General features: G+C 41.5%; 3 protein-coding genes across 4 annotated transcripts in view; 1 reads left to right on the forward strand and 2 right to left on the reverse strand.

The window, feature by feature from the left end:
* Positions 1-378: 378 nt before the first annotated feature.
* LOC311630440 (dolichol-phosphate mannosyltransferase subunit 3-like) lies at positions 379-788 on the reverse strand. Its single transcript, XM_084899438.1, has one exon. It carries the CDS (start codon positions 730-732, stop codon positions 460-462), a length of 273 nt encoding a protein of 90 aa, XP_084755564.1. The 5' UTR covers positions 733-788; the 3' UTR covers positions 379-459.
* On the reverse strand, positions 379-35,879 carry GCNT1 (glucosaminyl (N-acetyl) transferase 1). Of its 2 annotated transcripts, XM_084899428.1 has the most exons (4): positions 35,748-35,879; positions 34,587-34,700; positions 6,839-6,948; positions 379-5,522 (listed from the first exon to the last, which is right to left on the reverse strand). In XM_084899428.1, the coding sequence occupies exon 4, from the start codon at positions 5,372-5,374 to the stop codon at positions 4,088-4,090; it is 1,287 nt and encodes a 428-aa protein (XP_084755554.1). In that variant the 5' UTR covers positions 5,375-5,522; positions 6,839-6,948; positions 34,587-34,700; positions 35,748-35,879; the 3' UTR covers positions 379-4,087. The 2 variants fall into 2 exon arrangements, with proteins under 2 accessions (XP_084755554.1, XP_084755555.1); XM_084899429.1 differs by lacking the exon at positions 6,839-6,948.
* A 34,117-nt stretch (positions 35,880-69,996) lies between these two features.
* RFK (riboflavin kinase) overlaps positions 69,997-72,089 on the forward strand; it is a 5,726-nt gene continuing 3,633 nt past the window's right edge. The window contains exons 1-2 of the mRNA XM_084899437.1: positions 69,997-70,461; positions 71,469-71,620. Coding sequence (XP_084755563.1) covers positions 70,380-70,461; positions 71,469-71,620 — 234 coding nt within the window. The 5' untranslated portion in view covers positions 69,997-70,379. The remainder of the gene's footprint in view (positions 70,462-71,468; positions 71,621-72,089) is intronic.

Genomic DNA, 72,089 nt, shown 5'->3' on the forward strand with positions numbered 1-72,089 from the left:
CTCTCTCGTCCCCAAATAACTACAAAAGAAAACCCATTTATGTTATTTCATTTAAGTGAATTATATTTGATGAATGACACAAATACACATTTAGAGACCAATAACACTTCACATTCACAAGGCTGAGTGGCTGTTTACCATTGTTTTAATTATCTATAAAAGAAAGAAACATTTTTGTCAACTTGTCCTTAATAAGTAATATTGAAAACTTTTTGCAATATTTTATTAACTAGAATAATTTTTCTATCAAAAATTTCAATTTATTTATGCTTAGGAGTTCATTTGTGAATGAGCTATAATAAATTCATACAGGAGCTCTTAAATGACAGTTAAAAGAAATTAGTGTTTAATAGCTGACATATGAAACAATTTAAATAATTTCTTTCTTTTTTTTTTGAAAGTAAACTTGCTCTTTAATGGGGGGTGGGCGGGAGGGGCTGTCGGGTTGAAAAAGGAGAGTCAGAAGCGCATCCCCCTGCGCGATAAGTCGGCTCTGGCCTCCTGGATCTGGCTCTGCAGCTCGCTGGCGGCGTCCTCGCAGTCGTGGAAAGTGGCCACGCGGTAGCCCACCGTGGCCAGGGCAAAGCAGCCGGCGGACACCAGCACGTAGGCGGGCAGTGGCCACAGGACCTCCCGGCAGGAAGGAGGCAGGTCCAGGGCCCCCAAGGTCAGGGCCGCCCAGGCGGAGCCCAGGAGCGCCATTGCCCAGAGCCACTGTGCTAACTTCGTCATGGTGGCTCTCGGCCGGCTCTTCCCGGTTCCATGCGGGTCTGACGTCAGCGTACCTAAATAATTTCTTAATCTTTCCCAAAGTACCTGTGTTTTGCCCCCCCCCCCCCCCCCCCCCGAATGTAGTATGGGCTTCCTTTTTGTGTGTGGCAGGGCGGGGGGATTTTTTTCCATTGATTTTTAGAGAAAGTAGGAGGGATGAAAAGAAGGAGGAATGAGAGAAAGAGAGAGAGAGAGAGAGAGAGATCAATGTGACAAAGATACGTGGATTGGTTGCCTCCTACACACACTCTAACTAGGGCTGGGGATCAAATCTTCAACCCATGCACAAGCCCCTTAACTGGGAATTGAACCTGTGACTCCTTGGTGAGTAGGCTGCTTCAAACCAACTTTTTGATTCTTTAAATTGCTTGTCTTAGGAGTATAAATTTCATTTGCTTTAGGTTAAGCTGAAAGATATAAAAGAGTCCTGATAAACAAATTCTACATAATCCCTTTAACAGTCTTTAGCAATAGGGTAATGTTCAGATACATCTCAACAAGAACCATTCTAGAAAGATGAGGTTCCACAGCTACATAAAAGATGGTAGGTCTGCAGTTTTAGTGTGGGGTTCAGGGAAATGAACTCTAAAGTCCTATTTTTATATCTGGGGTGGAGAAAAATCCCTCAAAACCTGCCACTTTAAATGTAAATCAGATACAATCACACTACGATGAGTGTTGAGATGAATGTAACTTTAGATAATGTTAATTTAAAAAACTTTAAAAAATGTAGTTTTAATAAAATGTTAAAAATCCGCACAATTTAAAGCAAAGGGGACATGATATTAACATCTGTAACTCCAGGAGAGGGTTACTTAGTATTCCCTGTACTGTTGCTTATTGCTTTTTTAAAAAAAATTCTCACCTGAAGATATGTTTATTGATTTTAGAGAGTTAGGGAAAGAGAAAGAGAAACATCGATGTGAGATGTGCATGTCTTAATCAATCCCACAACCTAGATATGTGCCCTGACTAGGAACCAAACCCGCAACCTTCTTGGTTCCCTGTACTATTGCTTTTAGATTTCCTATTAATTTGCAAATTTTTGAAATAAAAATGAAAAAAATACATAAAACAAGACACTATGACTGAAATAAAAATATAAGACAGACACAACATATACCACTGAATATCATTGGTTTTAGAGTAAAGAAAAATGCCCTACTTATAGGTAAAGTCTTTCTGCTGAAAGAGAATGGGAGAAGCATTTGACTTGCATTAAAAGAGCAAACTGGGTTAGAAGGGAACAGGGATGAAATCCTAAGCATATAACACCCTAAGCAATGTCAGGGCTTGAGTTTTCCAAATATCAAATCATGCAAAACACAGCCATCCACTGACTTGCACGCTTATAAATGATAAAGGTTTAAAAAAAACATGAAACTTTTGTTCAGCACAATCAGTATAACTAACTTCTCCATAAAATGAAAATGTTTCCTGACTTTGAGGAATAAAAATGTTTTCTTGCCCAGCCAGGTGTAGCTTAGCGGTTGAGTGTTGGCCCAGGAACCAAGAGGTCACCGGTTTCGATTCCTGGTCAGGGAATATGCCCAGGTTTCAGGCTCAATTCCCAGTGGGGAGTGTGCAGGAGGCAGCCAATCAGTGATTCTCTCGCATCATTGATGTTTTTATCTCTCTCTCTCTCTCCCTCTCCCTTCTTCTCTGAAATCAATAAAAAAACAAACAAACAAACAAACAAAAAACATTAAAAAAATGTTTTCTCAGTTGAAGGCCTGAAAATTGACATTATAAATTTCCTATATATTTTTTAAGTTGGTTATGCTTTAAAAGTCAAGTACATGGTTTGGATTTTTGCTTAGTCCCAGAAGTGATAAAGCTTCACATTTCCTGTTAGATCTTTGGCTGAACAGTATCAGCTTAGCAAAAGAGCAAGCTTGTTGTTGTTTTTAAATATCTTCATTTACTTAGGGTGAGACAGCAATTAGCAACCTCAAATTATCTGTCTTTTTGGTGAAAAGGTACAGTAAAAATCATGTGCTCTGAATAATACCAATACTGAAATAATCCGCCTCAAACCTAATGATCCCTTTTAGGTTCCCAGGCCTTCAAGGTCACCGTGTAGTAGACCACCAGAACACCTCTTCCCTCCTCATGGGCTCCGAGAGAGAGAAAAAACATACAACCCAAGGGCTAAGGAGCAACCAGGGGGCAGGTAACATGAAGCAATGACAATGAAACCAGTTTCTTTCAAATGGAAACATAGGTGACACTAGGATGCAAGGCTCCGGGAGGTTGGATAGAGACGAAGAAGAGCAACAGCCCTAATTTCTGGGCGTAGTGCCAACTGCTGGTTTTTCACCCTCACCATGGGCCTCAGAAATGGTCAAAATATGACTCCTATTCCTCCAGCCTCCCCTCCCCCATACCTTTCTGACTTAGCTCTCTACACTAATTACTGTCAATCGAATCATATACTAGAACTGAGGCAGTTCTATGGGTCATGAAAAATAAGGGTCATGAAAAATAAGCTTTTATATAGCTTGATAGCAGGGTCTAGGGAGATGGCAGAAAGCAGTAGAGAAACAAATATTTTCAAAATTGAGTGTTACTCTGTAGAAACTATAATCATAAACAAAAATATCTTAACTCTTAGTAACCTAAGATATCTTTTCTAATCATCTAAGATGATCATAGAATTAACTAAACCAGAAACTGCCTTTTTTGTTGTTTGTTTTTTAAAAACATATGTACATTGGTAGAAGCAAAAATTACTCAGAAACATTTACATTCAGTCAAGCCCGTTTTTTCCAAGTTCCCTGAGATAACATAGATGCAATACACAGCACAATGTTGCAGCAGACAGTAAATTATATTCACAAGAATCATTTACAGTAATGTCAATTTTTCTAATTCAACAAATATAACCTACAAAATAAATTATACCCTCATGATTGGTTGTTGCTATAAATTTATTCAAACTGGGAAGACTGGCATGTCTAAAGCTCTGGAAGCGATTTTGGCACAGGTTACATCTTATCATTTTATTACGTCCCTGAGGTCTTTTAACAGGCTGGTGGTTGCCTTGGGCCTCTTCCGGGCCACCTGCGTCACCTCTCCCCACAATGCCTTGCAACTTGGCGTTGGCCTCCCGTTAACACTAAGTCAAGGTTTACTGCCATCACCTTTCTAACTGGCTGTGCCCTGCAGAGACCATGTACCTTCCCTGACATGAAGATTTAGAGTCCAGCTCTAAACCCCTACAGTGTTTCTGATGCTAATTAACAGAGCAGAAGTGTTAGATGGGATACATCTCATGCGACCACCTCATTATTTCTAAAGTTGCCTACAGTAAATGTCAGTGTTTTAACACCTCCAGGGCTTTGTGCCTCAGGTGCTCATCCAAACACTGGATGGCAAAGAGGTCAATGTCCATGTCAAACTTATTGGCGAACAAGTGGTGCTTGCGCAGGATCCAGTTCAGGTCGCCTGCCCCAAACACACACACGGAGCGCACGTGCACCCCGCTGCAGGGCGGGTAGGGGGCGCCCTTGTAAACGTCACCCTCCAGGTACTGCCACTTGACAAACCTCACAATGGCTTGCATGTCGGACGTGTCATACTTATTGCTTAAGGGCACTGAGCCGGGGACTTCAGGGATCCTCTGAAGAGTGGCCCAGAGGTACTCGTCCGGGCTGTAGGTGTCTTTTGCCCACTCCATAAACTTCTGGATTTTTTCATTCTCCAGCACGTACTCTACATACTTTCTGCTGACCACGAAATAGGCACTGCCCGAAAACAGGGGTGTGTCCAGAGGAGGCTGCGTCTTGTCAGTCCCCGTGTTCGTTAGCTGCCCGTCCACGATGACGTAGTGCTTTTTCCACCTCTCTTTTTTGTGGGGTGGCATCTTCTCCGTCTCTAGGCTGTTTTCTCCCGTCAGGGACTTGAGCTTCCTGACAATCTCCAGGTTGGTTTTAATAGGGAAATCCATGCCGCAGAGGTTTATCAGGTACTTCCAGCCTGCGTTTACTCTGCGGAGGTCCTGCATACAGTTGAGGTCGGCCTGGACCCGACTCCACGACGCGTACACCACGGTCTCCAGCTGACTGGCCACAAAGACGTTAGCGAAGCAGGATGCAATGCCTGTCACCGCGGCCAGAAAGGAATCCTCTGACTTTTTGTCCACGTGCAGGCAATAGAAGTTCTGAGGCGTGTAGATGGCCCTCAGGAGCCTGTCCAACATTTCGATTTTGTGGTGCACCACTATGGAATATGCGATGGGAAACTCTGCCTCTTCTCTGCTGAGAGGCTCTACGATGTATTTGCGTCTCTTGATGAAAGAAGTACAATCACTAGTCATGTTTATGTAGTCATAGGCTGTCCACCGAGGGCGCCTTCTAAATTGCACTGTGAGACTCTCCAGCTTCGCCTTTTCGATTTCGGCTGCATCACCCTGCAAAACTTTGGTGCAATTAATATTACTATTAGGATTCTCCCCAACTAGATCCAAATGTTCGATGCTTAGAAATTCGGGCTTTTGATAAATTCTTAAAACAGAGAAGGTGACTAGGGAAAAAACGAGAAACCAGAAGAAGTATTTAGTGGGATAAGAAAACAGTCTCCTCCTCAGCAACTTCCTTAGCATTTCCAAGAACAATCGGGGACTTTCCTTTCTTAAGGGCAGTCCTCCAGGTTTCCAGCAGGAATGATTTTATCTCTGCCGTGGCCTTGAGAGTGTTCGGTTTACGTTTACCAGAAGTGCAAAGGCATCTTTAAGTGGAGAAGAGCAGGAACTAAAAGAAAACAGAAAGGATACCTATAAATACAGTCTTCCATGACATTTTCTCAGGCTCCAAACTGCCCTCTTTGCTATGAGGTCAGGTTTTCAAAATAAAAACAATGAATCAAGCAAAGGAAAAGGAGTACTATAATAGAAACCCACAGTATCTAGTATTAATGCCACATTGTTTTTGTTTTTTTAAAAAATTAAAAACAAAAAACCCTAGTATAAGGATATGCTAAAATATCTTACAATAAGCATTTTACCTCTAAGGTGTAGAACACAGTTGAAGACCTAGACTGTAAGTACTGAACTCTCCACAGCTGGTGGGTTTTTGATCTTGTGCCAGTTCTTAGCACCCCTGACCTTAAAATCATTACTAATCTGGGTTCTTACTGACAGGTCCATTAATGCCCATCATTTGACATTAACAGGCCCAAATATTTGAATAAATCAGACCCATTTAGGATTGGAGATGCACTTAGGGAGATATTAAAAAATGGCTGTAACTTCTAAGGAAACTTTGAAGGAAAAGCTGGTCAGTGGAATTTTCAAACTGGACCAGAAAAGCTCAGCTAAAACCAGGCCACGTTTAGAACTGTTCTGAGTTGACCTCATTTAGTTCAGTTCAACACCAGGCATCAAAGGAAGAAAACATTCACCAATTCAAAACAGAGACACAGGTTTGCATTTCTTGCATTGATTATAACAGACTATAAATTTTATAACCTGGTAATTCATTCTATAACTAAATGCTACTGTTCTTTAAAAAAAAAATAAAAAAATAAAAAATTAAAAAAATTAATATATATATATAGTGTATATATATATATATATATATATATATATATATATTGATTTCAGAGAGGGAGGGAGAGATAGAAACATCAATAATGAAAGGAAATCATTGATTGGCTGCTTCCTGTATGCCACCTACAGGGGATTGAGCCCGCAACCCCAGGCAGGTGCCCTTGGCCAGAATCGAACCTGAGACCCTTCAGTCCGCAGGCTGATGCTCTATCCACTGAGCCAAACCAGCTAGGGCTAAGTGCTACTGTTCTAACAAAGAAAGCCAATATCATCAAGTACCTCCATATAAGATTTATAGAGATCTTAAAATTTATTTTCAACACCAGAATTGGCACTAGAACTTTTAAATATTAATTAGGAAATAAATTGTGGATATTAATCATACAAATAAAAATAATTGACAATTATTAGTATAATGTTACAATAAGTGCCTCTATATATATATATATATATATATATATATATATATATATATCCCCCGCCTTTTAGCCATTTATAATTAAGGAAAGTCTGTCTCACTTAGTTCTGATTCAGATAACATCCTCGCCCATGTAGAGTGCCTCTCATGCAGTCAGGTTTCTTACTTCTACCAGCAATGGCGTTATGTCCCATGAGGTTTTTAAAAAAATCTGTTAAATGAAAAGAGAAAAGTGTGAAGGGATGTAATGCACACATAGATACTCAGTAAGCATACTGATGAACTAATCCTATAAATTCACTATTTTTTCCTCCTCAAAATTATGACTGGTTGATATCTCATTTTAAGATTTCCTTCTCTCTAGTCTTATTTTTCCAATGCTATGTTTGTGGCGTGCTAAAGGTTTGAAAATACCCCGCAATTTAGTTCAAGTACTTTCAATAAAAACTCTAGTGGTATGCCCCAAAGTATGTGTCAGGGAATAATTTAATGGCCCAATATGATTGGAAAATCCAACATATCTTGTCCCCACTGTAAAGATGGCCAATGCTCATTGGCTCATTAAAAACAGTCCTGCAATTGAATTAGCTGATATCCTCATCTTCTTCCAACTATTGTCCTCCACCCTACTCCAAAACTCCACTAGAAAGGAAGCACTGGAAAATCCTGGTAAAATATGTAACCATCTCAGCCATTAAAACTTCATATTTCTAAACAAATTATTCCATTAAGCAAGTCCTGCTCCTTATTGGTTCAAGGCATTTGAAGAAATCTTTGTCTAATCATTAGGAGACCTCTAAGCTAACTGAACAAAGACTTAAGTGGCCTCACACAACAAATATAGAGTTTAGAAAATTAACTCAGGAGAGTCACTAAACAAGCAAGCAGCAACAACACCAAACCACTATGATTTCCAGAGTTGATGCATTATAAAATGTCTACTTTCAACAACAAGAATTACAAGGCACATAAAGAAACAGGAGCCCTAGCTGGTTTGGCTCAGTGGATAGAGTGGTGGCCTGCAGACTGAAGGGTCCCAGGTTCAATTCAGTCATGGGCACATGCCCAGTTTTTTTAACTCAATCCCCAATAGGGGGAGTGCAGGAGACAGTCAATCAATAATTCTCTCTCGCCGAAACCGGTTTGGCTCAGTGGTAGAGTGTCGGTCTGCGGACTGAAAGGTCCCAGGTCCAATTCCGGTCAAGGGCATGTACGTTGGTTGCAGGCACATCCCCTGTAGGGGGTGTACAGGAGGCGGCTGGTCGATGTTTCTCTCTCATCGACATTTCTGGCTCTCTATCTATCTCCCTTCCTCTCTGTAAAAAAAATCAATAAAATATATATATATTTTTAAAAATTCAATCTCATCATTGATGTTTCTATCTTTCCTTCTCCCTTCCTCTTTGAAATCAACAAAAACATATTAAAAAAAAAAAAAAAAAGAAAGAAAAAAAGGAAGAAAGAAACAAACAAACTCTGGAAACACAAGAAAGAAGCAGTAATAAAACCTGCCCCTGAGGAAGCCCAGAGGTTGGAGATGAAAGACTTTAAGTTGGTTATTATAAATATGTTCAGAGGAAAAAAAAAAACACAAAAAAAAACTAAAAGAAAGTATGAGAATAATATTTAACCAAGTTGAGTATTTCAATAAAAAGACAGAAATTTTAAAGAAGAACCAATAGAAGTCTGGAATTGTAAGTATGATAATTGGCCCTGGCTGGTGTGGCTCGGTTAAGTGTCATGTGGCTCGGTTAAGTGTCATCCCATGCATTGAAAGGTCCCCGGTTCGATTCCCATTGAGGGCACATTACCAGATTGAGGGCTCAATCCCTGGTCAGGGTGTGTGCAAGAGGCAACTGATTGATATTTCTCTCTCACATTGATTTCATAAAAGGACATAGTTCCTTGAAGAATATGGGGTGAGAATAGTCGACGAAGCCAATGACTGAAGAATAAGAACCACTCTAAATACAAAAGCTCATGAATTCTGAAAGTAAGTCTTTCACACCAAGTCTTCCTCACCAACAGTCTACTTTAGGACTTGGCAACTATCATAGTGAGTGTCCTGACGAAAATCCTTCCCTAGAATACCTATGCCTCTCCTGAGAGAGACCTCCTGTGAATCCTGTCATGAGTGTTTTTTAAGTAGAAAAACACAACCTAAGAAGAAATGGCAGAAGAAAATAATTTTTTTAAATAAATATTTATTGATTTTTTACAGAGAGGAAGGGAGAAGGAGAGGGAGAGGGTTAGATAGTTAGAAACATCTATGAGAGAGAAACATCGATCAGCTGCCTCCTGCACACTCCCTACTGGGGATGTGCCCGCAACCAAGGTACATGCCCTTGACCGGAATCGAACGACCCTTCAGTCCCCAGGCCGATGCTCTATCCACTGAGCCAAACCGGTTTGGGCCATAAGAAAATAATTCCACCAAACAAAGAAGAGAAGGGAAACCAGTACCTAAGGCAACGGTTCTTAATTTGTGGCTTTTTGAAATTAAAATCAAGCAGCCCAAGAGTACTAAGTTCTATAAATACTGAAAGTAAACTCTGCTTTTTTATAATGCTAGTAACAAGGAAAGTTAATCCAAATGCATCTGAGGTAACTATGGTCACTAGAAGTGTTCTAATGTAAAGTGACAAGCTCCAATCAGTCAGTATTAGGATGTAGTTGAGTGCTCACTGGAGTGGGAGGACAGACAAAATGACTTCGGAAAAGTGAGAGAAGAGGCAGCAAGTAAAATCTGAGAAGCAGGTGGATGAAAGGCAACTGATTAAAGAGACCCAAGAATCTCAGGCTTAACAGTAAGGAAAGAAAGAACCAGTTCTGTTTATGCAACAGGATCTTCAAAAGGTTCAGGGAAATGTTGGCGCAGATACCAGTGGGGATCGGGAGTGTTGTGTGTGTGGTGTGTTTTTGTTTTTGTTTTTTTGTGTTTTGTGCTGTGCTGTGTGTGTGTGTGTGTGTGTGTGTGTTTAAGAGTATTGACTGGCAGCTGTTTACAGAACTGGGTGTCTGCCATAAAACCTGACAGAGACCCAACATTTAGCTTCTGCAGAGGTTCTCCAGGCTGGGGCACAGCAGGCATAAAGGAAAGCAGGGTTCCCAATCAGGAAACAGTGGAACTAAGCGAACCCAAGGACAAAGACAATGACTATTGAAATCTCATTCCCTATTTTCAGCTATCAGCCCCAAGAATTTAGGCAGTCAAGCCAATACAGAAATCTATTTACTAGGGAATCCAACAAGGTTGAGACTTAAATATGTTGTTTACATTAGGAATTCCTTAAAAATGTTCAAAGGAAACAGATTGTGCATAGGAAAAACTAATAATATTCTCAGATAGATGAGAAAAAACCTGGGCTGGTGTGGCTCAATTAGGTTTCCAGAAGGGGGTGGGGAGAAATAAACCACATGAAAAGGATTTGAAGCAGAAAAATGTCTTCATGTTTCATAAAAATCAACCACAGAAACCAGATAATGGAGCAATGCCGTCAAAGTGCTAAAGGCAATTTGAATGTCAGATAAGAATTCTTAGAACCATATAACTACTAAATAAGTTAAGGGTTAAATAAAAACACTTTAAGACAAGTAAGGTCTCAAAATATTTCACTTTATGCATCCTTTCAGAGGAAGATTCTGGAGGATGAGCTCCATCCAAAAAGTATAAATCAAGAAAGGGGAAAAATATTAGAATCAGAAAGGGCATCTACCATAAGAAGAAGGGAAGAAAATCCCAGGAAGATAGTAAAAGCCATGTAGCAGGCCACCAGACAAGAAGGCTGGAGCAGGTCAGAAGGCCCTAGGAGCAGTATCTGCAAGATGAAACTGATGGAGATAAACAGCTGGCAGAGTTTGGGGGTGAATTTGTAATAATTCCATTGGAAACAAAGCAAATGAAGGGGGTTGGGGAGATAACTATTGACTCCAAAGAAATCTAGTCTTTTCCTGATCTTAAAATTTCATGGTTTGAATGGCTAAGGTGTTACTTTCTATTTTAGTAAATTCTAGTTATGACTATGAGAGTAACTAAGATTTGTTATATGTATTATATGCATACAACAAGCACATTATACTCCATGGCTTAGCGCTGAAGAACATCAGTCTTTTTTTTTGTTGTTGTTAACCCTCACCAAGAATATTTTTCCATTGTGTCTTTTTGTTTGTTTTGTTTTTTTGGTTTTTTTAGAGAGAGTGGGAGGGAGGCGGAGAAACAGAGAGAAAGAAACACTGATGTGAGAGAGACACATCGATTGGTTGCCTCCCAAACGTGCCCCAACCAGGGTCGGGGATAGAGCCTGAAATCTAGGTACATGCCCTTGACCGGAAAGGAACCCAGGACCCTTCAATCTGCAGGCCAGAGCTCTATCCACTAGCCAGTGGTCGGCAAACTCATTAATCAACATAGCCAAATATCAACAGACAACAAATGAAATTTGTTTTGAGAGCCAAATTTTTTAAACTTAAACTTCTTCTAATGCCACTTCTTCAAAATAGACTTGCCTAGGCCATGGTATTTTATGGAAGAGCCATACTCAAGGGGCCAAAGAGCTGCATGTGGCTTGGGAGCCGCAATTTGCCGACCATGGCACCAAGCCAAACTGGCTAGGGTGAGCATTAGTCTTAATAATGTAAATACCGTCTTTCCCATCAATATTCATAAACCATATTAGGGGCACAGAGCAATGGGAAAGATGGGTGTGGAAAGAAAGGGGTTATATATTTTACATCACATTAACTGGGCATGGGGATGTTTTGAATTGCTGCTCCAAGGGAAAGGCCTCTCTCTAATTTTATTTTACCACCTCCCGGCTTCAGCAGCTCAAAATGGTGAGGATCAGACAGAAAAAACAAAGCAGAGGAAAACAGTACAAGTCAGTACAGGATTGTTTTCACAGAGATAAACATATGAGATATGTGTAAGAGAAGTTCAAAAACCCCTGATTATCAAATCTAGATTTCAGCTTGGAATAGGTAAACATTAGAAGACCTTACAATATAAAAAAAAATAAAAAAATAAAAAAATAAAAAAAGAAAGCTATAGAGGTTTTCAAAATTAAAATCTACTACATAACTAGTACATGTCCCTATATTTTAAAATGAACCAATTCTAAAAGATGATATTAATCACACACTTACTAGTTTAAGTTAATTTAGAAAAATATCACTATATAGAGAAGAAAATGAAAGAAATGTTTAAAGAAATGAGCTACATGTGTGGCTCAGGCTATATTTTTCATAATTCCCTTTTTACTAATAAAAAGAAGGCAAAGGCAGAAGGGAATAATTATTTTTTTGTTATATGTTAGTATGACATAACATATTCAGAACCTGAAGTGAGGAATTTATTTTTCCACCTATTGCCTAATTACCATTTTTTAAAGTAGTAGAAGTATTCTTTCTTTAAAAAGCACATAGGCATGCACACACATGTATACACACACACACATCTGTGTGTCTGCATGGGTATGCATAGACAAAGTTGGATGGATACATCAGGGTCCATGACCCATTGCCCTGATGCAGCAGGAAGCTTGGTCTAAGTTAGGTCAGTTGGCCTTTAGTTCCACTGAATACTCTTCCAGGGCTCAATTTCACCGACTCTCCAAGGACTATTGTTCTGTGGCCCAGAGGCTGCTGTGACTGGAGCAAAATACCCACTACTGTGCTTGATGCCAAAGCCACACAAATACCTCAGAGGATCCTGACTCAAGTAAGGGTGCCCCAATGCCACCCAAAACAGGTGAAGGGAAAGAGCAGGAAGCAGCTAAGACACCAAAACAATCCCTTGCCATTCAAGTTGGTGTTCTCTCCACCTGGGCCTCCGTGGCCTCACCTTGTCTGGGGGCACTTGGTCTCTGTTCCCATCCACTGGGTTGCCATGTCAGGAGGATAGTGTGTGCTGCCCGTTGTGACTCCTTGTGGTGAACTGCCCGGCATTTCTGAGGTCTCCCATTGAGACAAAACTGAAACCCCATGCCGGCCCGTCCAGACTGGCCAAGAGAAGCCCCTGGGTTCCTCATAACTTAGCGCCATGGTTAAACATACCAGGCTTCACAGTTTAGGCCATTATCTCCCCAAATTCATTCCAGAGTTTTCTTGGGCTCCAGCCAAGGACATATTGGCAATAGGGAGTCTTCTGTAACCAGCACAAAAAGGGGGCTCTCTACGTGAAATAAGGTATTACAGCCAAAGCCAGATGGTGTGGTGAAGGGAGAGGATGGCCCAAACCAGGTCTTCCTTCTTCAGACCCTCAATGCCAGAGCCAGGCACAGGATGTGGCACAGATAATTGTTGAATGAATCAAGTCTCTTTCCATGTTCCTCTGCTAAAACTTAAACATTTATCCTCTCTCCCTTTGAATGCCAGAGAAGAGTTGTTTCTGGTTCTCTACACTTGCAGCAACGAGTAGCCTATTTAGAGCGTGTGATCTGTTTCAAGATGAAATGATAAGTGATTAAAAAAAAAAAAAAAAAAAAAAAAAAAAGCCCAAGCTCCTCAAACACAAATAATATAATCAAGGAAGTCACATCAACATTTTGAAAGCTAGAAGGGTGAATGGTCACTGGCTTGGCAACCTCATAAAGCCAAATCCTAAAGCAGGGAAAGCTTTACAATTTACAGCACAGAAGTACAAACCCAAATTATAGCTTCCACCCCCTCCTCTCCAACAACAATCACCGCCCTCCTCCGAAGGCTCTAAAGTTGGCAGCACAATTCCTCTGGAAGCAGTGGTTAAGTGGAGTTAAAAACTAATAACTGGTCAAAAATTCTATTTTAGAGGCAGTGAAAACTCCCAGGTCCTTCCCTTATTTATTAAAGCCAATTAAATACCCTTCCTGGGCCCAGGAGAAGACTGGAAAAATGTAAAACAGAGGACATCTGACCTGGAGGGCAAAAGGCACAGCTAGAGGAAGACCTAAAAACTGAGGAACTAAGTAAAACTTACTTGTCCCGGAATATTGGCAGGCAGGCCTCTCCTTTCCAGGGTTATGCCTCAGAAAATAGAGAAATTCCAAATATCCAAGAATAATAGTTCATGACCCAAAAGAGATGGAAACAAACAGAAAAATACACACACATAAAAGTAGGAAGGGTATCGGTTAACTATTTCTATGCAATCAACCACAATCCTTAATGACAACTTATTTCTCAGTACATATGTATTCCAATTGCAACCCTGGTACCCAGGCATGTGCCCTGACTAGGAATCAAACAGGCAACCTTTTGGTGCATGGAATGATGTTCAACCGACTGAACCACACCAGCCAGGGCTACCTCTCACTCCTTTTAGAGTTGGTTGGGCAGTACTTCTGTTTTCACTTGGGCTCACCTAGGCAGCTGCATGCAAGTGGAGGACTGTCTAGATTGGAGGGTTCAATATGGCTCGCCTACACCTGCTACTGGATGTCAGCTAGGATGCCCCTCATCCTCCGGTAGACTAGACCAGATCTTTTACAAGACAGTCTCCGGGCAGCATTCCAAGAAAACAAACAGCAGCTCCAACGCCTGCACAAGTCCTCTGTCATATTCTATTAGAGAAAGCCACTAGACCAGTCACAATTCAAAAGGAAACAAGGTACTAGATAGGAAAGGAAGCTAAGTCATATTATAAAGGAGCATATAAACTACAAGGGGAGGAATTTGAACCCATTAAATATCTTATTACATAAAAAAATTAGGATCAAGAAAAGAGTTGAAAAGTTTCAACAACCAAATCCTCTATTATCTTCAGAGACATAAAGAGAAAGTATTACAGCCATGAAAATAGAACAAAAGACTATGAAAAAGAGCCGAGACCGGTTTGGCTCAATGGATAGAGCGTTGGCTTGGGGACTGAAGGGTCCCGGGTTCGATTCCAGTCAAGGGCATGTACGGTGGTTGCGGGCATATCCCCAGTAGGGGGTATGCAAGAGGCAGCTGATCGATGATTCTCTCTCATCGATGTTTCTAACTCTCTATCTCTCTCCCTTCCTCTCTGAACAAAATAAATAAATATTAAAAAAAAAAAAAACCCTGGCCAATTTGGCTCAGTGGATAGAGCGTCGACCTGCAGACTGAGGGGTCCCAGGTTCGATTTCGGTGAGGGGCATGTACCTTGGTTGCAGGCACATCCCCAGTGGGGGGTGTGCAGGAGGCAGCTGATCGATGTTTCTCTCTCATTGATGTTCCGAACTCTATATCCCTCTTCCTTACTCTCTGTAAAATCCAATAAAATATTAAAAAAAAGACTATGAAAAAGAAAGATAACAAAAAATGAGTTTTTAGAGATCAAAAATATGATAACTGAAATGAAAACACCCTATTGAAAAATTAGAAATTAAAGATGCTAAAGCTCCAAGAAAGAAGAGCAAAAAGGCAAATAAATGGAAATTATAGGATTAATACAGAAGATCTAATATTCAAATTACAGCGAAAGAAGCAAACAAAGAGGAAAAAATTCATCAAAGAAAGAATTAATGGATATAAAGAACACATGTTTTATCAGATTTGAAAGAGCCCTACTGGTGTCCATCACAATCGATTAAAAAGTCTTAACCAAGAAAATATCCAGTGATATTCCAGAACACCCAGAAAAAGAAGATCCTATAAGCTTCTAAGAGATGATGCTAATAAATCCAAAAGAACAAAAACTTCAAATGGAATTAGACTTCTTAACAGCAACATTGAAAACTATATTTAAATAGCTTAATGAAATAGAACAAAATTTAACATATATCCTCTCTTTGGAATGCCAACGAGTTCAAAATTGAACTTAAAATTCAGAGGGTAAACTATTTCAACCTAGAATTCATTTCCTGAGTTGGGCTAGCTATAATACATTTCAAGTGTTCAATAGCTACATGTGACTAGTGGCTTCAGGATTGAACAGCACAGTCCTAGAGGTGACCATTTTTACCTTTTTAAATTTCTAAAATTGAAGCAGTACAAATGTCTTTATATTTGATTCTTTTGATGGGACTCCATTTTTCTTGATGGCTACATTGTGTTAGACATTACTGCTGTATTAGAGAATATGCATTGTACACTTTAAAGATCATTTTAATACTGCACTAATAATTTTTATACTGCTTACATAGGAATATGCTAAACATCTTAATATACTACTGAGTTAATATTAAAGTTAATTTTATGTTTCTTAATACCCTGTACCTAATTTTAAGTTAGATGAAATTAAGTTAAACTAGGTTTCACCTGTGTGGTCACCCGCACAAGAAAGAAAGAGGGTGGGGGGAGTGGTTCTCCATGTCTGAATTAATGGCATGAAAAGGTGCAGATAACTTTTTTTCACTTACTTATTACACTACTTTGGGACAAAATGTTGAGTAATTAACTTTCATATTTCATTCATTGCTGGAAATAGTACTCATTTCTTTCTGTTCTGGTGGTTTTTCTCCCCTGGAGGAATAACCAGAGACATAAGTAGCTGACAGCCTGGGAAAGAAATTGAAACCTACCATTTCCGCCTACAGACTTGGCAGGAAAGATGAAATACAAAATATACCCCAGTTGCCCTGGCCAAGTAGCTCAGTTAGTTAGAGCATCACCAAGATATACCAAGGTCACGGGTTCAATCCCTGGTCAGGGCACATACAAGAAGCAGCCAATGAATACATAAATAAGTAGAACAACAAATTGATCTTTCTCTGCCCTCCTTTCTCTCTTCCTCTCTCTTCTCTAAAGTCAATAAAGAACAACAAAAATACACCAAAGGGTGGAAGGCTATAAGTCCATCCAGAGGAAAAGAAAGGACCCAAGAAGACTTCCTCAATTACAATTGACCCTATTCTTAAACGGGGTAGGAAATAGGAAAGCAATGCATTCACTACTTTCTGTGCTAGCTTAGAAAGTGGAAGCTTGAAGTAAAGGAAGTCTGAAAGGGAAATGAGATTGTGATGTGTAGCAAAGGCAATTTTAAAAACAAGAGGAAGATGAGTAAGATAATTACAGATAATGTTTGCCACTCATGTTCCATAACCCGAAGACCTCCTTTTCCATTGTATTGTAGCACTAAGTCTGTTTCTCAATACCATGAACCACAACAGTGAATATATTTCTAAGCACTGGGGAGACAAGGGCAAGATTTCAGAAAAGAAAGCAGAGCATCCCCAAAGTGTGCACTGAAGCTGTATTTTTAACATGCTGATATCTGTCAGTACAAATGTGTTGTACATGATGTGTGTGGTCTTGGTTTACATGAAACGATTCTGTAAGGTTTGCTTAACAACTAATGACTTAGTGACCAAATTGTGCAGTACTTTGTACATTCTGAATTTTAAGCTTTTATTATGCATTATATAAAATTCACCACTTATGCCGGGACCGGTTTGGCTCAATGGATAGAGCGTCGGCTTGGGGACTGAGGGGTCCAGGGTTCGATTCCGGTCAAGGGCACGTACCTTGGTTGCGGGCATATCCCCAGTGGGGGGTGTGCAGGAGCAGCTGATCGATGACTCTCTCTCATCGATGTTTCTAACTCTCTATCTCTCTCCCTTCCTCTCTGTATAAAATCAATAAAATATATTTTTTACAAAAAAAAATAAAAAATTCACCACTTACGTGGAAATTAAGACTTTGTGTAGTTGTTACATGTTGAATATTTCTTCAAATAAATCACTTCTATAAATAAAAAAAATTATTAAAATGCTCACCTATAATAAAGAGCTCATCTGAGAAACAGCCTGGGAGGCTGTAAAAAAAGTTCTGTGCAGAGGCAAATGCAGGACTATGTCCTCTCCTAGGATGCCTCCTCTTTCATAAAATGAAACATTGTTCAGAAATAATGAAAATGCTCAGACATCCCCAGAAAGAGGAAAGTGGGAAGGACCAAGACACTATTCTGGAAATCCTTTGTCAGTGCAAGGTAAAGAGTAAGGACACAGAAACCACATAGACTAGACTTGATTTGTTGCTTATCCTCTGATTGCCTTTTCCTTGTCCACACCTTACACACACACACACACACACACACACACACACTTTGAATGTTTGAAACTAAAGACCAATGCCCTTTCTTCATTCTTCAAATATCCAGTGATCGCATGAAAGGGTGAAAGAAGACCCAATAACCGACTTGAGTTACTCATTTTCCTAAGAACTTAGAGATAATGCATTGGTGTGGAGGCACCAGCAGGACCAGACACATGCATTCCAGTAAACTTGTGAGGGCCTCTCCTTCCCAGGACCTCTCTTTGCCCCTCGTGTTGTCTGTGTCATCAGAGAGGGGCTGGAGGAGCAGGGCTTGAAGAAGACACTGGTTCTGGCTCAGTACCAAAGCACAGATGGAAATGAGGAAATGCAAGGCTAGAGCAGCTCAATTCAAACAGGATTCTATGGTTATATCTCCTTGAAACTTTTTTTTTTTAAACTATTTTATTGATTTTGTACAGAGAGGAAGGGAGAGAGATAGAGAGTTAGAAACATCGATGAGAGAGAGTCATCGATCAGTTGCCTCTTGCACACCCCCTACTGGGGATATGCCTGCAACCAAGGTACATGCCCTTGACCGGAATCGAACCTCGGTCCCTTCAGTCCCCAAGCCTACGCTCTATCCATTGAGCTAAACCGGTCCCAGCTATCTCCTTGAAACTTAATATTTGTGTGTTTTTTTTTGGGGGGGGGTGGGGGGGAGATGGAGGAAGACACACTAATCCCACTATCATTAGTGCCAGTGCTTTCTCAGTATTCTTCATCCAACTTCTATTTAAAATAACATTCAGTGCTAGAAATACATATGGATATATCCATGCAAGTTTTATGGACTCCCTTGAAAGTCAAAGAATGCCATAATTGGACTGAAATATCAGAATTAAGTATGGCGTACACATACTATTCATCCTTAAAAAGGAATAAAACCCTGATTCATGCTACAACATGGATAACTGAAGGCATTATGCCAAGTGAAATAGGCCAATTACAAAAACACAAATACTGTGCGATTCTGGGTATTCACCCCCTGAATTCATAGAAACAGATAGTGTAATCGAGGTTACCGGGAGCTGGGGAGGGGACGTTATCCTTTAATGGGTTTAAAGAGTGTAATGAGTTTCTGATTAGAATGATAAGTTCTGGAAATGGATAGCGGGGACAGTTGCACAGCACTGTGAATGTTCTTAGCGCTCCAGAATTTTCCCTGACTCCATCAGAGACACAGTTTTGTCCTCGAGGGTTTTTCTTTTTCTTAATCCTCTAGTTATGCTTTTAAAAAGATGCAGCTGGCTTACAACTCTGCTAGACACCTTCAGCGTTGGTAAGTATAGTTAGACAATCAAAGTTACTTAGAAGAGGCTTTATTATTTTGTTGTCACCTGAGGAAATTTTTCCATTGGAGTGGAAGGGAGGAGGAGAGCCAGAGAGAGAGAGAAAAACATTGATGTGGAGAGTGCTGCCTGGACCGTGTCAGGAGAGTGGAGGAGGATATGAAGTCCTGCTCAAGACAAAATACTAATCAGACTGTATTTCCACAAATGTGTGAGGAGCTCAGAACAGGCCTCCCCACGGAGTGCTACTTTGGAATGTCATTTTGTGCTGAAGGCAATGGAGAAGCCACAGGGACCTCTCTTTTAAAGAATTTCAGCCGGGACCGGTTTAGCTCAATGGATAGAGCGTCGGCTTGGGGACTAAAGGGTCCCAGGTTCGATTCTGGTCAAGGGCATGTACCTTGGTTGCGGGCATATCCCCAGTAGGGGGTGTGCAAGAGGCAGCTGATCGATGACTCTCTCTCATCGATGTTTCTAACTCTCTATCTCTCTCCCTTCCTCTCTGTACAAAATCAATAAAATATATTTAAAAAAAAAAAAAAAAGAATTTCAGTTAAGGGACTCACCCTTACTAAGAGTTATCACCAGAGATAACATTTTATAGCTATATAGAGGGCAGGGCCAACAAGTAATTGCTGGCAGATAAAGAGCTTCACAGATAAGAAAGAGTTCATCACCACCAAACCAGTATTATATGAAATGCTGAAAGGTATTCTTTAAGAAGGGGAAGAAGAAGAAAAAAGTAAAGATAAAAATTGTGAACAATAAATACATACCCCTCAGCAAGTGAATCTAAAGATCAAGCGAATTACAAATTTAAGGAACAGAATAAACTGGTGAATATAATAGAATCAGGCTCATAGAATGGGAGGAAATTGATAGTTCTCAGGGGCAAAGGGATGTGGGGGGTATGAGAAGAGATTGGACAAACATCCTACACCTATGGATAAGGACATTGTGGGGGAGGTAAGGGCAGAGGGTGGAGTGGGAACCAGGTGGAGGGGAACTGGGGGGGGGGGGGGAGAAACAATTGTAATAATCTGAACAATAAAGATTTATTAAATTTTTTTAAAAAAGTAATTGCTGACCATTTGCTCCTCTTCCTCCTCCCTACAACTCCAAAATGCCCCACCTCATCCTTAGCTCAGAATGCCATAATCACATTTTCCCTGTCTTTGAACCTCTTATGAACTTGGGGTCTCTAACTCTCTCATGTGTCTGGGTTTCCCCTATATACATATGTAATTAAATTTGTTCATTTTCTCTTGTTAATCTGTCCTGTTTAATTATTAGCCCAGCAAGAAAGACCCCAGAAGGGTTGAAGAATATTTCTTCCTCCCCACATTGAAGAATGTAATTTTTTCTTACATTGACATTTTTAAAATTGATAAATAAGTGTTTAATGCATTGGTGCACTATGTGCTCATTACTATGTTGTGTTTCTTTTTTCTATTTTCTTAAAGATGATATTAAATTGATGGTTTAGCCCAGCCAGTGTGGCTCAATGATTGAGTATTGATCTATGAGCCAGGAGGTCATGGTTTGATCCCCAGTCGGGGCACATGCCCAGGTTGCAGGCTCAATCCCCGATTGGGGGGCATGCAGAAGGCAGCCAAACAATGATTCTCACCCTGATGTTTCTGTCTCTCTCTTCCTCTCTGAAATCAATAATATTTATATATATTTTAAATTGATGATGCTGGCCGAGACCGGTTTGGCTTGGTGGATGGAGCGTCGGCTTGGGGACTGAAGGGACCCGGGTTCGATTCTGGTCAAGGGCATGTACCTTAGTTGCGGGCATATCCCCAGTAGGGGGTGTGCAAGAAGTAACTGACCCGATGACTCTCTCTCATCGATGTTTCTGGCTCTCTATCTCTCTCCCTTCCTCTCTGTACAAAATTAATAAAATATATAAATAAATAAATAAATAAATAAATAAATAAATAAATAAATTGATGATGCTGTTATAATAAAAGTTATCTTAAAATTAAGGAAATTGTGAATATTAGTAGTTAGCATGTATTTTGCCAAGCATTTTATATACATTTTCTCTTTAATTCATACAACCCCGTGAGTAGACACTTTCATTCTCACTTAGTAGAGAAGCTGAGAAACTGAGGCTTTAGCTGCTTTGAAAATGGTCATTTGCTCCAGTTTACCAGCAGGAAAGAAGTAGGTGGAGTTCAACCCAGGACTGACTCTCCAGGGGGCAGAGGGAACAGAGCAGTCTCACTTTCTGGCCAAGAACAACACTGGGTCCGGTTATTAACACCTTTGAATTATACCTCACCCTACCTCGTAACCTTTCAAGGAGCCTCAGCACCTTCTAAATTTTTCTGAGGGTATAAATATGACACTCTCCTGAAGGCTTCAACCCTAAAATACATCACAGCAACCACTTCAACTCTCAGAGAACCATTTGTGATCTGAGCTCTGAATGTATCCCTTAAGAAGCGTCACTTGAGTGGCAAACTTCGTCATTTTCATCTTATCTAAATTACACTTACGCATACTTGCTGAATTTAAAATAACTGCCAAAGCCAAGAATGAAGGAATTCTCTGTGTCATGACATGAAAAAAAGGTTCTTGTGATGAAACGGCATTCAGAGATGAGCGGTATTTCCATCTGTACAGAACAGAACAAGCCTCCAAGCCAACTGTAAATGTGCCCTGGAAAAATCTGAGAAGCACACACCCAAAACTATCTAGTGACCTTTTTATTTGGTGGTGGAGGGAGCAGGTATTTATTCAAACAGTTCCGTACTGTGTGCATTTTTAATTTCCACTTTAGGAATTCTTTTAAATTGCACATTGAAATAAAATGGCCCCAATGTTCCAACGTAAGCTCCAGTTAAATGTTTGCAACGCCTTAAAGATTATTTCCAAACAAACGAAAAGCCACTTACAGCCCCACATCATTTCCACGTGCCCTGCTGATATCTACCCAGGGACACTGCTGACTTACATTTGTGCTCAGGTATAACAGCAGCAGGGATTCGGTTTTCTATTTTCCCTTTTCCATTTAATCAATATCAAAATGTCATTTTTTTTTTTTTTTTTTTTTTTTTGGTCACAATTAGTTTGTGCCTCATGGTCGGATATTAAGGGTATTTCCAAATTATATTGCCATAAGCGTATTTTGCCAAGCATTTTATATACACTTTCTAACTGCCCTCCCTCGCAGGCCTGGTCTCCTTTCCCCTCCCCCCCAATTGAGTTCTGAATACTTTTAGCTTTGTTTTCTTTTGTCTTTTTAAAGGATTTCCTTGGAATTCCCAGGAAAGGGATTCTTGGATCAAAACCTCTAAACTTCTAGGCTCTTGACTGCCTTCCAAATGTACTATTCTTATACTGCCACCAATAATGTTGAGTACCATTTTCTCTACATTTAGTGTATAATTACCTTAATTACAAACTACATATGCATATACTTGTATAATTATTTTCATCAATATTGCAACAGTAAAATGGCACATCGCTGAAGTTTCATTCTGTGTTGTTTTTACCAGTGGCTCAATATTTTCTCTTGAGAATGCTTACGTGTAAGAGAAAGGAGGGTTTAGTAGCAATGATTTCAGCTCTGGAGCCAGATTGCCCAGGCAAAAAACTGGCCCCACATCCACAAACTCAGACCTCTCTCCAAGCTTCAGCTTCTTTACTGGTTGAAAAGTTAATTAATTAATTTAGGAGTTGCAATTGGAGTAGGGATCATACATACCACTGTTTTTATAAAAAATAAAATGTGTAATGTAGTTACACTGTATTTGTCACATAAGGAGTCCAAAGGAACATTAGCAATTTATTCCTTATTATTATTGACTAGAGGCCCAGTGCATGAATTCATGCACGGCGGGGGGGGGGGGGGGGGGCGCGTGGGAAGGGGGAAGGGGGTGTTGTCTCTCAGCCCAGCCTGCACCCTCTCCAATCTGGGACCCCTTGAGGGATGTCCGACTGCATGTTTAGGCCCAATCCCACCAGGCAGTAGGACATCCCTCTCACAATTCGGGACTGCTGGGTCCCAACTGCTCACCTGCCTGCCTTCCTGATTGCCCCTAACCACTTCTGCCTGCCAGCCTGATCACCCCCTAACCACTCCCCTGCCAGCCTGATCACCCCCTAACCACTTCCCTGCCAGCCTATTTGCCCCTAACTGCCCTGCCCTGCAGGCCTGGTCACCCCTAACTGCCCTCCCCTGCAGGTCTGGTCCCCCCCAACTGCTCTCCCTTGCAGGCCTGGTCCCTCCCAACTGCCCTCCCCTGCTGACCATCTTGTGTCTACATGGGCCTTTGACCACATGGGGGAAGCCATCTTGTGTGTTGGAGTGATGGTCAATCTGCATATTACTCTTTTATTAGATAGGATAGAGGCCTGGTGCATGGGTGGGGGCCAGCTGATTTGCCTTGAAAGGTGTCCCAGATCTGGGTGGGGGTTCCCTTAGGGCTTGGGGTGGCCTGGGCAAGGGGCCTGTTGTGGTTTGCAGGTTGGCCACGCCCCCTGGTGACCCAAGCGGAGGCCCTGGTATCTGGGGTTTATTTATCTTCTACAATTAAAACTTTGTAGCCTGGAGCAGACCAAGCCTTCTGCTCACTAGGTGGCTGCAGCCATTTCTGTTGGGATTTATTTATCTTCTATAATTGAAACTCTGTAGCCTTAAGCGGAAGCCTCAGCCAGCAAAGGCAGGTGGAAAGTTTGGCTTCTTCCATCGCCTGGGAAACCGAAGCCTCCCTCCTTGCTCTCTGTAGCCTCAGCCATCTTGGTCGGGTTTATTTGCATATTTGATCCTGATTGGCTTGTGGGTGTGGCTTGTGGGCATAGCAGAGGTACAGTCAATTTGCATATTACTCTTTTATTAGATAGGATTTATTTTAGAGAAGAGAGGAAAGACAGGGAGAAAGAGAAAGAAACATGGAGCCTGGCCACTGTGACTCAGTGGCTGAACCAGAGATTTTGGTTCAATTCCCCGTGAGGGCAAATGCCCAGGTTGAGGGCTTGATCTCCCAGAAGGGGGCATGCAAGAGGCAGCCAATTGATAATGTTTCTCATTGGTGTTTCTATCTCTCTGTCCCTCTCTCTTCATCTCTCTCTGAAAATGAATAAAAACCAGTCTTTTAAAAAATGTTATGCATTCATTGATTGGTTCTTGTATGTGCCCTGACCAGGGATTGAACCCACAACCTTGGTATATCAGGACAGTGCTCTAACCAACGGATTCATTATTATTTATATTTTTTCTTATCTGGACTTTGTTCATATATTTAATTCATGTCTAAATGTAACTTTTTCAGACACCCTAAATCATAAACTCTATTTCAAGTTTACTAACAAATACCTGTATATACCCAATTTAATTCCACACCAAGCATCTATTGTACAAAACAGTCATATTGAATCTAGGTTTTGGGGTTAAAACAGTCATAAATAACATATCTCCCAATATCAAGGAATCCACAAAATGGGTATTTGCTGAGCCTTCTGGGAGAAATTAGAGGCTTAGTCAGTATAGTTAGTTATTTTTGGAACAAAGCATCCACTGTAGAGCAGAAAGGAACTTTGGAGGGCACCTAGTCCTGTTAGAAACACCAGCTCTGGGGCTGTGACGAGGTTGTGGGGGTGGGATGGACTCTGATCCAATATTAACAGAAATGTGGTTGTAAAGAAAGAGAAAATATTTTAGAGTATATTACCAGAACGTAAGGGAAAACTTCATCTAGTCCCAAGTTCTTCTCTCCTCCTAACTCAAGAGGAAGCTGGGCCCAGGGGTATAAATGTCTCTTCTGAGGGTCAACAATGAGTGAAAGGCTGAAGCTAGCCAGAGCCTGGAACTTCACTCTGTCAGAATATGTCCCTTCACACTGTACTGCATTGCCTCAACCAAATTCTTTTTTTTTTTTTTAAAGGGGGAGGGGTTTGTTGGGTGGGCCACCCAAAGAACTTCAGACAAGAAATCCTACATTCCTTTGTGGTCAATGTAACCAAAAAAAAAAAAAAATCTGAGTCAAACATGAAATCTTGAAGTTATATTCTTTCTTTCTCTCTCTCTCTCTCTCTCTCTCTATATATATATATATATATATATATATATAGATAGATAGATAGATAGATAGATATAGATATAGATAGATAGATATGTATATATATTACACTTTATTTTTAACCCCTTCCAAAAAAACCGTATGACTGAGCATGATCAATCTGTCCTGTAAGGCGGACTTTCTCCGTGTTCCAAAATCACACCCACCATCAAACGCTGGTCCCCTTCCTAATGGGTCCAATTTGGCACAGAGGACAATCCTCAGAATGGTCAGAAATGTCTTTGGATACCAAGCAAGGTGTTTATGTTGAAGGCAATCACTTTGTACTCGTATTTTAAAATCCTGTATTTTTACAACCATGTCTCCTACTTTCAGGGAATTCAAAGGTTCTTTGAGAAAAGACAATCAAAACAACACTGTTAGATTGTCTATAATGTACTTGTAAAATAGTTCAGCATAACCAGCAAGATACACGCAGGGTTTCATATATGCCCGGAGGGCTGGGGCGGCTAAGAGCCCAAACAGGATCACATTCCTGGGACAGCCACACTCCAGATGCATCTACTGCTGTACCTGCGCCTCAGGCATTTTCTCTGTAAACCAGAACTTTAGTTTAATCAGCAGGAGTGTTACAACTGGATCTTCCTAGTGAGTTTGATGACTTGGATTAGCTTAACAGATGTGAGAAAAGAATGAAGGAAGATAAGATCAGGGTGCTCCATCTACCCTGTTTCCCCGAAAATAAGACAGTGTCTTATATTAATTTTTGCTCCCAAAGATGCGCTAGGTCTTATTTTCAGGGGATGGATGTCTTATTTTTCCATGAAGAAGAATACCGTACACATTTATTGTTAAATGAAAATAAAGGAAATTTGTTACCTGTATACGGTACGGTAGTACGGTAGTTGTCAACACAAACCAGACAAACTCTAAATCCTACAGTATCAAGAATTTACTCATTTATTCAATGACAATCATGTCATCATATTCTGGAACATCATCATAACAATCCAATTCCTGAATTTCCTGGTGAATTTCTTGTGACTCCATTTCTCTCAGAATCAGTGGACCAAATCTCTCATGTTTAGCCTAGGGGGGCCTTATTTTCGGGGGGGGGGATGCCTTATATTTCATTCAGAAGGAAACCTGTAAGTAGGTCTTATTTTCAGAGGATGTCTTATTTTCGGGGAAACACGGTATGTGGATGGGTTAGGGACATTCTGGAGGCACATCCTGAACTTACTTCAAAGGAACAAAGAAGTCTGGCAAGCCCAGTAGCTTGCAGTGGTGTCCTAGGTGCATGCCTGGGTCCAGCTGCTGATTCCAGGAAAGGCACGTTTATTTGTCTCCAGCCCCATGTCAGGCGACTCTTATCACTGGAATGATGACACGTGTGCCTCTAGAGAACCTTTTATAGGAGATGCAATCAGAGCTCCCAGGCAGAGCTGGCCTGAGGTGTGCCCAGAGGACTGCAGCCCTGACCAACCTGTTCGCCCAAAAGGCCCCAAGTGCCGTGGGCTGGATCACGGACAGCAGCGCCGAGGTGGCTCGTGGGTAACAGACTGAGAAACCACATGATCTGTGACTTAGACTTAAAGCATTGATTTACCTGTCCAGGAACAAAGGACTGACCACATGATCTCTGGAACTTCCATGTTTCAAGTGGCTTGTTTAGAGGAACTTTAACATACATTTCAAAAGAAACCAAATACAAACACACACACACAGAGTATTCATTACTTTTCAGAGTTTGAGCACTAATATTGAAACACATTTTTATTTATTTCAGAGAGGAAGAAAGAGGGAGAGATAGAAACATCAATGATGAGAGAGAATTATGATCAGCTGCTTCTTGCATGCCCCTACTGGGATCAAGGCCACAACCCAGGCATGCCCTGACTGGGAATCAAACCTCAACCTCCTGGTTCGTAGGTCAACGCTCAAGCACTGGGCCACACCAGCCAGGCTTGCGCACTTATTTTTACTCTAGTAGCAACTTTATTTTCCACTAAGTGAAGTACACGAGTATATAATAGACAAGAGTCAATTTTTAGAGTAAAGTTTATGAGGAAACCAAGTTCTCAAATTTTCACATCTATAATGTATCTACTGAGGGTACTCTGGCCGAAAGTTTTTAATGATAAGTTTGCAAAAATTTTAGTACGCACTCTAAGAGTTTAAGCTTTAAGAAAGTACCCGCCATACATGTATATTTCTTTAAATATTATATGTACTAATGAACATTTGTACAACTATATTAGATATGTGCATTACAAAACAAAAAAGAGGAGGGGAAGAGGAAATACCCTTAATTAGCTTAATCACTTATGGAACAAAACTTCTTGCTCACTACACACTTACTATTTGTAAGAAAAGTATATTAAATATTCTTCATTATTTTTTGAAAACTCTTTAGTAGTTACTTGGAGCCACCGCACTTTGAAGGCCTCTTCCAAGCTCAGTGTGTCTAGCGTTTTGTTCCAACGGCTGGCTGGGTGACAGGAATACACTGGAGCCCTCTTCCTTCTACTATCTGAATCTGGATACTTAGTTTTCAGTCTGTCTACCAATTACACAAAGGCTTTTGGTAAAATTCAGATGGTAGGTTTCAATCACCTGTCCTTGCAAACGGGTTCAAAACTCATTGATACTCCTCACTAAGTTTTGGTAAATCACAATTGCACCATATTTCTTGGCAACGTGTTCACATTACCATGAAAACATTTCCAATCAGCCTTTCTGTAGTACAATTAAAAAAAAAAAAAAAAAAAAAGCAGTGACTCTCTCCCTCTCATTGTGAGAGCTTCACAGTTATCCTGAAGTGTTCCTTCTCTCCAAAGTATCTGTGACTGCTGATAGGCACAGCAAACATTGGAAACAGGAAGCAAATATGGAAACGCTCTCTTTTATTAAAGAAAGATGCTGACACCTATGAATCCAGCTACCCCTGGGCACCTCCCACAAGCGGGCCAGGGGTGCTCTGGGCGGTACCAAAGATGGCCATGCGCCCTCCCCAGAGCATTTCAAAGGGCTAGACAGTTCCTACCACCTGGAGCAGCAACTCTCATGTCATGACATACATCCCCAAAGCTCACCTGGCTTAAGGGGGAGGGCTGGGAAAGAATCAAAACCTCGGTACTGCTGCAGCCCACTCAGGAAGCAGTCCATTACTTACTAATCCCAGTTCATTAGAAAGGAGAATGCAGGAACATCCAATGCCAGGTGAGCGATGCTCTGATTGAAAGCCTTTCTACTTATAAAACTAAACTAAGTCAATGATACCCTGTACCTCTTAAATCGTAAAACTTCACAATATGCTTAACACCTGGGCCAGGAATTACCACCTCCTCCCCCTCCACCCCAGGAAATTACACACACACTGCAGGACACAGGACTGAGGAGGCACATCTGGCAGTCACTTTTATTGATTTCTTTCTTAAATACTTAAACAATTACAAATACAAGGTCTTAAACTTTATCTCAATATTCACATCATGCTTTGGATGCCAAATATTTGATGCACAGTCATTTTAATCTCATGTTCATACACAATTGGCAAATATCGTAAACTGCACCTAACAGGCTAGGGCTCCTTAGGGCAGAGAGTGGCTTTGACCCACCCCCACCCCTGCCCTCCTCACCCCCAGACAAATGGTTCCTAACCTTGGCTGCACATGGAAACTATCAAAGAGCTCTCAAAAAATGCCAATACCTGGGTGCCCCTACCAGAGACACAGAATTGGTCTGGAACTTAGCCTGAATGGCAGGAATTTTAAAAACTCACGTATAGCCAACACTGAGACCCTGGAACTGCACTTGTGTGGCGAGGAGAGGGTTTGGAAATGCCCTTCCCTTCCGGGAGTCTCCCCCCCCCCCCCCGCCCCCCCGCCCCCCCAAGGGGCTTTGCTGTACATCAGAGGGATAAGCTCTCAGTTGAGCATGACTGCCATTAGTCTTCAAGTGCAAGGTCAGAAGTGGGAAATAACTGTAGAAAAGATGGTGAGAGGCTACCTCAGGTGTATAGAGCTGAGCTGTTTTTACAACACTTCTGACACCAATCATCCAATTCAACCCTGTCACTAACTACCTAGAGTTAACACAGTCAAAGAAGGCTGTCCCCTTTCGATGTCAACTGCAAATGAGTGCCCATTATCCCCGTTCGGGTAAGAAAAACTTGCCAGCCCATCCTCAGGTTACCTAGGGGCCCCCACACCTAAGTCACCTCATTAGCATAAACTCAGGTGTGGAAAGGAGCTCCTCTATGAATAACAAAAGATATTCCTGTCACTCAGGAAATTCCAAGGCTTTTAGCAGCTCTGCAGTCAGGAACCAGGACCAAATATATCACAAGGGCCAAGTCTAGCGGCAATACACATCATTTGTAATACTTTCCAAGGTGCCTACCACAATGTTTGGCACTAGAAAATGTTTCACAAATATTGGCTGGCAAAACATTTGACTTCACTCACACACACCAAACTCAGCAGATGTTTTTTGTCTGCTCCTTCAGAGAAAAGAGAAGACCTTGAAATTCTGGTCCCCAGAGATAAGACCTTTTTACTTATCCTTTCTCTCCCTCTTTCCACCAAAGACCCATTCCCCCATCTGAATTCTGGAATCCATCCACTTTCACCTTCTCTGAAACCTAGACCTATTGTTTATTTCTCACCCCCAAATCTTGAGTCTTACCCTCTCTACCAGAAACTTCCCAGCAGCATCAGGATATGTTCAACTCTCTCCCATCTCAAGTCAGGCAAAAAATGTCCTCCCTCTCCTGCATGCACATTTGCCTTCCAAGTAGCCTTAACCAGCTTCTCCTCTTCCAAACACAACACTCTCACTCTCTGGGGCCAGCCTCTTTCTCTTCTCATCTGACACTCCAATTTGAGTCATCTCTTTGTATGGGCATGATTATTTTTATGCAACAGCTCTCAAACATGTATTTCCACCAGTTGTCTTCACCTTGATTCCACTTGGGTGTCTCAGAAGCAAACATGTCCAAATGGAATGATCTCCCTCCCCCACCTCTTGCCAACCTGCTCCTCCTCCAGTGCTCTCTAACACCACAAATAGTTTTACCATTCTGTCCCACTCAGTTCTTTATGCCAGAAACGTTTGAAGCATCCTTGTTCCTCCCTGCATCAACTATAGCCAAATAACCACTACCTTCTCACTGAGTTTAAGGACAAACTCAGTCTCTCTCTGCCCTTGACAGGTTCAGCATCACTGCACCATCCCTGGGTGACAGCAAAAACCTTGCACTGTTTGCCCCCACCCGATCGATCCCCACTGTGGTTCTGTGTGAATTCATAGCCTATTCTTGTGCAAGTGACTGGCTCAGGGGGCTAAAGCCTTTGGCCTGGCCTAGCCAGAACCAAGCAGGACATCTTTTCCAACTGTTCCACCGGGGAGGGAAGGCTTTTCCTTTGCACAAAGGCACCGTGCATGCCACCAGCACCTCCCCCACCAAACCCTCCTCGACACAGCAATGATGATCACTTACAAAACCCAAACCGAATCATCTCATCTCCCAAGTAAAATCCTCAGTTGGGTTCCCACTACCTGTTTGTTAAAGTCCAAAATGCTGAAAATGACCCAAGAGACATCATTCCAAGCAACATTCCTGCCAAGGTCTCAAACCTTTCTATCCAAAACTTCAACCCCTAATTCACCTATTTTCTACTCATTTTAAATATCTATTTTTAGGGAGACCTACCCCCTTGAGTAACACTTTCCTCTAAACTAGATTAGGATCCCAAGTTAAATATTCTCTGGATATCTTGTGCTTTCCTGAATTACCACTTATAATGTGATGGCCTGTGTAACTGCACTAATCTGCACGCATTTTGTGCGTGAGTGCATACGTGCGTGTGTACACACACACACACACACACACACACACACCCATGCCTCCTCCCAGCAATTAGACTAGTTTGCTCATAAAGGCAGGGACCTTCCATCCTATTCCCAGCTGTAGCCCCAGAGCTGACAATGGGTTGCGTCTAACAGTTGCACGATAAATAGCTGTCCAGTGGATGCATAAATAGGTCACTTAGCCACATCTCTTTAACAATAGAAGAAAAGTTAGTAATTGGAGAAATTTATTAGAATATTTAATGCATTGATTGCCAAATACATGTAGGACTCCTGATTGGGAATGAATCAGAAACTCTGCATGTTTTGTGGCAGCAGTAACATTTCCTTCTCTGGATTTGAGTCTGTGGTCACTATCTTCATTGGAGCTGTGGACAGTTTTACAAGACCAGCTTCATGGCTGTACAACTGGAGCAGTCACACAGGACCCTGCACTCTGCTTAATACCCATCTAATTGTCGCCATCTTGAAATACTCAATAAGAAACTTTGAGGTCTTAGAAAACAAGGGGCCCCATAAATTATGTAACCTGTCCTGAGTCTTACAAATTAGTTTGATTTCTGGAAGAGACTCAATGGATAACCCATCTCTAGCTAAGGATGTATTTTTTTTATAATCAGAGCTATCTTTTCAGCCTCCCCAAGCTTAGGGTTAAAAAAAAAAAAAAAAAAAAAAAGAGAGAGAGAGAGAGGGTTATAGTTTAAGGACATTTTTTTGTCTGATACGTTATCGTGTATTATGTAGGGGATGAGATTTTTTTCATAAAGTTAGTACTTTTCAGACCAGAGAAATATGATTACATTAGCAATAGGGAAAGAGTACATAGGAACTCTGTATTATCTTCACAATTTTTTTAAAAAATATTTTATTGATTTTTTACAGAGAGGAAGGGAGAGAGATAGAGAGCTAGAAACATCGATGAGAGAGAAACATCGACCAGCTGCCTCTTGCACACCCCTACCGGGGATATGCCTGCAAGCAATGTACATGCCCTCGACCGGAATCGAACCTGGGACCTTTCAGTCCGCAGACCGACGCTCTACCACTGAGCCAAACCGGTTTTGGCAATCTTCACAATTTTTTGAAAGTTTGGAACTTTTTTTAAAATAAAAAAGCTTATTTTTTTAAAAAGGAAAAAAAATACATGCTTTTCTTAGTTCTTATTATTAGGTAAAAAGCTTTATAATTTTTCTTAGAACTAAATTCTAGTCTGAACATGGTCTATACTAAATCTCATCATTCAAATTTTTGCTTAGGGTTTGGGGTTCTAATATCAGAGATTGTGTCAATTTTCCCAAATTAACAAGCATGGTCCACTGACACTCTATCACCTTCAAAAGGAGAGTCTACTAAAAAGGAGAAAACTGAAAACTACCATAGAATTTGTTTATAGTTTTCAACATTTAAAATTTTTAAAATTCATTAACTATATCAGAATTTCTTTGGATAAAACCTGGCCAGACACATGTAGCCATTCATGAGGAAGACACTGGTTTAGTCATCTTTATTCTAAACATATTTTAAAAGTCAGATATTTGGTTAAACTTTACAAATAGCTTCTCAAGTCATTAGGAGTTTAAAGTTAATTGTTTTCACTTAATTTTTAGTATATAAATGTCTAAAGCATTTTAAATATTGGCTGTTTTTTTGTTTGCTTGTTTTTCTCAACAGGGTGACTGTCTCCTGAGGGCTGTATGGCAATGCCTGGAGACATGTTGGTTGTTATAACTGGAGGGAGGGGGGACTGTGGCATCTATTGGGTAGAGGCTAAGGAAGCTGCTACACAACTTAGAATGCACAGGACAATCCCCACAACAAGAGGTTCTCTGAGCCGAAACCGGTTTGGCTCAGTGGTAGAGCGTCGGTCTCCGGACTGAAAGAGGTTCTCTGGCCGAAGTGTCAAAAGTGCCAAAGTTGAGAAACTCTGGTCTACCATACATGGCATTCGCTACAATTGGACAACCGTAAGCCATCCCTCCTCTGTCAAAGGCAATATGGTTAAGAATTCAGTCCCTGGGAGGAAGCACACCTGATTTAAATGAACAGCCATTTGGGAACTGATGTATATATAATATTTATATGAATAGTCACTTGGGAACTTGCTATTTGAGGCAGGGAGTTAGGCATTTGACATCCTGAGCCAGAACCATGAATAGATTTTTTCACTAGACTTAATATTAAAAACAGGGACACAATTCCTTGGATGCCCCATCAAGGACTCAATGCAGCGGAAATAATGTGCATGTCATAAATCATGTAATGAAAAATGTACACGACCTACATCATAGATCAGAATTTTTCATTCGCCTGAAAATGTAATTAGCAGGTATATCAGTTTCTAAGACAGATGCATAAAACCAAATTTGATTTGTGTTTTTAAAAAGAAAAATTGGCCAATACTCATATTAAATCTGATTTCACATTTTTTTAAAATAAAAAATTTGCACTATTTTTTGGGTTAGGGGGCAGGGAGAAAAAAAGCTCTGGCCAAACTGGACCAGAATTCCTGCATTGTTTCATGGAGGAAATGGCTGATGTCCAACCAGATTTTAGCAAGACCTCTGGAGGTCACCAGGGACCGGGCAAATCCCACTTAGCTCTCAGGCCCTGCAGAGAGTTGATTTTGTAGATAGTTAATAGTTCTCAGGGAAAACATTTTTCTTAGCGTGCAGCAACTAAATTACAAATGGGAAAGAAGCGACTTTGTGACTAGAAACAGTCCTAAAACTAGTCAATAACAAGCTATAATTAGTGAAAGATGAATCCAGTACATATTCCAGGCCAAGGCTAAGCAGGTCCTTGCCAGGGCCAGCCTGAAGGGAGGGAGCTGATGGTAAACCTTCAAACCCTCACCATGAAACAGGAAGAAAAAAATAAAAAATTACCTTATGTGCCAGTTAAACTTTATAAAAGAAAAGTCATGGTATTGTGTTTTAAAGTAGAGGATTTCTGTGATGATTTGGAGGAAGGTGGGCATAGAGGAGGGTATGGGGGGGATAAATGTTGATGGATGGAGACTTGATTTGGGCTGGTGAGCACACAGGACAGTGCACAATGTGTTGAAGAACTGCGCACCTGAAACCTGACTACTGTGGTTAATCAGTGTCACCTCAATAAATACAGCAAAAAGGGAAACAAATTAAATAAATGGTAAGCCTAAAGAAAAAAAAAGAAAAAAAAAGTAGAGGCATTAGCCATTTCTAAGACCTCAAAGTTTCCCAACGCTACCATCCTTAAGGTCTGCACAAAATTCATTAAGCAATAGCAGGTATCCAGAGCTTTTCCTTCTTGCCAGAACTGAACTCTGTTACCAAATCCTCTGGCTTGTCTGGAACTGTCTGGGCTCCTAGCAGGTAATTTACACTGATCTTTGAAAACTGTTCTCCCCTCCACCTTCCCTCTATAAAACAAGCCTGCCTTTCAGAACAGCTCTGAAAGGGGGGCGGAATACCGAGAGGAGGGGACAGGTCCTGAGAGAGTCCCTCACCTACCACTCACTGAATTCAGGCCACCAAAAGCTGTGGCCATGTTCTCCTCTCCAGACACTATGGTTTTCTCCGAACACTGTATGCCCTCCCGATTTGCCTCTTGTTCTGTTTAGACAACGAAGACTCTCTTCCCTCTCCGTAGAAACAGCAAAGCAAAGAATACGCAGGATGCCAGGTAACTACCAAACTTACCTCCACTGGGCAGCCCATAGGTCCCGCCTGGGTCTGCAGGTGACCTCGTCCACCGTGAAAGATGGTGTGTGGCAGGGGAGGGGGCCTCTGTTTTGCTCTGAATCAGAGAAAGTGCTGCAAGGGGGGAAAGGGCTGTAAGCAAGAGTGAACACGTCAAAAGCTAACGATCAAAAACCGGAAGAATTGGAATTAGAAACTGGACGCTAACAAAAAAAACAAACAAACAAAAAAGTAAAAAGAATCCTAGGAAGGGATAAACCATGTTGAAGAAGAATCACCTGTTTTCACAATGGACCCAGCAGCAGTTTCCCAGCCCTGCACGGGAAGGGACAGGGAGGGAGCCCCCAGACCAGCGCCTCTTTTCCAGCGGTTCCAGCCGCCCCCGGTAGAGTCCCTAGTTATCTGGCGTCATCAGTAAACCAGAGGTAATGTCTGTCTATGGTGAGGGTTAAAGTCCCTGGCACCCAGAGCATGGCAGTGTGTAACTAACTGTTCGCTTCTAGCCTGTCCATGCCTGCAGCCAACTCTCCCGATTTCTTTCTTTCTTTCTTTTCTTTTCTTTTTTTTTTTTTTTTTTTTTTGTGGTTCTTTTTTTTCTTATTTTTTTTTAAATTAAGATATTATATGTGTACATACCTTACCAACCCTCCCCCCCTCCACTCCCATACATGCCCTCCCTCCCCAGAGTTTAGCGTCCATTGGTTATGCTTATATGCATGCATCTAAGTCCTCCGGTTGATCTCTTATCTCCCCCCAACTTTCCGGATGTCTAAGCTCAGACTCCCTTTGCGGACCAGCTTTAAAAGAGCCAGAAAAAAAAAAAAAAAAAAAAAAAAAAAAAAAAAAAAAAAAGTGGCTTCCAGGGGACCCTGGGTACCAGCATTCCGGCCCCGGGCACCACTGATCAGACAGGAGGGCAGGGTCCGGGGGAGCGCTCTGCGCCATCCCTGGCCCGTGGCTCACTCGCTCGCCGCGGGGTCCCACCGCGCGCCCGCACTCCCAGCCGGGCTCCGCGCCCCCCGCCCGGACAGAGCCCACCCCGCCCGGAGCAGCAGCAGCGGGGTCCGGGCGGAGAGCCCGCTCCCTCCTCCCATCCTCCTTCCCACCTCCCCTCCCCGCCGCGGGGCAGCGGAACAGGGAAGTCGGTGGGGAGTTGGTTACCTGCAGGATCGTCTGGCCCCGAGGCGCAGGAGGGTGCGATACCGCGTGGCGCCCCAAGAAGCCACGCAAGGGGACAGGGAGTTCCGCACCCGCAGAGCACCGGCCCGGGTCTGCGCCGAGCTAGCAGCTGTGGGGAACCGCACCTCTAAGCCTGGGGGGCCCCGCCCGCGCCACGCCCCTGGGGCCGCCCCCCGAGGCCCCGCCCGCCCGCCCACCTCCCCGCGCGCAGGGCTGCGGTTGGGGCTCCCCCCTCCTAGCCGGGTCCCTGCGCCCTCTGGGCATTGCCGCGCTCCTCCCGGAGGTGAGCGGGCATCCATCCACCTCCTTCATTCCTCTGCTTGCTCAGGTTCGCCTTGGTTTTTAGTTCTCCGAAGGGGACTTTTCTTTATGTCCCCTTCGTCAGAGGCAGAAAACTGGAGGAAGTCCTGCCTTTTCCGATTTTTTAAAAAAAGAAAATGTTTTGTAACAAAGCGGGGAAGGGGGGGAGTGGAAAATGCCAAGGTTCTTGATATCATACAAAGTTTAGAGATGATCATGTATTTTTCCCCCCAATGAGCCTTGCTTACTAAATTTAGCATTTAAAAACTGCTTGTGCTCATGTGCATTTTCACATAAAAACTAACATCAAGTGTGGAATAAACCACGGTGCCGTGCAAAATAGTAAACACCTCTCTCCCGCCCTGACAGCACAGGTGGCCTGGTAGGCATTTATAAAAGCTGACACAGTCTCCTTTGTAGCAAGAGGAACGTTGTGCATTGGTTTTTCCCCCCGTTGTTCTTAATATTGGGATCATTTATTAATTCAGCTACCTGCATTGAAGTACTAGTAAATGAAGGAACATAGGCAGCCCCGTCCACCGAGTTCTGCTGTAGGAGGGTAAAGCTGTTAACTGAAAGCTTGCTTTGCTGACCCTCATTCTAACCAAAGAAGGTTCATTGCTAGTCTAGGGAGACACATGAAATGCAAAAAGGTAGGGCTGGGCTGGCCTAGAGGGCACCACTGAGTTTCTGAGCTCACCCTTTTGGGCTTTCTACCGACTGAGGTTAAAAGGGAGGGGAACATTCTTGCACAGGTCCACACAGAGCGGAGGTTGACAGTGGCCCATAAGTGCAGCTAATAATATGTGGAGCTAATGAAATATTCCTGGGGGAGTAAATCTTGCCTCCTTCCCAAGGAGATTCCTGCTCCAATGATAATCTTGGAGCATCTTGTTTTAATTTTAGTTAGAAAAGTAATGTTTTCATAATACATTAAGAATTCATGAGCTTTTAATTTAAACTGTGGCTTATATATTTGTATTTATATTTTAATATATTTTTATTGAGTTCAGAGAGGAAGGAAGAGGGAGAGAGAGATAGAAACATCAATGGTGAGAGAATCATTGATCAGCTGCTTCCTGCATGCCTCCTACTGGGGATGGAGCCCAAAACCCAGCCCTTGACTGGGATCAACAGGGGACCCTTCAGTCCACAAGCCAATTATCCACTGAGCCAAACTGGCTAGGGCTAAACTGTGGCTTATATTTTTTATCATGGAAACAAAAGTTTGAATCCAAGAACCTTCTGCAAATATACACAGAATTTGCATTTTTGTCAAAACGGGGGGGAAAAATAATAATTGCAATTTTTTTTCTCTGTTGCTAATTCAGGTGACCTTTTTTACTAAGGTACCTAATGATATAGGAATTATGTATTTTGTCTGCCAAGAGCATCTCCTCCTACTGAAAAAGGCTCCTGCCATGCCTTTTTCAGCAATCCTATCCTATATAATTTATCATTTCTAACAAAAGGATAATATGCTAATTAGACTGGGTTGACTGGCCATCATCTTCCAGATATCTGACTTCCTTCTTAACAAAGCCATGGTGGTGGGGGCCGAGGCAGAGGCAGTTAGGGGCGAGCAAGCCAGCAGGGGAGGGCATTTGGAGATGAGATCAGGCTGGTAGGGGAGGGTAGTTAGGGTCAATCAGGTAGGCAGAGACAGTTAGGGGTGATCAGGCAGGCAGGGGGGCAAGGTAAGGGCAATCAGGCAGGCAGGCAGGCAGGCGAGGGGTTAGGAGCCAGTCATCCTGGATTTCGAGAGGAATGTCTGACTCCATTTAGGTCCAATCTCATAGGGGGTCCCAGATTAGAGAGGGTGGAGGCCAGGCTGAGGAACCTTCTTCCATGCACGAATTTTGTGGGCTGGGCCTCTAGTCTATAGATATAAAAGCCTAAGTGACCATTCTGACCAGTTGACCGGTCGCTATGATGCACGCTGACCATCAGGGGCAGATGCTCCAACCAGTAGGTTCACTTACTACTGGGGTCCAGCCAATTGGGACTGGGCAAGACAGGCTGGACACATCCTGGAGCCCTCCTACAGTCCCTCTCAGGTCCTGGTCATGCACCAGTGGGGTCCCTTGGCCTAATCTGCAGTCTCTCACAATCCAGGACCCCTCAAGGGAGATCAGAGAGCCAGTTTCAGCCCAATCCCCACAGGCCAAGCCAAGGGACTCCACCAGTGCATGAATCTGTGCACCAGGCCTCTAATTACTTAATAAAGCCAAATTTACTCCATTGAATTCTATTCTTTAACATTGCCAAAACAATGCTAATTCTGTTCCTTAACACAATTTGTACAACATTGTGCTTCAGATATATTATGAGCATTGGTGGATTGATCTGCTCATCAAACTTTAATATATAATATTGTTTTACCAGGAAAAACAATTCCAAGATTCAAACAATGGACTTATAAATTAACTTTAGAATATAGATTTTTGTCAGTTGGACACTGGATGTATCCTATAAATGTCATTTGCTTACCACAATAACAAACCTATCATAAATCTATATAAGGGGTTCAAAGGGTATTTCTGGGTTTCTTAGTGGTATCAGGGTCTACTCATAAGACAGACATCTCAGCAACTATTTTTACAGAAACTTTAAGGAATTGCTTAAACAGGCAATGGAGGGTTGGAAAGGCAAGAGGAAACATTGCGGTAACCGAGAGATAGTAACTGCAGGAAGCAGCTGCCAGTGACAGATCTGGACAGAGAAGTATTCAGATTATCAGAAACTAAGAGCTGGAAAAGGGCCTGGAGGGAGCTGGGATTCAGGCTTCCAAGGAAGGTATTTCGGTGGTATTTCGGAAGGTAAATGTTGAAGGTTGCTGGATCTGAGAAGGTAGATTAAAAACTAGAAATTGGAACCAACTGCTGCAGCCAGGGAAAAGAACCATTGCTGGGTGACAATGGCAGTTATGAAACAAAAATGTGGGGTTTGATTCTGAGTTCACTGTCTCACAATATTGAAGAATGAAGTCGCGGAACAAACTGGCTAGCAGAACCAATGTGTGTTGAGAGAAGCCAGTCCTGGAAAAGGGGTTCCAGGAGCAGGCCAGTGCCCAGAGCTTCCTTTCCGTGTTAGAGTCAGCTGTTCAGGTCTATTAGTCCATGTGCAGAGTCCCACCTGGCAGTAAACCACGTGGGCGCATGGGGAACATACCTCCTGCCATCAACCCAGGAATCTAGCACACAGGGGTGGGCCACCGTGAGGGAGCAAGAGCAAGTGCCGGATTTTTAATCTAGGGGGCTAAATACAGCCTTGCTAGCTCCTGACTGGCCTTTTCAAAGAGTTCTGCCTTAACAATATCCTTGGGATTGGTTTATATGCCTCATTGCCTTGGTTATCTGAAACCTGCTTGTTTTAGCAACAATCCATACATTTTAAAGTTTGTCTCTCCTGTGTGCCCTTCTTTCCACGCCCAGTTGGATTGCCTCGCAATTCTGCCTGGCTGGGTTCCCCAGTTTTACTTCCTTTCTCTCCAGCCCCAACACCACCAGGGTCCCCATTCCTGACTACCAGCTTCCCTCTGTCTCCTCAGTTACAGCAAGCTGATAGCAAGAAGCAAGTCCCTTCTTCCCACTCCAGGCTTCCGGTCTCCTCCAGCACCCCTTTTTGGGAAACTTTACAGGCAGCATGGTTTGCTGTGTCACAGCCACAGCATCACCAGAGTACAGAAGGATGGGTTTGAACTTCAAGATATACCTTCATAACCAGCATAAGGAGTAAACCCATGATTACAACTATTAAATATCCTTACATAGATGCAGGAATGTCCTGGTAAACAGAGCTGTTATAGTGGTAATTTAAGATAATTATAATAATTTTTTAATATAATACAACTATGGTTAAAAGTACAACTTCTCTGGCCATGTAGCTCAGTTAGAGTGTCATTATGCCACGCAGCTTGTCCAGAGGCTGTTTTGTTGCTTGTCTGGGCCTGGGGCTGAAATACTCCTGAGGCGTAGATGTTATCTCCAGGTAGGAAAGGTCAGGTGGTCCCGGTCCAAACAGTGTGACCAGCAATATGCTAGGAGAGGAACAGTCACCTGGGGGCTAGGTCCCATCCTACAATTGATTGTCCCTTGCTAGCCACCGGGGGCTTTGCATCTGTCCCAATAATTCCATAAGGGACGTATGCACAGGTGACCTAGGACGCCTTGGCCAGAAATCTGACACGTACGACCCTAGGTACTTAATTAATAATTCCACAGAGCATAAATTACACAGGAGGCAAACATGCAGTGCACGAATCACTCACGGTTTATTTGCCAGAGTCCTGGTGGGTTCCAGAATCCTAGGCACTGACAGACACACACAGTTCACCGAGGACGTTGCAGCTGCAGATCGGCTTGAGTTTGGGCCTCTCACGACGGCTCAGGGTCCGAGGCTCAGGGTTCAGGGCTCGAGGCTCAGGCAGGGGGGAGTGGGGAGCGACCTTCTGTGGAGGAGCAGAAGGAATGTCTGATCTTCTGTGGAGTTTCCTCCTTTTATGTGTCTTCAGTGCTCAGAGGAGTCTTCAGTGTGTCTTATCAGCGGATCCTGCTATCTGGTCTTACATATGGGGTACAGATCACTTTATTTTCTACACACAGGCCACTCAAGGGTGCTTATCAGTTTGTTTACATTCCATTCCACACTTTCAGATATCACACTTCAATTCCATACTTTAATACTTATTCAACATTTTATTTATCCTTATTACTATAACAGCACCCTGGTGATCTTCTGTACCTGGCCCATCGGCCATGCTCTGCTCTCGTCAGTCTAACTGACTACAACAATCCCAATCCCTGAGACAGGATCTTTCTAGCCATTGGACTCCTCCCTATAAAAGAAAAGACCTTTTCAAAAGCTTACATATCTTACAGCTGAAGCATTTTCCCTATTACACCCTCTCCCCCTTGTAGTCCAATGGACCCCTTCCCTGTTGTAATAATTCCTTTGAACAAGTCTTCCCTTTACCTAAATTCAGATTTGGTTTTTATTTGACAGTTTAACGGTGCTGTGACCCAGATCAAGATTAGACCTCCCCTAGGGGCCTCCACATTCAGCAATTTGAGTTCCTTTGGTGAGTTCCATTCTTGAGCTGCTCAGGACATCTTGTCTGTTAAAGTTACTTTACTTCTTTCCAGCAAAAAGAGAATATTTTCCAACAAAGATTCTTCTTTGGCCCTCCTGTAAGACCTCTCTATTCTCCCTTTGTTCCTCAACCCAGGGATTAGGCCAGGGAATTAGTGAAGTGGGATTCTTTCTCAGCTTCTTTAAAGTTTATTTTTTTGGGATTAATTTCTGTTAATCCCACAGAGGACTCTTACTCGATCTGTTTCTCCCACCGGCGGATTGCTATTATGGCATTAATTTAGCTTAATATATTCATATTCAAGAATTGGCAAAATTTACCAAAGGCAATTAAGGGGAAATTTGGTATCTTCCCAAACTGGCTCATCTGAGACCTTTCCCTTTCCACTATCTCCATTTCTTCTTTTTATCACCTTAATGTTCTCTTAAGCTGCCTTGAACCCTTGGATCTCTCCTGTCAGCACCTCTACTGACTCTACCTCCTATACATGCCTGTGATACACTTCCCTACCCACTCCAGCCCCATGAGATATAGGCTCCCTCTGTTACGCTCACCTCTTCGTTACCTCATTGGTGAAAGAAGAACAATCCCCTGCCCAAATAGTACAAGACGGCCAAGCACAGGACACTGGATAGATGCCATTGATAACAGCTTATTAGTCACAAAGACATTCCTGGGGAGGCGGACACTGCATGCCTTCATGAGGAGACATGAGGAAGGTAGGTAGACAGGGATGGGACCATGGGGGGGGGGGGGGGGGGAAGGTGGTGGGGAAGAAAAGAGAGAGGTGTAGGACAAAACCAGAAAAAATGTAGAAAGTTGTAGAAAGTTCTCAGAGAGGGATTTTTGTCATTGTCAAAGTCTGGCTAAAGTTTGATGGTTTCATTTATAAGAAGTTTTTTTTTAAAGCTTTAGTGTCAAATATTACAGTTTAAAAAAAAACTGAATTTGGTGTTCTTGCTGTTAAAATGGTAAATTTTTCTTAGATTACTGGTCTGCTCTTAATAAGAGGTTGTAATCAAGTTTTTCTTTACCTTCTGAGTAATCTTCCTAGAAGGCAAAGATTCTATGTCTTACAGTAATTTTCCGTGCCTTATGTTTATCGTGTTCTTGATTTTTTAAAAAAATATTCTCATTTTTAAAAATGCTATGGTTGCCGGGACCGGTTTGGCTCAGTGGATAGAGTGTCAGACTGAAAGGTCCCAGGTTCTATTCCAGTCAAGGGCATGCACCTTGGTTGTGGGCACATCCCCAGTAGTGGGTGTGCAAGAGGCATCTGATCGATGATTCTCTCTCATCGATGTTTCTAACTCTCTATCCCTCTCTCTTCCTCTCTGTGAAAAATCAATAAAATATATTAAAAAAATAAAATAAAAGAGCTATGGTTATTTATAATTATGTTATCCTAAATGTTTGCTTTTAATATCTTCCATTGCCACCTTGACTTTGGATTGACTTCCATTTTGCATACCACATAAACAAACACATGTTCTTGCCAGTTACATTACTTTTGGAAGTTCAATGATAATCAACAGGGCTAGAATTTGTAACTCTAAAGGGTATGTCATAGACAGTGTACAGTCTTTCACTGAAACAGTATCTTTTAAAAACAGTTTTCATTGATAGTGTAGGGGTTCAAAACAAGTCACCCAAGATGTGCCCCTCTGCCACGTGGATTGTTTAGATCTGACAACAGTCAAAGCCCAGAAGGCCCCTGAAGAACCTTTGCCAATCCCCCTAACTGCCTAAACAAAGGGACTTTCTCTAAGAAGTGAACTTACCATTATAGACGAATATCTATAATAATAAAAGCGTAATATACTAATTATACCAGATGTCCTCCGGACGTCCTTCCGGACTACCTTCCCAATGTAGGGCTTCTAGGGAAGCCGGGGTCCCAGGTGCCCGAGGGAAGCCAGTGCCGGCAGCTGGGGGAAGGAAGGCCTACTCTTGCACGAGTTTCACCCATCGGGCCTCTAGTGTTTTAATATAAATATAAATAGTTTAATATAAACAAGTCCACTTTGATCCAAGTCCTTTCTGTGTCCCATTGTTTCAAGATGGTTCTGTATACATTTGTTTACTAAATAATAATTCTTGCATCTCCCTGTGAATTGCCTTACTTCCCCCTCCTTAGTTCTGAATGACATATATACCCCATTTTGCCTCACTGTCTTTGGTATTCCATGCTTATGTGAATTCCCCATACACATGTATTAAAACTTGATTTTTCTTCTTTTAATCTACTGTATGTCACTTAAATTACTTGACCAGCCAGAAGAACTAAGAGGGAAAGGGGAAAGTGTCCCTGATTCCCAACAGAAGAAAAATGGTTATTTGTGCTGGTATTATATAGCTGTAAAAAAAAATGGTGAGGATATCATTCTATATTGTCATAGAAAGTAGTGTTGCCTGAACTGGTTTGGCTCAGTGGGTAGAGCATCAGCCTGCAGACTGAAGGGTCAAGGGCATGTACCTTGATTGCGGGCACATCCCCTATAGGGAGAGTGCAGGAGGCAGCTGATTGATGTTTCTCTCTCACCGATGATGTTTCTAACTCTCTATCCCTCTCCTCTCTGTAAAAAAATCAATTATATATATATTAATGTTAATATATTAATAGATTTTTAAAATAAGAGCAATCACTATATGAATTATTACTCATGATCAAAGATATAAATAAGCAATGCACATACAGTCATGTCCAGGGATTTTTACATTCTACTACTTAAATGTTTGGGTAAAGAAAAATAGACATATAAATATTTTTTTGCAACCATCATAACTTTAAAAATATATTTCCACTTTGGAAAAAAAAAGTATAAAATACATGAATAAATAAACTAGCCAGTAATAAATTGAACATTTTTATCAAAAAGGAAAATAATTTACAGTTAGCAAATGCCTATCATGATGTTTATCAGAAAAATCAACTTAAAAGAAGTACCTGTCTGAATAGATTGTGGCATAGCCATACAATGGAATACTACTTAGTTAAAAAACCAAACTGATTTACACAACAATATGGATGAGTCTCAGAAACATTATGCTGAGGTAATGATGCCAAACCCATAAGAGCACATAACATTTGATTCATATTTGTGTATTTGGTATTTTTGATAGGCAAATCTATTAGTGTGATAGAAAAGAGGTAGTTGGCCTTGACTGGTGTGACTCAGTTGGTTGGGCATCGTCTCGTGCCCTGAAAGGTTGCTGGTTTGATTCCTAGTCAGGGCACATGCCCCGGTTTCAGGTTTGATCCTCAGTAGGGGGCATGCAGGAGGCAGCCCATTGATGTTTCCCCCTCACATCCGTTTCTCTCTCCCTCTTCCTTCCTCTCTCTCTCTCTAAAAATCAATAAAAACATTAAAAAAAAGAAAAAAGAAAGAACGGAGAGTAGTTGTTACCTGGGACTAAGGGGGATGAACTTATTTTTTAGCATGATCAAGATGTCCTTTATCTTGATCATGGTAGTAATTACATGAGTATATACATTTCTCAAAACTCAGTAAACTGTACACTTAAAAATGGATACATTTTAACGTGTGTGACAAAGAGGAAAAGTAATTTTATCTCTACACTTATAGGTTCTTGGCTGAGGACCCCTGTGAAAACAAAGTCAGATTAACAGGACAAAGACAAAGGTTTCATAGCATTCCTACTGTAGATGGGGGAGATACCCAAGGAAACTGAGTGACTCCCTGAAATGGCCCAATCCACCACTTAAATACCATCTGCAGCTAAAGACAAAAGAAGGTTTGGATGGGGCATGGGGGTGTGCAGGAAGAGAGGCTACAGGAAAAGCAGAGTAAACAAAGTTATGGTTGTTATAGAGATTGAAATCTTTAAATTGTTGCCTTCTCCACTGATAATTGTTTCCGGGGAATAATAGATTGTATTTAGTCACCCTGTGTTCCTGGTACAGAGCAGGAGACACCCTTTCAAGTGGAGATTTCCCTTATCAACGTACATATTCTTACAAAAGAGTAACCTGCTCAGTTTTCAGAGCTTCTCCCATGTTTGCTGTTTTTAAAAAAGAACCAGCTCAAGTTTATCCTTATGCCCAACAGGCATATTTTGGGGAGGCAAATTCTGTTCTCCTTCATATGTAAACTATACCTCAAAAACATAGATTTTTTTTTTTTTTAATGTCTGTTTAAAAGTACTAGAAGGGTCCAATAGAAAGGAGAGAGCATGTGTTGGGCATGATCTGGACACTGAGTTTGAGATGAAGATGAACTCTCAACAGAGGGAAGCTCTGGGCCTTAGAGATATGCCAGGAGCCCAGTTTTTCTATCTAGAAGCCCCTTGGTGCGAGGTGGCTGGTGCCATGAGGGCACTAAATGCACTCTTTTGAGGGTGAGAGGGCCCAAGAGAAACTGTGGGGAATTTTTACAATTCTGAGGCCCTGGTCCAGCGAAGGAAGGGGATAGGGTTGGTGAGGGTGGAGGAGAAACAGATTAGCACTGTGTCCTGGCCACCAGGGAGAGTGGGCTGCCTTGTCCCAGGACACTGAAACATCGGGTGGGCTCACAGAGTACTTCAAGCTAAAATTCCCATGCTAACGGAACAAGAACGTCCCAGATGTAAATGTATTTCTTTAATACTGACTTAACAGACGAGAAATGTGACAGAGGTGCCCTCTGGTGGTAGAATCCAAAACCAAATGTTTTACTTCTTTTCATTGAATAATAATAAAAAGACATGTGTGCCTCTATTCCTAGCAAAGCCTGCTCTTCCACTTGGGCACTTGATCCCCACCGTTCTGTCATAATCCACGACATCACCCAGTGATGATCTCTTTTACAACACTTATTTATTCTTTCTACTGAATATTTCATATCAACATACAAAAATGTTATTCCCCCCCCCCTTTTTTTTTTAAAACCACCCTTTCTGGAGCCCATTGTTCCTTTAGTCACTACCCTAATTTATTCTTATTCTCTCTCTCTCTCTCTCTCTCTCTCTCTCTCTCTCTCTCTCTCTCTCTCTCTCTCTCTTTCTCTCTCTCTCTCTCACACCAAAGCTTGGTGATCTTCCTTTTTGTGTAAAGAGCCAGATAGTAAATATTTTATAAGCACAGTGGGCTACATGGTCTCTGTTGCAACTGCTTAACTCTGTCCCTACGGGTGACAGCAGCCACAGGCAACAATAAGTGTGTGGGCGTGGTCACCTCTGCCTAGTTCACTGACCCCTGCTTTATACAATAGAAAGCTGATGTCAGTTCACCCTTGCAGTGACCTGTCAGGACAGAGGTCTGAGCTGTCCTGTGCTTTACACTTGCAGGCATCTCTCGCTGGGATCTCTAGAGCAGTACGGAGGATCCCCAAGGGGCATAAACCTCCTGTGAGTACCCCAAAGGGAATTTCTGGAAGAATCTGATTGTTTGTGTCAAAAGAACTGTCTGTATCTGCTGTCTCCAAATATTATAGTGCTTCCTGCCATGTCCCTAAGGAAACTGCTCTTGTCAAATTCGGCTCCATAGTACTACATCCAGTAGGCATTCATCTGAACTTATCTTACTTGTCATCTCAGCAACATTTCTAACAAATCACCACTCTTTGTCCTTGTAACCCTTTCTTCAAATGGACACCGAATCCTCCCTGTTTTTCTCCTGTCACTCCTCTAAGACCTCACCCAGCTCATGCTGTTAAGTATTACCTCTACTTCACATCTATAGTTAAACTGACAGCTACCTAATTTTTATCTTGCCTGCTTTTTGGCCTCCATCTTCTACTCTTAAGGACCCTTTGATTTTAGGGGTTCGGGTAGCTAATCGAGGGAAATCTCCCAATCTTAAAGTGAGCAACCTTAATTTCATCTGTTAATCTTTTTAAAAAATATATTTTTATTGATTTCAGAGAGGAAGGGAGAGGGAGAGAGAGATAGAAACATCAATGATGAGGCGACGCCATTTGCTGCCGGCCGTGCGTGTGTAAAGCTGATCTCAGAAGAGCTCGGTCTCGGGAACTCATCGGTGCACGCGACCGGCCTCTCGCGCCCGCTTGGTACCGCGGGGCTCCACGCGTCACCCCCGCGCCCCTCGGAGGAATCGCTGCCGCCGCCCGAGTAAGAGTCGGAGTCGCCGCGCGGCCTCTGCTCCCGCCATGCCCAAGAATAAAGGTAAAGGAATAAAATGAAATTAAAGGCTGGACTAGTTAGACCTCACTAGCTACGCTGAATTTATGTGCAACTTTAAAAGAAGAGATCCACCCTGTAGCATGTGATGCTTTTATTCGGCTGGTCTCCAGAGAACTTTGCTGTGATAGAAATAATGTAAAGGGGGAAGAAACCTTCACATGACTTGCAAAAAAAACCGAGTCTCTCATCAGTGTGCAAACTCTGCAATCAAAATCTGTGGATCTATAAAACATTGTGAAATGAAAAAATAGAAATTTTGAATGGAAAAAAAAAAAGAAACATCAATGATGAGAGAGAATCATTGATTGGTTGCTTCCTGTACACCCCCTATTGGGGATCAAGCCTGCAACCTGGGCATGTGCACTTCATCAGATTTGAACCTGGGACCCTTCATTCCTCAGGCTGACACTCTTCCCACTGAACCAAATTGGCTAGGGCCGTCATCTTTTTATTTTTTTATTGTTCACACTATTGCAGGTATCCCCCTTTTCCCCCTCCTTTTCGCAACTCCACCGAGCCTCTGCCCACTCTTCCGTGGCTCTCACCACATTATTTTTTAAGAAAATATATTTTTACTAGAGGCCTGTTGCAGGAAGATTTCTGCAATAGGGCTTCTGCTGCAGTTGCTGCCCCGTCTGCTTCCCTCCCTTCTCCCCCAGCCTGCCTGCTTCCCTTCCTTCTCCATTGCTCCGCTTGCTTGCTTGCTTCGCAGCTTCAGCTTCGCTCCCTTCTGCAGTGCTTTGCTTCTTTCTACTGTCTGTGTCAATGGGCTATGCATGGCTATTTTTTAGCTAATCCATTCACCTTCCTTTATCCATTCCTCCCCACTCCCTTTGCTTCTGACATTGGTCAGTGTGTTCCATGTATTCATGCCTCTGGTTCTCTTTTGTACACCAGTTTATTTTGTTCATTAGAATCCACATATTAGTGAAATAATGTGGTATTTGGCTTTCTCTGGCTGTTATTTTCGCTTAGCACAATAATCTCCAGGTCCATCCATGCTGTTGCAAAGGATAAGAGTTCCCTCTTTTCTTATAGCCTCGTAGTATCCCATTGGGTAAATGTACCACAGCTTTTTTATCCACTCATCTACTGATTGGCATTTGGGCTGTTTCCATTTCTTAGCTATTGTAAATAACAAAACTATGAACATATATATTCTTTCTGATTGGTGTTTTGAGATTTTTGGGATATATTCCCAGAAGTGGGGTTGCTGGGTAAAATGGAAGTTCCATATTTAATTTTTTGAGGAAACTCCATGCTGTTTTCCGTACTGGCTGTACCAGTCTGCATTCCCACCAATAGTACACTAGGGCTCCCTTCTCACCACATCCTCGTCACCACCTGTTCTTTTTTTTTTTTTTTTTAAGATGCATTAAATTGATCGTTTACTGTCAGACTGCTCAGAGCATCTTTTTTAAAAAAATATATATTTTATTGATTTTTTACAGAGAGGAAGGGAGAGGGATAGAAAGTTAGAAACATGGATGAGAGAGAAACATCGATCAACTGCCTCTTGCACACCCCCTACTGGGGATGCACCCGCAACCAAGGTACATGCCTTTGACCGGAATTGAACCGGGGACCTTTCAGTCCGCAGGCCGACGCTCTATCCACTGAGCCAAACCAGTTTCAGCACCACCTGTTCTTTGTTAAGTTATTGATAATAGCCATTCAGACAGGTGTGAGGTGATACCTCATTGCAGTTTTAATTTGCATTTCCCTGATGATTAGTGATCTTGTTCATATTTATCATATTTCTTGGCCATCTGTATGTCCTCTTCAGAGAAGTGTCTATTCAGGTCTTCTGCCCATTTTTTTTTTTTAATTGGGTTGTTTGTCTTCCTTTTGTTGAGTTTTATTAGTTCTTTACATATTTTGAAAATTAACCCCTTATCAGATGTTTCATTGGCAAATATGTTCTCCCATATGGTGGGTTCCCTTGTTGTGTTGTTGGTGGTTTCTTTTGCTGTACAAAAAGCTTTTCAGTTTGAGGTAGTCCCATTTATTTATTTTTTCCTGTGTGTCCCTTGCCCTCAGAGACTTAGTGGCAAAAATATTGCTCCAAGAAATCTCTGAGATATTACTGCCAACTTTTCTTCTAGAATTTTTATGGTTTTGCAACTTACATTTAAGTCTTTTATCCATTTTGAGTTTATTCTTGTGTATGGTGTAAGTTGGTAGTCTAGCTGCTGTTGCTGCTGCTGCTGCTGCTTCTTCTTCTTCTTCTTCTTCTTCTTCTTCTTCTTCTTCTTCTTCTTCTTCTTTGCATGTTGCCATCCAATTTTCCCAATACCATGTATTGAAGAGAATGTTTTTCTTCATTGTATGCTTGGTTTGACCAAGAGATTTGCTGGTTCGATTCCCATCAGGGCACATGCCTGAGTTGCGGCTCAGTTCCCAGTGGGGGGCTTGCTGGGGGCTGCGGATCAATGATCCTCTCTCATCATAGATGTTTCTCTTTCTGCCTCTCTCTTCTTCTCTGAAATCAATAACAACAAAAATATATTTTTAAGTGAACTGGGCACCCTGAGCTTTATCTGGTAAAACTCTAAGTTAGCAAGGAATAGGGGGTAGATATTGAGTGGGAAACCCATAAGATCTGTCATGAGGGAGGTGATATTTATTCCAAAAGCTGAATCTGTGTTGGAAGAATGCAGGCTGGGGGAAAACTCTTCCGTGACAAAGTCTTTAGGGTCATTTTGGCTTTCCATGCATATAGTTGTAGGATATCCTGGGTAGTCTCCTGGTAAGCCAGGTTTTCAGTGGGGTTGACAGGAGGCATCCACTCTGGTAATGCCCCCAAATCAAACAGCTTCTCCTTCTAACAAGTGTCTGTCCTGCCCATCCCAGTGCAGAAATTGTTCAATAGTGGAAAGGAAACTAGGAAAGTGGCAGTAGCAGCCACACACAGATCTGCTCAAATTAACCTATGTTCTTCTTCTGACTGATTCGCCTTCTGGTAATGCTGGAGTTAGTAATTTCTAACTTCAGCCCTCAATTAATCAGAAAAAAAGTTAATTAAAAATAAGAAATTCAGCCCTAACCAATTTGGCTCAGTGGATAGAGCATCGGCCTGCAGACTCAAGGGTCCCAGGTTCGATTCTGGTCAAGGTCATGTACCTTGGTTGCGGGCACATCCCCAATGGGGGAGCGGGGAGGTGCAGGAGAGAGCTAATTGATGTTTCTCTCTCATCAATGTTTCTAACTCTCTCTCTCTCTCCCTTCCTCTCTGTAAAAAAAAAATCAATAAAAAATATGTATATCTTTATAAAAAACATATGAAATTCAATTTAAAACATTAATTTTTAGAATAAAAACTCTTCCCCTATCGACTCCTTTCCTGGAATATTCCCCCCTCACCCCTGCAATTTGAATATTCTGTAACCCCCAGGATGTGGGTTCCGTAGCCTCAGAGTGCCTTTGTCTGATTGACATTTGTGTTAAGCCAGACCTGTGAACAGAAGTGTCTCCAGAATCACATGGTGTGAAACGCTATGGAACAAGGTTAAACTATTTTGATGTTGATTCTGACCACATGTGAGCATTTCCCACAGCTAAGTCAGACTTTATTATTGAAACCCAAACTGTATGATTAATTTTTTAAAAGAGCATGACCATGTTACTTCTACAAATGTCAGGTTTCTCAGATATTTAACCTTCAGTCAGAAATTAATACAGGGTGATTTCATTCAAATTGCCTATATTATAACCTCTATCACCCATTCTCCAAACTCTTTTTTTTTTTTTTTTTTTTTGGAGGGGGGGGTTTTTAAGAGAGGGGAAGTGAGAAGGAGAGAGAAACATCCATGTGAGAGAGAAACATTGATCAGTTGCCTCCTGTATACACCCCAACTGGAGATGGAATCCGCAACCCAAGTATTTACCCTGACCCAGAATTAAACCTACAATCCCTCGGTATACAAGACGTTACTTGAACCAACAGAGTCACACCAGCCAGGGATCTGAACTCTTTTTGGTCCCAGTAAACCTCAAAAAATAATACAGTATCTATCATGTTTTATGCTTTAATGGGAACAGCAGCTAGTGGAGCGTGACATCTCCTATTCACCTTTATTTAACAGTTCATCTGTGGTCTTCCTTGTATGAGTAACATTTTCTCTTTGTGTTTCACATGTAACGTCTGTGGAACAGAGTATTACAGAAATACATCATTGTTGTTTGAAGTACTTTGAACAAAATGGTTCTAGCGTCTCGGCGTAGTTTGTGATTTTGTCTACCATGCAGTTCTCAAGTTGCTGCACATTGGAACTCCTGCAGGAGGTTGAAAAAACACTGGTGCCTGGGGTCTGCACTAAGGATTCCAATGTAACGGCTGCAGGGTGTGACCTTTTTAAAGCTCCCCAGCTGATTCTAATGTGCAACCAAGTCTGACCCCGGGGAATACTCCTCTCAGGTAGCTTTAAACAAGTCTCTTTTGGACCGGCCACCTCCTGGACCAAGTCCCTGAATGACAATGCAGCCTTCATTCTCCCAATAACCACCAGGAGGGAGGCAAGTGAGTGGTGTGCAGGACCCAAGAGTTGGAACAAGGGGGACTCGGGTTGGAACAAGCATCTAAAAGGCACCCTGGAATCTGACCCAAACCAATTGGAAACAAGACACCATTGTAACTCAGGTTTCCTCCCTGCCAAGGTGTGGACGTGTAAATGGAAGCACCTTCGCTCAGCACCACCTTCCTGGGGTCTGGGAACTGGGGATGCTTTTGTTCACGAGGCAAAGTCTTCTGGCTCAACAGATTTCCTCCCGTTTCTTTGAAGAAGGTGGGGTAAAAACTTTCAAAGCTTTTATGAGACTGGAACGGGAGAGTTCCTAGAAAAGTTCGGTGAGAAGGTTTGGCGTCAGGAGCAGGAAGAGAAAGACCACCCAGGAACTGCAAAGTCAAGAGAAGAGGTTTTGGAGAAGAGATACCCCAAGGCTGGGAGGGTATTGTTTTAAAAACCCAAATCCTGGTAACATTTTATCCTGTTGCTCTCTTCTAAAATCTTGAGTACAAAAAATAAAAAATCTTGAGTACATTTTATATTCCTTACTAATGTCCTAATCTATCGCAAAGAGAGTATGGTTTTCGAAGAGCTCAGAAAAAGAGTTGAGAACATCAGAGGATGAGTCACAATACAAAGAAAGGGACATTCAGCTTTTACAAAAAATGTCTGCCCCCAATCTCCACTAAATACATGCAGACAAATAGTAAAAAACTGTTTCCTTGAAGGAATACCAGGTGGTAGCCTGCTGAGACAACAACATGTTTCAATTCTGCATTGGGCAGAAAAGGAAAAAGAGGAAAGGGAAGTTAGAGTTTTTAGAAAGCTGATTCTCAAACTTTAGCATGTATCAGTTTTCCTAGGCTGGTGGATTAAAACACAGATTGCTGACCTCACCCCCAGAGTTTCTGAATTAGTAGGTGGCACCCATCTAATTAGTTCCCAAGTGATGCTGACGCTGCTGGTCTTTGGACCACCCTTTGAAAACCACTGGTTCATAATGTTCTCATGGGACTTACCTCCTAGTCTAATGCTTGGTATGGTCTGTTATTTGAAATGTAAACAGGTTTTATGAAGAAAAAAAAAAAAAGAAGAAGAGTGTTATGGTCAAATGAGTTGGAGAAAGAGTGGGTTAAATGAAATTTCAAAAGGTTTCTTTTGAGAAATTAAAATAACTTACACAAAAAGCTTACTGTCTACAATTATCTGATGTTCCTATTCCAGGAAATTCTTATCCAGAAATATGAAATAGCAAATAATTTTATTGTTTGTTCCAGGAACTTCCTGAAAGTCCACTAATTCGAACACTGGACTGTCCAATTTACCCTCACTAGATAGAGTAAATATACTTTCCCGGGGAAACATATAATATCTAGAGATTATTTGCTCTTAGAGGCTCACCTGCTGTGTTCATCAATCCTGAACAAGTGTGTCAGAAACCTGCCCAATTTTGATCAAGCTCTGCATCAAAATAGCCACCTTAATCCAGACCCCCAATCCTCATAAGTATCTTGCCTTTGCCTTCACCCTTCTGAGAAACTACTGAGTCAGTGATGGTAGTGATCTCCCTTATCTCAACAAGCGCAAAACTAAGCCCAATTTTCTTTAGGAGTTATTCTGGTGTCATTTTGAGGCAGGTTTCAACCACCTAGCTTGAAAGTTTCTAAGAAAGTAAATCTTAAAAATTGTAACTATGTGAGGTGATAGATTAACTATCCTCATTGTGGTGATCATTTCGCAATATATACATACTGAAGGCCAAATGCACCAAATTCATGCAAGGTGCTCAGAGCCTCGGCTTCATCCGGAAGGATGTTCGGAAGCTCATTCGGCCGTCAGGTCTAAGTAGCATATTACACTTTTATTATTATAGATATCAATCATCATGTTGTATAACTTACACAATGTTATATGTCAATTGTATCTTAAGAAAATAGAGGGGGAAAAAGATTGATAACAACAAAACCAACCAATTGCCTTGACTTCCTAAGAATAAGAGGAGGTTAAGACTCTCCTCTTATTACCTGTCCTATTCACAGCTTAGCATAGTGCCTAGAAAATAGTAAATATCCAATGAATATTATTTGAGCTCATGACTGTGGAAGAACTTGGTAAAATGCGAAGTAATATAAAAGTAATAATATGATTATCATCAACAAGAATTAGTTTAAGAATTTGTGTCTTAAACTGGTTCTTTAAATTTTGTTACCTAGGAGATTTATAATTTTTCACATGGCTTTAATGAACATCTTGTATAATGTTGGTTATTTCCATATGATTCATTCTCAGAAGTATTATAATTGGTGGGTCAATGTATTCAGTTTTCAAGATTTCCAATATTATTTTCAAATTGCCCTTCAAAAAGTAAAACCAACTTATTTTTATTTTTTTAAAATATATTTTTATTGATTTCAGAGAGGAAGGAAGAGGGAGAGAGAAATAGAAACATCATTGATGAGAGAGAATTGTTGATTGCCTGCTGCCCACTGGGATTGAGTCCAAAACTCAGGCATGTGCCCTGACCAGAAAGCAAACCTTGATCTCCTGGTTCATAGGTCGACGTTCAACCATTGAACCACACTAGCTGGGCAGTAATACCAATTTATACCACTGCCAACAGTATATGCACACTTTTAGCACTGAGTAATATAGTTGCTTACTGTCTCTTTACCAGTTTAAGAGTTGTAATTGCTGCTTTAATTTGCATTAGTTGGGTAGGGCTGCCATAACAATGTACCATATATCCGGTAATTTAAACAACAGGAATTTTTTTCCTCACAATTTTGGAGACTGAAAATCTGAGAACAAGGTGTCAGCATAGTTGGTTTCTTCTGAGGCCTCTTCCGTTATAGACATCGGTGTTCTCCCTGTGTCTTCACTAGAGTATGTCTGTGTTCAAATTTCATCAAGCAAGGATACCACAGTCTTATTGAATTAGGGTCTATCCTAATGAACTAATTTTTTACTTAATTATATCTTTGAAGACCTCATCTTCAAATAGTCTTATTCTAAGGTATTGAGAATTAGAATATGAATTTGGAGATGACACAATTCAACCCATAAGAGACAATCAAGTGCTTTCATAAATGTATTACCCAAATGAATTTTTCTATTAAAATTTTTCATATTTATGTCCTTTAACCTTTTATTGTTTCTGGGCAGAAGTTTTGTATAGTCAAATGATACAATCTTTTTCTTTATAGTTTCTGTACTGAGTATTTCAAAAGTTTCATAAATATCTATATACCTAAAACACAATAAGAAATGTTTACTTGGAATATTAGTTTTAAGGGTTGTTTTTTTTTAACTTATAAACACTCAATATTTTGATATTTAAATATGTTATCTAGATGGGATTCATTTCATGTTTGTTATAAAGTATGGGATTAATTTTATTTTTTTCTAAATATTTAGCCAGTTGCCTAAACTTAGTAGCCCATCTTTTGGGTAAATATTAAGTATATTAAAAATAAAATCATTGACCCTTGTTAGCCTTGTGAATTTTCATAATGACTCAATGTATGTTTTTCACTAAAAGTCCTGGGAAAAGTACATTTGGCTGTTGATTTTACTTGTAGGTTGGCTGATTTCATTTTTACTGTTTTCTGAGGTGGGGTAAATGAATCATGGTTTTCTTGATAGCAATACGTAACTTTTTGGCCTTTCGTTTTGATTAGGACACAAAAGAGATCTAGTTACTGAGCACCCAGTTCTATATAATTCAGAGTACTCTGGAACACACAGATGCTTCATCTTACAGGTTCTATTTAGCTTTGACAAAAGGAAGGACTTTTTAAGTATTGAAGTACTGGATACTTTTTATAACATTAAACATGATAGGAAAGGCTGATTATTTTTTCTATTGATGAGTCTGCTTCTTCATTTCACCAGGTTGGGAAAGCACCTCTTCAGTACCCCTCCCTTCCAGCCTTCTCTCTCACAGATGGCTCCTTAGAAGCCATCACAGTTCAGAAAAATATGTACACATTCCACTGCTATCACCTTTGATTAAAGGAAAGCCTAGTGCGGAATGCAAGATGTCTACCCCTAGTTCTAATAAGGTCAATTTCACTGCGAACCTACTCGGTCAGAAAGCAAACCTTTGATCAAAAATTGTTTCGGAAACAAAGTATTCTATCTCAGTGAGCACTTTGCCATTCTACATTGGAAAGTTTAACGATAGCATCACATTGACTCACTTTTATGGTTTTCACGGCTAATGTTATTCTTTGAAGAGTTCTTGAGTCCTCATCTGAGGCATGAAAAATATCAGTGACATTATCTGTCCTTTTCTAGTTGTAGATCTGCAAGGAACATGTTATTTTGGGGGACAGCTCTCATAATTCTTTTATTCATTAAGATCTCTTTGAAACTGGTAAGTGTGATGACCTCGAAAGAGGAAAATGGTGGCTAGAGGCAGGACAGTGGTGGTGATGAGGGTGGTGTTAGTGAGAACTTACTCTTTACTCAATATCATTTGTACCTTGCCCTACCCGGTTTGGCTCAGTGAATAGAGCATCGGCCTGCGGACTGAAGGGTCCCAGGTTCAATTCTGGCCAAGGGCACATGCCCGGGTTGTGGGTTTGATCCCCAGTGGGGCTGTGCAGGAGGCTGCCAATCAATGACTCTCTCTCATCATTGATGTTTCTATCTCTCCCTCTTCCTTCCTCTCTGAAATCAATAATATATATATATATATATATATATATATATATATATATATATATATTTGTACCTTTTCAATTTTGTACCTTGTGCATGTATCATATATTCAAACTAAATAGCTCTTTTAAATGTTATTTTTAAACAGTAACTTTTATGTTAGGGCTTCAATCACATGTGGAATAAATGCAAGTCAGAGCATAACAGTATGATCTGTACCACTGCTCCAGATAGAAACCTTTGATAGCCATTTTAAACAACTTATTTTCTCATTAATTTATTCAACAGATATTTATTTAGGTAACAACTCTGTGCCAGGCACCAGCCAATAATCATTAAATTAGATGGTGAACATTAGGATGGGACTATAAAGGATTATGCACAGAGAATCCAAAGAGGAAAAGAGATTATTGAGGTTATACTGATCATGCAGCAATCATAAAACAATCATAAATGTGATGGGTGTGTGAGATTTGCCATAATCCTCCTGAAATGCAATGAGTCACTGGAAAAGTACACTGAAGTGGGTCAAAAAGATGAGACCACACTTCCTTATCTGCTGCAGAGGCGGAATTTTTTAACCATATGTTTTTTTTTGCTGTCTTTGTAAGTTATAACTTCTGCTTTATAGTTTGAAGAAGGAAACAAGGGAGGATTTGTTTTATTTTACAAATAGTGATTAAGGCAACTAATTTTATAAACTTCATAAGTAACTTTACAAGTGATTCCAAATAAAATCATTGTTTACCTCATTGTTTAGATTTAAGGCAGCAGATAAAGGACAAATTTCATGACCATAGTTTCTCATAGTTTCTTTTTTTTTTTTTTCTCCCTCATACTTTCTTAATTGCTAAATGCTAAAGAAGCAGTCTCATTCTCTTCAAAACTTAAAAAAAAAAAAAAAAAAAGTTCTGCATTCCAGTACAAACAAACGGAATGCTCTATAAGACTTGTTTTAGTTTAATATAAAGTCATTGCTACCTATCTCCCAGGATAAAGAAGGTCAAGCGTGGCAATGGAATTGAAAACACTAAACAACAATGATTTAAGGGCAAAACGTAGGAAATCTCAATGGAAAGACAAACAGGAAATCTCAGGGCTGTTTTTCCTTTCTTCTTTTTTGAGGTAGATAGAAATACTTTTCTATAGCATAAGTATTAATTTATTTTAGTATTTGTTTACCTTACTCAATAACCGCTATAGTTTATCTTCTAATTTTTGTTTTTTAAACCAAGACAAATTTCCATTTCATTAAAACTGTTCAATCTTCTAAGCAAAGCCTAAAGGCTATGAATGAAATTTGACCACATTCTTTTCACATTTTTAATAAAACTTCAAAAATTCAGAGCAGTTAAGTAAAGTTTTATTTTTTTAATATATTTTATTGATTTTTTACAGAGAGGAAGGGAGAGAGATAGAGAGCTAGAAACGTCGATGAGAGAGAAACATCGACCAGCTGCCTCTTGCACACCCCCTACCGGGGATGTGCCCGCAACCAACGTACATGCCCCTGACCGGAATCGAACCTGGGACCCTCCAGTCCTCAGACCGATGCTCCACCACTGAGCCAAACTGGTTTCCGCTAAGTAAAGTTTTTTAGGAAAATTTTACACAAAAGGGTCTTTTAAAAGTACGATATAACTTTTTTTTTTTTAAGAAAACAAATTTTATAGGGATCTCTTATTCATCTCACTAATACAAGGAAACTAGTTCACTTTTATGTTTTAGATTTTATATTTTGGTACTGATGAGTGAGATTACATTAACTAAAGAATCAGAACAGCATAATGAACTATAGGAACAAAACAAGATAAAAAGGATCAAGTTTTCAATAAAGCATATAATATTAATGATATGAAAATATTAACATTTGTAAGCCACAGCTTTTCTAAATATAAACTAGAAAAACATTAGAACTGGGACAATAATTTGCAAAACTTATTAGTGTTGCTAAATATAGTAAATATTCCAATTTCATTTAAGAGGAAGCTTAGTTTACTTCTGTCAAATAACAAAAATACTATAATTCAGTAACAAGCTTGAAGTCCTGCATTGAAGGGAAAATAATGCATGGACGGGTGGGGGTGAGGGGGTAATACAATGCCTCAGAATCAATGGAACACTCTTCCCAGTGGATTCTCTTAGACAAATAAAAGTTGAGGAAATTTATTGTCAACAAATCTGCTTTGTAAAAGATGTTAAAAGAAATTCTTTAAAGAGAAGGAAAATGAAACATGTCAGAAACTTGGATATGCATAAAGAAAGGAAAGGCATTAGAGAAAGAATAAGTCAAGTAAATAAAAATAATTATTTTTAATAGTTAATTGTTCACACAGGTAATAGTTTGTTTCAAGTAATGATAGCAACAATGCAATATATATATATATAGTGTGTGTCTCAAAAAATATATATATATACACACACTTTGAATAATTATAAAGGCAGTGTTTATTAACATACATTCCATTTTCATAACTGAGCTATCAGCTGTTAAAGTGTGCATACATTTTTGGGACACGTGTGTGTGTTTGTGTGTGTGTGTGTGTGAAGGGGATATATATATATATATATATATATATATATATATACACACACTAGTAGCCCATCATGCAATATCATGCGTAGTAGGCTGCTCGCCACTTCTGTGGCATTGGCGGGAACTGCAGTGTATCCCCAGGAGCCATGCTGCTTCCATGGGAGGCAGGCCTGCCGTCTCCTCTCCAGGCCTGCATTCTGCCGTGGAGGCTGCAGGCCAGCCCTCCTGTTCCCAGGAGGCCCTCTGCGGGGCATCCCTGCAGCAACAAAGCAAGCATCCCACCTCAGCCACTCCATGCCCAGCTGCCCAGAGGCCCTCCATCACTGCAGGGATGAAACAAGCATTCTGACAGGCCGTTCACTCTGCCTGCTCTCAGCAGCAGCCCTTCCCAGGATTGGGGGACTCCAGTGAGGCTGAGGGGACTGGGCAGCGCTATCTTGTGGCTATGGGTGTCTCCATGTTTGTGATGGAGTGATGGTTAATTTGCATATTATCTTTTATTAGATAATAATATATTTTATTATCTTTTAAAAGATTAATATCTTTTATTAGATGGTTAATTTGCATATTATCTTTTATTTATTTACTTATAAATAAATAAGTAAAGATATCTTTACTTATTTATTTATAAGTAAATAAATTAGTATTTATAAGTAAATAAAATAGTAGAAAAAATGGAAGGCACATTTAGGGAGTGTGCAGGAGGCAGCTGATCAAGGATTTTCTCTCTCATCATTGATGTTTCTATCTCTCTCCTTCTCCCTTCCTCTCTGAAACCAATCCTATATAATAAAAGGCTACTATGCAAATTGTCTTCTCGACTGGGAGTTCGACCAGGAGTTCGACTAGGGGGTGGTGCCAACCAGCCAACTGCTTGTGGCCCCTCCCCCTGGCCAGTCCTGACCCTGATCGGCCCCTCCCACCCCAATCAGGGGTGGGACTGGCCGGTCAACCTCCAGTGTCCCCTCCACCTACCCAGCCCGGCCCAATCGGCCCTGATCAGGGCAGGCTGGCTGGACCTCACCCGTACACAAATTCGTGCACTGGGCCTCAGGTAAAAATATATTTTAAAAATAATAATAATTATACACAATGATTAAGTGGGTTTTATTCCAGGTATGTAAAGTTGATTCAACATTTGAAATCAGTTTATGTAATCTATCACATCAACAGACTACATAATACATGCAGAAAAAAATTTTGACAAAATTAAATACCCAGGCATAAAAATGGAGAAGTTCCTCAACTGGAACTATAGACCAGCTAGTTACATCAATAACAGTAACACTGATATTTTTGTCATGGTTTTTACATGAGGTTGAGAGAACCTGGGACAGGAGGCTCTCACTGAAGATAGAGAACAGCCACTTTTATGAAGAGTAAATCCTGCCTTAAAGGTGCCAACATAAGGTATGTCCAAACCTAGAGAGAATTTTCATGAGTTTATTTGAGCTAAACTGACAATTGCCAGAAAGCTAAATTTCAAGGGGCTGAGAAAAATGCTCTGGAGAATGGCAGTTTTACAGTTAATTTTAAACAGTAGAATCAAAGGAGGAGACATCAAGGGAGTGGGGAGGGAGGGAAGGGTGTCATACAAAATTCATCAGTGGTAGATGAAGGAGATGGGAGAAAGTCAAGTAAGGAAATCTCTGAGACTGGTTCAGGAGTGAGATGGAGAAACACATACTTCTATGTTGATGGGTATAAGATAGCTAACCATGACCATTTTCAGCACAGAGAGGTGGTATTCAGGGGATAAGAGAACAATGAGGGGTTCTGTGGTCTCGTGCTCTGGTTTGGTGGGTGTGCCAAGCCAGAGGAGTCTGGAAAAGACATTTTAAAAGAATGTTGTCTTAGATGCAAAAAGACAATAAATAAGCTCGCTTAAGGTAAAGACTGACCTTTGTCAAGGAACCTTCAAGCCTAGGACATGATTACCTACCATGACTCCCTTTTTAGTTAGAAATATTTGTGTACAGACCATCCTGTGTGGTCACTTTCAGTCTCTGCGTTTGTATGGTCCACCATTCAGGCCTCTCCTGAGCCAGTCAGGTTTAGTACGTGGCCCATTTTTCATCCTCAAAAGGTATTTTACTTATTTGCACCAAATATAGAATTAAAACTTGTTTTGTTTTAATATGAAAGAAATCTGTAGTTTTCTATTGTATAATTATGGCTTCTCTTCTCCACCTTATCTTTCTTTCTTTCTTTCTTTCTTTCTTTCTTTCTTTCTTTCTTTCTTTCTTTCTTTCTTTCTTTCTTTTTTTAATTTTTATTGCTTTCAGAGAAGAAGGGAAAGAGAGAAACATCAGAGATGAGAGGGAATCATTGATTGGCTGCCTCCTGCATGTTGGACTGAGCCTGCAACCCAGGCATGTGCCCTTGACTGGAATTGAACCGGGGACACTTTGGTCTGCAGGTCAATGCTCTGTCCACTGAGCCAAACCAGCTAGGGCAGTTGGTTGGCAAACTGCGGCTTGCCAGCCACATGTGGCTCTTTGGCCACTTGAGTGTGGCTCTTCCACAGAATACCACGGCCTGGGTGAGTCTATTTTGAAGAAGTGGCTTTAGAAGAAGTTTAACTTTAAAAAATTTGGCTCTCAAAAGAAATATCTATCCTTGTACTGTTGATATTTGACTCTGTTGACTAATGAGTTTGCTGACTATTGGGCTAGGGCATCCAGCTTATCTTTCTTAATGAAGCATATATTCAAGGAAAGCTAAAAAATAAATAAATAAATAAATAAAAAATCTTAACTTTTCAAATTAGAGCAACCTACTATCAAACACTTTTGTGATTGAGAAAAGAGGTAGTGAACAATGGTATGCCTCACCAATGTAACAAGTCTTAGTGCATGAAGCAGTGAGTAAGACAAACCCTTCTGCTGAGTATAGAATTATCCTTAGCCTAGCACAGTGCCTGAAGTGAACCTAATTACTTAACTATGATTTTCCTTTTGTCTTTCTGATTTTCAAGTAAAAATAAAGTGTTAATGTGCCACCTTGTGGATGTACGAAGAATGACCTGATGTAGGGTTTTTGTGGTGAGAATTTAATGTTTATGTTTTGTTTTTCTTCCAATTATACAAGCAATAATTATACAGTGCAAAATATATTGGAAAACATAAAGAATAGTGGAAATTCAAATATTACTGAATTATATGAGAAAAAGTTGTAATCATCCCAATCTTGACTTGGAGAGTACCCTATTGAATTAGTATAATAAATTAACAAATGAATTTTCCTTAAAAATCTTATTTTTCAGGTAATCTGTTGGCCCCCAGGCCTGGCCTAACATTAGAATCTTATCTTTCAGAAATATTATTAATGTTCTATTTGGATAAAAGATAATAAAATTATATTTACATTTCATACAGATATAAAAATTAAAAAATATATATATTTTATTGATTTTTTACAGAGAAGAAGAGAGAGGGATAGAGAGTTAGAAACATCGATGAGAGAAAATCATTGATCAGCTGCCTCTTGCACACCCCCTACTGGGGATGTGCCCACAACCAAGGTACATGCCCTTGACCAAAATAGAACCCGGGACCTTTCAGTCAGCAGACCGACACTCTATCCACTGAGCCAAACCGGTTTCGGCGATATAAAAATTTTTATTGTACTATCGACAACTCTCTCTTTCTGTGTTTGGAATGTATTAATTAACCACTAAACTAAACAAACATTTCTCTATAAGATATTTTGAGATAGATTGATATAAAAGACCAGGAGATCAGTTAATTCTCCCAGAAAGGGTGATCATAGGTTCACTGTAAAGACAGAATTCAGGGTGAGACAGCTCCCCAATATTTTATAGAATATCATTTGGGTTGGGGGCATTAGCAAGTCTCAGACTCTAGGTCTCAATTTCCTTTTCTTTGAAATGATAGTGTTAGACCAGAGTAGTGGTTTTCCCACTGCGTGCTTGAAGAAGTGCCAAAAAATTGGACTCAAATTTTATTGTAAATGTATTTTATGAATTTATTTTATACATTGTAGTACCAAAATGTATATTTCCTGAATTTAGTATGTTAAAAAATTATATACAGTGATATGAACCAAAATTGGATGTATTAGAGACTGTCTACATGTTAAAGAGAAAACCACAGCCTCAAAATGGCATTACTGATGCTCAAAGCCTATGATACCTAGATTTAATATTTGATCCCACTGTAATGTAATCTTAATCAGTCTGGAATTTTCTGGTTGAGCACCAATAGGCTAATGTGTCACTATGGGTCCTCTCCATTCCCCTGATAGAAAGAAGAGACAATGTATATGATAAAAATCCTTCCCACTCTCTTCTCTGAAAAGATGATACCCAGGAAAGATGACGGGGCCTCAAAATAATCCTTTCTTTTCTTTTATTAATAGCTCCCTTGTCCAACTGACACTGCTTCCTATGAAAACCTTCCATCTGTACAATCCAATCAGCTAGATTCATTTGTGACTCATGATTCACTTAATAAAAGCATTAGATCTTTTGTAAATTTTTGAAAAAATAAATCTTTGTTGTTCAGATTATTACAGATGCTCCTCTTTTTTCCTCCCATAATTCTTCTCCATCCGATTCCACTCCCCCCACCACCACCACCACATGCTCTTACCCCCCACCACTGTCCTCATCCGTAGGTGTAAAATTTTTGTCCAATCTCTTCCTGCACCCCTCATACCCTCTCCCCTGCAAAAATTGTCAGTCCACTCCCTTTCTGTGCCTTTGATTCTATTATATTCACCAGTTTATTCTGTTCACCAGATTTTTTATTCACTTGACTTTTAGATTCACTTGTTGATAGATATGTATTTGTTGTCACTTTGTTGTTCATAATTTTTATCTTTACCCTTTTTTTCTTCTTCCTCCTCTTCTTAAAGAATACCCTTCAGCATTTCATGTAATCCTGGTTTGGTGGTGATGAACTCCTTTAGCTTTTTCTTGTCTGTGAAGCTCTTTTTCTGACCTTCAATTCTAAATGATAGCTTTGCTGGGCAGAGTAATCTTGGTTGTAGGTTCTTGCCACTCTCATCTGGCCTGCATAGTTTTGAATATTTCTTGCCACTCTCATCTGGCCTGCATAGTTTCTGTTGAGAAACCAGTTGATAGTCATATGGGTATTCCTTTGTAGGTAACTGTTTTTCTCTTGCTGCTTTTAAGATTTTCTCTTTGTCTTTTGCCCTTGGCATTTTAATTATGATGTGTCTTGGTGTGGTCCTCTTTGGATTCCTCTTGTTCTGTGTGCTTTCTGGATTTGTGAGTCTATTTCTTTCACCAGGTAGGGAAAGTTTTCTGTCATTATTTCTTCTAATAGGTTTTCAATATTTTGTTCTCTTTTTTCTTTTGGCAGCCCCATAATTTGGATGTTGGTATGCTTGAAGTTGTCCCAGAGGCTCCTTACACTATCTTCATATTTTTGGATTATTTTTTCTTTTTGTTTTTCTGGTTGCTATATTTTAAGTCTTTGGTTTGATTCTTGGGGTCCTCTACTGCTGAATTTTTGTATATTATTCTTTATTTCAGACAGTGTATGCTTAATTTCTGACTGGCTTTTTTTTTTTTTTTTTTTTTTTTTTGCATTCTCATTAATTAAGATCCTTGAAGGTATCACTAAGTTCCTCAGAGGTTTCTACAAGATTCTTGAGTAACATTATAACTGTTGTTTTGAACTCTATATTCAGTAGTTTGCTTTCCTCCATTTCTTTCATTCATGATATGTTTCTTTGTCTCTGCATTTTGGCTGCTTCCCTATGTTGATGGAGTGGCTTTGTGTGCTAGGTGACCTATGGGGTCCAGTGGCTCAGCCTCCCCAATCACCTGAGGTGAACACTTTTGGTGCACCCCTTTGTGGGCTGAGTGCACAGTCTTGTTGTAGTTAAGCCTTGATTGCTGTAGGTACACTGGGAGGAATTGACCTCCAGGCCAATTGGCTGTGAGGACCCACTGTGTCTATAATGGAAGAACTGCTGTGCTGGAGACATCCTTATGGGGTATGACTTGCTTCAGTAGGGCTTTGGTGCTCACTGAGTCTGCCTCTTGTGTGTGTCATTTATGGATGTGAGGAGTTGAAATCTGGTGTCATCTCACACTGACCACTAGGTATACTGGCTCCTGGATCTCCAAGGAGGTGCAAATCACCTACTGCTTAAGGCCACCCAGCAGGAGCTACAGCGAGACCTGCAGATTTCTCCTCTTTGTTTGGGGTTTGGAAGTTTTAGAGCTGTCTGACCCAGCTGCAGTTTGTTAGGTTAAGCTGTGAAAGGGCAGCTATTCATATGCAAAAGCCACTATGCACAATTTGGGTGGGTATGTAAATTGGGTGCGGCTGGGTCTCAGGGAATCACCAGGACATAGTAAACAGCAATGGCTGCTAGGCAGCCATCTCTGTGTCTCCGTGTTTCCAGATCCCACACCCCACGCCCCAGTGCAGTAAACAATGATTCCTGCCCACACCTCTGCAAGAAATCCACCCTCACTTTCCGACCTGATGCCAGACAGTCCAGAGTCTCATTGAAAACTGGAGTGCAGAGCAGTAGGGAGCTTGTATTTCCTTCCTTATTGAAAAAAAAAAAAAAAAAAAAAATAGCGCACCCAGTCGCCAGTACAATTCACACACCTCCATACCTCTGCTTTTCCCACCTCTGCACATCCTACCCAGTCTCAACGCACTTTTTTCTTTCCTTCTAGCTGTAGAATTCTACTCAGCCAGCTTTCCTGTGGTTCTGGGTGATAGTAATTTTGTCTTTTAGTTGTAGTTTTGGTGTGGTTGTGAGAGGCAGCACGTACAGGTGTTTACCTTATGCCGTCATCTTGGTTTTTTCAAAGCATTAAATCTTCAATTTTACTTCATTGAATTTTGTTTTTAAACAATGTTAAAGTGGTTCTGGCTGGTTTGGCTCAGTGGATAGAGCAGCAGACTGAAGGGTTCCAGGTTCGATTCTGCTCAAGGCACATACCTGGGTTGCAGACTCAATCCCCAGTGTGTGTATATGTGTAGGGGGGTGGGGGGCAGCAAGTGTGCAGAAGCAGTCAAGTAAATTTAACTATACAAAGTAAAATTTTCCAAGTTTGAACTACAAAGTAGATTTGTGGTGACAAAATATAATTTTTGTTTCTTTTTTAATATTAGGTTTCATGGGAGATTTTATGTTTGTTTTTAAGGGTGAAATTCTGAAGACATTATACCTCAGCCAAGTCATTTGTATAATAGTCTGGCTATAATAAATTTTCTATTACCAATCAACAGGTACTCATAATAATAATAGCTAATACTGAGGGATCACTATGATAAGATGCTGATTCATAGCAGAACCCCCTTATCTGAGGTTCCACTTCCCACAGTCACCCACAATCCAAAAATATTAAGTGGAAAATTCCAGAAGTGGACTGTTGTCCATTGAAAACAGGCTCTTCTACGGGATCATGAGAAAAGCATTTCAAGGATTCATGCATGGAAGATTGTGTTATGGCTGTGGCAAGATGATTCATTTGCGATGGCTGACCCTGAGCTTCCAATGTTCCGTCTCCCTCAGTCCTGCCATGGAAAATGTCCAATCTTGTCTTCAGCAGGGCCAGAGTTTCTGCTTCATATTAAAGCTTATTCTTTTTGGAGCCTACTGGGTCTCCAGCTCCTGGGCAGGATAGAACAAGGACAAATGAGTGAGTGCTGGTCACTGAGGGAGAAAGAGCATCTTAGTTCACCTGGGATTATGTATTCTCAGCTTGGGAGGAACAAGAGGCTTTTCCAAAATAACCAATCAGCTTCTCAGACTTTCTCAGGCTCGCACTGGCTCCCTCCCAGTAACCAACTATCTTTTTCTCAGGGTAGAGGCCTCTATGGCCACCACCTCCCCCTGTGCCATTCTGACTTCATTGCCCACGTGTTTACCTCCGTCCCCTTCCTCTACTCCTTCTCCCAATCATCTGTGGGGTGTGAAGCTGTAGCTTCCTGGTGAAGCAAATAGGCTTTGTCCAATATTCCTTTATCTCATTAATATCTAGCTAGTAATTACTGTTACTGGGGAGATGGGAGACCCTTAGTTCTTATCTTCTTGAGGGAAAGATTTTAATCAATAGACAAAGGTAGAAAAGCAAGCAAGAATGTATTGACCATAGCAAAAATATCATGGGTTCCCTTAGAGGTTAGGTCCCTTCGAGGTTAGGGGATAGCTCCTTTGGGGGAAGGAAGAGGGAAGGGAATGGCACAGGCATGTATCCTGCAGGGAGTGTGTCCTGGATCTGAGCTGCTGCTCAGTCTCACAAGGTCCCTTAGAGGTTAGGGTAAACCTGCATGTGGGGGAAGGGAATGGCAAGGCCGTGTTCCCTTTCAGGGGCAGATCAATAGGATATTCATCAGCTTTATGCAGATGTACCAAAATGAGATTTATTCTCTTAATTTGTCTGTCCTTGGGTGTGGTTGGCCAATGGCACCTAATGGAATTTCTGTTATCTGTCTCCCTGAATGGGGTGGTTTAAACTATTTACCTTCTGGTTAGGGAGGAGAAGTACAAATCATTTACTCTGAAGTGTCCTGGGTTTAGGGAAGATAGGATTTACTAGGTGGCTGGAAACTGCTATTTACCTTAATTGTCTTAGCTTCCCTATCTCACGTGTCCTGGAATTTTACTAGCTTCTTACCCTTCTATAGCAATGAATCTTATTTACTTTTATTTTTTAAAGTTTTAAAATATTATTTTGTATTGGTTCCATGTGTACAGCATTGTGGTTAGACAATCATATACTTACCAATTGATACGTTTTTAAAATGCCTGCCATTCTAAGTAGCATGATGAGCAATCTCGCTTCGTCCCTCTCGGTCCCACCAGTGAATGGTTAGTAACCCCTTTGTCAAGAGAACCCACCCTGTATACACAGATAGTCCTTTGGTGATTGGGAAAGCTGGAAACAGCTGTAGGGTCAGGTGTTAAATCTAGGTGAGAGGGTTAACTTGAAAGGCAGGCAGACAGGGCAGGGCTCGGGTGGGAAACAAAGGCAGGAGGAAAAGTCAGGGGCAGACACGCAGTTTGAGCAAGCATAATCACAGGAACCAACCAAGCAGCAAAGCGGGAGGCATAGGAAAACAAGGGAGGGCCTGTAGCAACAATGTGTACGAACGCTTGGAAACAGAGAAAGAACACATAGAAACAGGGAAAGTTCAGGTCCTGGGCTGGGCAAGAACAATGAGGGAATCAGTCAGGTGACACAGATATATAAGCAGGGCAAATTGTAGCAAATATGTATCCCTGGACTACAAGGCTTAAGGGGGCAGCCCGTTACTGGGACCCCAACTCCCCATGAAGAGAGTCTGAATCTGCTTGTAATAAATTTTCCACACTCTTGTTTCAATCTTCCTTTCTGTGGAGCTCATTCTTCAGCATTGCCAGACATGAGCCTGGAGGAATACACCTCTGCTCCTCATTCCCATGATCATAGGGTTGGTATCCAGGGACATAGCACAAAGTGACAGCATTCTGGGCTGGGGGATTTTCTCTGTAACAAAAGTAATTGCTAAGTCTGGACAAAACTTCACACACATTTGTAGTGTTGGTGGGGAAAAATTTCCTCTACCCTTCTGAGTTCTCCTGGGTGGTGTATCGATTAAATCGACACAAAGCAGATTAGCAGAAGAATTAAATTTAATAACACGCATGCCTCCTTACCCACAGGAGAGACCCGGGAACACTAAGTTGGCAAAATGGTGGAAGCCATCACCTTACATGCCACCTTCAGCTAAAGGCAAAGGAAGATGTTGGGGGTGGGAGTCAGTTACAGGAGGTACCCAGGAAAAGCAGTTAACAAGGATAAGATTGTTAGGCACAAGTCCACGCCCTCTTCATTGTTAACAGTTTTACAGAGATTTTGATAGCCTCCTCTTCCGGGTACAGCGAGGGCCATACCCTTGCAGCATTCCCTCACCAATGTGAATGTTCTCTTACAAGGGGGACCTCCTTATGCTTGGTTTTCAGAGCTTCCCCCACATTTGCATTTTTATATTCACCAGCCTAAAATAACCCATATCCCCAAAGAGGCATATTTGGGGGGGGGGGGGGGGCGAACTCTGCTCCCCTTCAGCAGAGAAAGGTAAAAGAGAACAATTAAAACTTCTTTCTCAAGACCAAGACGGAAGGATGACTTTGTGAGTCACGTGTATCTCCTGAGCTGTACTTCTAGGGGTAGTCACCTTTACCTGCAAGGGCCAGAGGCTCACAGGTTTGCATTTCAGTGGAGATCAAGGTTTTCATCTGGTTCTTGAAGTTGCCAAGAACACAGCCCGTGGAGGGAGCATGGAGAGGGGGCTGCGAGCCTCCTGAGGTGAGGAAGTGAGAAGGGAGGCAACCTCATTATTGAAACCTTCCAAAGCTTACATTCTTTTCTTTTTTTTTTTTTTTTAATATATTTTTATTGATTTCAGAGAGGGAGAGGGAGAGATAGAAACATCAATAGTGAGAGAGAATCATTGATCGGCTGCCTCCTACATGCCCCCTTACAGAGTCTGAAACTCAGGCAGGTGCCCTTGACTGGAATCGAACCTGGGAGCCTTCAGTCTGCAGGCGACGCTCCATCCACTGAGCCAAACCGGCCAGGGCTGGGGCTCACATTCTGATTGAAATCCAGACCATGCTCAAATGGAGGCCGCTTAGGGCAGGCAGGCAGGAGAGGCCTCTGTGGAGAGGTGATCTCTGACCTGGGACTTTGAACTTTAACAAATAAATGTTTAAGAGCCGGATGAGCGGCGAATGACAAGCCATCTAGTGGTTACCGAGGACCTAAAGAATGTTTCTATTTGGCGTTAGGATTTTAGTGAAAACGAGGAAGGGGGGAAAAAAACAAACAAACAAAAAGCACACTTAGTACTACGGTCCCAGAACGGTTATTTCAAATCCGCAATTCCAAGAACCTGGGAGCGGAAATTCCCTGAAGCTGCGCCCGGCCTGGAGGCGGGGCCAGGAGGGGGCGTGGCCAAGCTGGAGCCGGGCTCGTGGGGGCGGGGCTACGGAAGCCGGAGGCGCTCCGCTTCTCAGGACCGCGAATCTGCGCAGGCGCGTGGCGCTCCATGGGTTGAGGGGAGTGGGGGGGTCCCTCCGCGAAGGCCCGCCCCCAGCGCACTCCACGCCCACCATCGCATTTATCCCGGCCGGCCCCGCCGCTCCCGAGCCAGACACAGCGTCCCAGTCGCCTGGCAGCTTCTGTTGGCTCAGCAGCGGAGGGATTGCCGCGGCGTGTCCTCGGCGCCTCCCGGCCCGCGGTGCTTCCGCCCGGCCCGCCGGCCGGACTCCCGCCCGCGTCCCCCATCTGGTCCGGGGGTCCGGGCACCGCCTCCACGGCGGCCCCTCCGGACCTGAGCACCGCGCCGCAGCCCGAGTCCCGAGCGGACGGCGTCATGAAGAACCTGCCGTACTTCTGCCGCGGCGAAGTCGTGCGGGGCTTTGGCCGCGGTTCCAAGCAGCTGGGCATCCCCACCGGTGAGCGCGGGAGGGCGCGGGCCGCCGGGACCGGTCACGTGGGGGCGGGACGTCAGTCGGGGCTCGGGGCTCGGGGCAGGGCTGTGGGGCTGCGGACGGAGGTGACACCCTCTCCTCTGCCGCCTCCTGCGCTGTTTAAGCGGAGGGTCTTCAGTGGGGCTGAGGGAGCAGGTCCTGGGCCGTGGCTTTGGGTTCTCCAGGCACCACCTGGCTTGAGGGGTGGAGAGAGCAGGAACCTGGAGCTGAGTTTTGGGGACCCCCTTTGCCGTCTCTATATCCTGTTGTGATAGAGCTGTCAAGCATGGCAGGAACCTAGCCCGTTAGGAAACGTAATTAATTTGGGCAGGTTGTTAAATTCTCAACCCAATTGTAGGGTTATTTTTTAAAAAAATCTATTAGATGGTGTCCAAGTGATAGCTGAATGAGAAAAATCCCCCCCCCTCCCCTCTCTCTTTTGTCTTTTTACTTTCGTTTTAGTCATAGCTGCCCCCAGACCTATGAAAGCAGTCTGAGTTTAGAGATAGGTGTGTTTCAAGTGATTTCAAAAGACCAGGTCTAAAAATTACAGCAGTTCATGTACTTGTTGCCTTCTGCCTCCAAAGAGTAATGTGTTGCCTTGTTCCTAACCTAGACACCTAAAGAGGAGAAATTTATCCAACCTCAGATGGAGCGGGAGGAGGGGGTTGGGGAGGGTAAGAGATCAACCAAAGGACTTGCATGCATGCATATAAGCAGCAGCCATGGACACAGACAGCAGGGGGGTGAGGGCAAATGGAGCGGGAACTGCACGGGAGAGGTCAATGGGAAAAAGGAGACATATGTAATACTTTAAACAATAAAGAGTTAAAAAACAAAAGTTGAAAAAAAAGAATATGAAATGGTAGGGTTAACCCATAGGAAAAGCCCTAGGAGTCTTTTGAACCTAATTATTTAGATTAGCTTTGGGTATGATTTTTATAAAGGTTGTGAAACTGTTAACACTCATAACATTTACTTATGTTTTTAAGCGAACTTTCCTGAACAAGTGGTAGATAATCTTCCCGCTGATGTATCCACTGGCATTTATTATGGATGGGCCAGTGTGGGAAGTGGAGAAGTCCATAAGATGGTGGTGAGCATAGGATGGAACCCATACTACAAGAACACGAAAAAGTCCATGGTAAGAATGTATTTCACTCTGTAACTGAAAATGGATGATGATTTAGAGCAATATGCAGTGTTAGATACACATATAGAGGTAATGGACTACCTCAGTGGTAATCACAACATAGTTTAAATTCTAAGTTTTTGGCATCACACTTGAAAGATTTAAAAGTGAAGTACTTAGTTACTATTTGAATGTAATTAACTTGTTCCTTTCATTTTAAATCTTGGTCTCTGGATTTAAAGTGAATCTCATAAGTGTATAGTTGACTCTTGATTGGCATAGCATTGAATCTGTATATAAATTTAGGGAAAGTGGACATTTTTGCTGTTTCTCTTAAAATAGTGTCGAGCTCTTACATATCTGAGTTTCCTTTTGGTTCAAAAATTTACTGGAAAGAAAGGAGGCAAGTCAAATTTATTAGTTCAAAGCCATGGAAGCATCTATATGTCTTCTAACTCATCCCTCAATTACAGATGAGAAA

This window comes from Pipistrellus hanaki, assembly GCF_964339955.1.
Source record: "Pipistrellus hanaki genome assembly, chromosome: 11".
NCBI classification, from domain to species: domain Eukaryota; kingdom Metazoa; phylum Chordata; class Mammalia; order Chiroptera; family Vespertilionidae; genus Pipistrellus; species Pipistrellus hanaki.

Coding starts and splice junctions, on each gene's coding strand:
- LOC311630440 (XM_084899438.1), bottom strand. CDS start 732: ATGACGAAGTTAGCACAGTGGCTCTGGGCAATGGCGCTCCTGGGCTCC.
- GCNT1 (XM_084899429.1), bottom strand. CDS start 5,374: ATGCTAAGGAAGTTGCTGAGGAGGAGACTGTTTTCTTATCCCACTAAA.